Source organism: Cavia porcellus, unplaced genomic scaffold, assembly GCF_034190915.1.
Source record: "Cavia porcellus strain 051 isolate PalLab524CR breed Dunkin Hartley unplaced genomic scaffold, mCavPor4.1 scaffold_30, whole genome shotgun sequence".
In the NCBI taxonomy this organism is placed as follows: Eukaryota; Metazoa; Chordata; class Mammalia; order Rodentia; family Caviidae; genus Cavia; species Cavia porcellus.
Window position 1 is genome coordinate 42428463 of NW_026947513.1, and position 72089 is coordinate 42500551.

Sequence of the window (72089 nt, forward strand, 5' to 3'; positions counted from 1 at the left end):
CCTCAACCACCTTCAGATCATGAGTTTTACTACTGGCACATAAACAATAACAATTATTGGTCTGAATCAATTGGAAAAAAATTTTAACGTGGTCTACCATCCAGGTTTGTTTGAGAAATGCTGACATAGAATATCTGCTATTATATGTTCGTCAGCCTCTATCAGGTCAATGTCATTAACAAGAACCAATATGCTATGGAAGGGATGTTAAAATGCCTGTGAAGTAAATTATAACAGAGAACCAGAAAGGTAACTTAGCCATGAAATAAGTATACTCTTGTCCTTATCCCCAATTTCAAGGAAAGAGACAAAAAGTGTTTACTAGAATTAAAGCCACACGTGGGAAGCCAGGGGCTGTTTTTTGGCTCCAGCAAAGAGATCAGTTAGAATTATCATTGGGTTAAGTTTAAAATAATGTGCTGTCATTCTGTAAAATAAAACCATATATGGCCCATTTTTAGTAGTGGTACTACTGATAATTCTCCCCCCCCCCAGAGGTACAGAACCACTTTTGATTTACTACTTTGTAAGGCAGAATGGGTTCCAATAGTCCTTACTTAGCCCTTAATTCCAAAACCAACTTCAGTCCATTAAGAGTGTGGTCCTCAGTAAGGCCCTGTCATGACCCAAGTCAAGACAGTAGAGGTTCTGCAGATCTCTAGGAATTATCATTGTGTTAGATTCACTATAAATAATCAAAAGGGTTAATTTGAAAACTAAATTGTTCTTTCCAATATTCAAGTGGCATGATAAATTATAAATCACTTAGGAAAGACTAAGAAAAAAACTTGCTAAACACTTGGAAGCATATTGCAACTACTTTTTTAAAACAATGCAGTCACCTTTTGAAGAAAGAGCCTGTGAGTATGAGAATTCTCTGACATCTGGGGTTTGGATAAGGGGCCTTGATTCTATATTATGTTTCCTGAAGTCAGTTCTCATTTATTAAAACTAAAGAATGTATTTTATTATTTTAGTTATAAAGCTCAAATAGGGTCCTAACTATCCATTCATTTGATTCAACATGGGAGTCGTAATTCAAACCCATAAAAATCTTAGCAGTCAAAACATTTTAATTATTAACCTTGCTCACATTAGGTTAACGAAGCTCTTCTTCCTTCTGGCAATTATCACTTGATTTCTGATCCTGTGAGATCATATGATATCTACTTAAATCATAGATTTAAATAACTGCATCTTTATCCCTCTTTACAGAAGATATCCAGTGTTATAAGCTGATTGATGTCCCTCAAAATCCCTGCTGTAGCCCTAACCTTTAGTACCTCAACCTGTGTTTATATTTGGAGTAAGACCTTTATTGGAATGATTAACTATAAATGAATCCATCAGGAGGGGCCTTAATGCAATCTGACAGATGCCCCCAAATGAAGAATTTGAATATCCAGGAACAGAGAAAATGCTATCTGAGGAACACTAAAACACTACAGCCAAGAATAGTCCTCAGAAGAAACCAGATACATTGATACCTGAACCTGTCACCTCCAGAACTGCAAGAAAATAGGTATCTGTTGTTTCAGCCATCTAGTCTGTAGAATAATGTTACAAGAGCTTAACAAACTAATAGATCTACTAGCGTACTTTTTAAGAATGTCACTGCCTTTTCCAATGTATTTCTCAATTTTAATGGAATGGAACTTTCCTTAAACTCTTTGACAAGATATAATTAAAACAGAAAGCTAGCTAATAATACATTGCAATATTGTCATCACTCAAAGTCTTTTCTTCTTGTATAGGTTATCAGTAAGCCAACTTTAGCTTGGTGTTTACTAGCACTGAGCTCAAGTAATAATCAGCCAAGTAAATAATAGAAATTAATTTTCCCAAGGCTAATTCCCTGAAGTAGAATGACTTCCTATAAAGTTATACAGAAAATGGTTATGTTCAAGCACATCTGCAATTTCAGTGAAATGGTACATTAGCATTTAAGACCATTGACCCATCCCATTATGGTACAAGTTCTGACGCTTGTCCCTGTATTGGTGGACTCAGACTATCACAACAAAATAGCATTAAATGTGGTGCCTTAAACATGAGAAATTTATTTTTTCAAGTTCTAGAGGCTAAAACTTCAAATTCAGCTTGCCAATATGGTGAATTTCTGGAGAGAGCTCTCTTTGTACTTGTGGAGAGCTATATTTTCACTGTGTCATCACTAGAGCCCATCTAGTACAGATTGGTGAAAAACAAAGACAACTCTATTCTTATAAGGACATTAGGTATATCGGATAAAAGTCCCACCCTTAAGCCCTCATATAACTTTCATTAGCTTCTTAAAGGTCACATTCCAAATTAGAATTAGGGATTTGATATAGGAATATTTAAAGGGCACAAATATTCAGCCCTATATAAACTCCAAACTGTTGCAAACACCAAGGAAAGAATTATTAAACATTTGTGCCCAAATGCTTGAATAGCAGTTAATGGCCACTTGTAAATTCTTAGAAAAATTCCAGTATACCAAACTTTGCCAATCAATATTCAAATGAAAGAAAAACTTAGTAGGGCTTTGTATTCAACTTGCAATTTAGTGCCATGAGATTATATTTCATCCATATCAGCCCTGCAACTTCAAGGGGTAAAATATTTTCTTCATATTGCAGCCATATCATCTTCATATGCTCATTCCCACCATGACAGTCTCCAAATAAACCCCTGCCTGTCAAAGTCTTGCCTGGGGTTGTCATATGATCAATTTGAGAAACTATTTTGCTTGTATGCCACTGACTACTGAGATCCAGTTTTCCAGTAGTGACAAACTATTTCTAACTTCAAATTCAAACCAGCCAAAATAACTACTCCAAAACCCCATCAGCAAAAGTTTAGTCCAATAAACAGACACAGTATTCTTAACAAATTATAATTTAATATGGAGAATCAAATGTTTATAAAGCTCTAATAAAAGCTGGACTGTCAGATGCAGCATGACTCCATTGGAAATGCTGAATGTTAGGAACAGAGTGCAGTAGTTCTATCCAGAAAATAAGAAGCTGCTATCACCTTTTCTTCATATCTAAATCTTTCTCTTAAGAGTATATTACTATTAGGACAGTTTTTTCCACAATCTCAGCTGAAATGGATGCTTGGAAATATATGTTTAACTTTTCAGCCATTGTAACACAAGAAGACATATAAAAAGACTAAACAAGATTTGCAAGTCTATCAACCAAATTCACCACAAATTCAAATGCTCAGTTCTCCTAAAAGTTCCTCTTCCCTTATAAAATACCCTTGAAATAGATCAAAGATCTAAATCTTAAAACAGACACACTAAATCTGCTGAGGAGGGAATAGGCAGAACTCTTGAAAATATAGGTATAGGCAAAGACTTTATGAACAAAACCCTAATCACAGAGGAAATATCACAAAGAATCAGCAACTGAGATCTCATCTTATAAAAAAGCTTTTGCACAGCAAATGAAACCACAACAGAGTAAAGAGACAACCCACAGAGTAGGAGAAAAAATTGCCAGTTGTTCCTCAGACAAAGGACTAATATCTAGAATATATAAAGAACTCAAAACAATCAGACCACTCAAATTTAAAGACCCAACCCAAAAATGAGTATCTGAGATGAATATGCATTTCTCAGATGAATAAGCAGAAATGGCAAATAAACATATGAAAACATGTTCAACATCATTGGCTATTTGAAAAATGACAAAACAGCACTGAGATTCCATCTCATCCCAGAAAGAGGACTATCAACAAGAAATCAACCAACAACAAATGCTGGAGGGGCTGATGGGGAAAACAGAATCATTCTCCCCTGTTGGTGGGACTGTAGAGTGGTACAACCACTGTGGAAATCACTAGGGGGATTCCTCAGAAAACTAAAACAAGAGGTTCCATTTCACCCAGCTATGCCCCTTCTTGATATTTTCCTGAAATACAAATGCATCATACCACAGTGATATATGGCAGCGCAGTTTGTAGTAACTCAATCTTGGAAACAAATTGAGGTGAGATATAGCACAGATTCAAGTGTGAGTGCAGACTTCAGTAACTTATATAAATATAAAATATGGATGTAAAAAGCATCAACCTCATCCCAAAGAAAAAGAAAGAAATCCTCATTTCAATGCAATACACTATTTCATAGCACTAATTTCACCTATGATAGATTTAAAAATTATCCTGAAAAGAGAATGACTTCCTGAAAATAGAGGTCCAAAAACATAATAGTCTCTTTTATGACTCCTCATAATTTCCCAGATTCCAAATGCAATTTTGACATGACAGCAAAGGCTAGAGTTAGTCTGTAATTCATTTTTGCACTCAAAGAATCATTATTAAGTATTTGCTGCTAGATAAATGTTTGAGTCTCAAAAGAATAGAACTTAATCTCTGCTCCAAGACATCTGTTTCTGGCATGCAGGATAGGGAACCAGTCCAGAGTGCAGTGTGCCAAGCGCCACACAGGTGTAGTAGGTGTTGTTGGATCAAGACAACATCTCCATATCCCATGCTGTGGAGGGGAAACCGGAGAATCTTCCTGTCCACAAGAAGAAATTCTAAACTGAGTCATAAGGAGACTAAGAGTTTGGACAAGTATTTCAGGCAAAGAAGCCAAATATATAGATAAAAGAGTGTGACAAAAGACACAGCACCTTATGAGTACTGTAAGAAGATTAGTACAAAGTGCACCAAAATGCAAAGTGGTTTTGGGGAACAGGGAGTAGTTAGGACTGCAGCAAGGTCCAAATTATTAAAAATTCAACAGCAGTACAGAATATGATAAATTTATCCAGAGCTCACCAATATCTGTCCTTCTCTCCCTCTGTGACTACATTTTCACACCGTGGAGTCAGAAGGGGTACAGATAATTCTATAGCTATGCTGGCCAGCAAGTGATGAGAAGTGATGCATATCTTTCTTTCCTAGACTATAGTAAAGTGTTGCACTCTTTATGTTTGCTGCAGCAACACAGACTTATCCAGTGGTACTGCCTCTACCTGGACAGCCTGTGTGTTCAGAAGAGCCTTCTACAGAATGAGTAAGACTTGAGGCTTTGATTCACTAAACCATTGGGATTTTGAATTAATTTACTATCACGGGGCTGGGGATTTAGCTCAGCGGCATAAGCACCTGCCTTGCAAGCAGGTGGTCGTGAGTTCGATCACTGGTACCAAGGGGGGGAAAAAAAAAGAATGAACAGAATTTACTATCACAATGTAACCTACTATTACCCTGATACTATATGGAGCAACTGCTATAAATTTAATTAGGTTACAATATTTATATTTTAGAGATTACATTGTCAAAAAGGTAGGATGATCAATGCCAAGGGTGGATACAGAGAGACAAATGGAAGACTAACAAAAGTTCAGTCAATGGGTGTAGTCCTCAGACAAAATTTCAGTTAAACCTCAGATTATCAAGTATTGAGCAGTGCCAGGCCACCACATTGTTTGAGTCTAATGTTCTTCCAGGATCACTAAGTATAAAGATTCCACGCCAAATTCTTGCATTGTTACAAAGATCCTATGACCAATAAAAGGGTGTGGATCACTAGTTACAATAAGAAACTCTGTGTTATGGGGCTGGGGATTTAGCTCAGCAGCATAAACACTTGCCTTGCAAGCAGGCAGTCGTGAGTTCGATCCCTGGTACCAATAAAAATGAAAAAGACAAAAAAAAAGAAAAGAAAAGAAAAGAAACTCTGTGTTAGCAAGGGAAAAGCATACAATAACTTGCCCTAAAACTCTCAAAATCTCTTTTCTTTGTGCCAGTATTTATTTTGAGCATGTAGCATTCTTAAATTCAGAACGAAGAATCAGAGAAACAAAGTCCTAGATATTGCACTCTTTTGTACCTCTCCTTGAGTAAACAAAAATCCAGCCCAGAATTGCTTCAGCATTAAGGGAAACATAAAAAATATATATATATTGAGTCATCCTGTGCAAAATGAGCCAGCAAATCCACCTCCACTTGCCAGATGCCACCACTGGAAGGCTGCTTCCTGTGGGCAGCCAGCATGGGCAGAGAGCGGATCCACTCCTGCTGACCACTGCTACCAGGAGGCTGCTTGCTGCAGGCAGCCAGTGCAAGTTCAGAGAGCTAACAGATCTGCCTCCACCTGATGGGTGCCACCACCAGAAGGTTCCTTCCTGCAGGCAGCCAGCATGGGCAAAGAGAGTCAGCAGATCCACCTCCACCTGCCAGCCACCACCACCAGAAGGCTCTTTCCTGCAGGTGGCCAGTGGGTAGAGAGAGCCAGAAGATCTGCCTCCATCTGCTGACCACCACTACCAGAATGCTGCTTCTTGCAGGCAGCCAGCAGGAGCAGGGACACACAGCCAGGTAAGCCTATGCACCCCACCCGTGGAATGGCAGCCAATGTGGGAAGTGCCTGAGGCCCCACAAGCAGATTGTTGGGAGGAACCCAGAAGAATGTCAAGAGGAAGGACCAAAAGGCAATCTCAGATATCTAGCCCCACAGAACAAGTCTGGGAGAAATAGTTATGGAAAAAAATAGAAGTCACACACATGAAATCTCAGAAAGAATAGCAACTGAAGTAAAAAAAACAATTTCATGAGATTGTAAAAGCAATCAAATCAGAAATAATGTCTCATCATAGGGGTAGGTAGAGAATTCATGAACAGGAATCAAACCACACAAGAAATACTTCCCAGAATCAATAACTGGGATCATGTCTTACTAAAAAGTTTCTGCACATCAAAAGTAATCTCCAGCATAGTGAAAAGAAAACCCACAAACTGGAAAAAAAATCTTATTGAACTGTCCCTCAGACAAACGACAGAAGTCTAAAAATCTCAAACATACAAAAAATTTAAAAAATCAGACCCCAAAATTCAAAGATCCAATCCAAAAATGGGCATCTGAGATGAACACACTTCTCAGATGAAGAAATACAAATGCCAAATAAATACATGAAAAAATGTTTATCATCATTGCTCATTAGAGAAATGCAAATTAAAACAACACTGAGATTCCATCTCACTCCTGAAAGAATGGCCAGGATCAAGAAAAATACCAACAACAAATGCTGGAGAGACTGTGGAGAAAAAGGAACTCTCCTGCACTGTTAGTAGGAGTGTAGACTGGTACAACTATTGTGGAAGTCAGTCTGGAGATTTCTCAAAAAGCTGGGATTGGAAGTCCCATTTGTTCCAGCTATTCCACTTCTAGGCATAGTCCCAGAAGAACTGAAAACATCATACCACAGTGATATATGTGTACCCATGTTTATAGTAGCACAATTTGTAATAGCCAGATCTTGGGAACAACCCAAGTGTCCATCAACTGAGGAATGGATAAAAAACTTGTGGTATTTTTATACAATGGAGTACTACTCAGCTATAAAGAATGATCACATTGAGATATTTATAAATAAATGGATGCATCTTGAGACCATATTCATAAGCAAAATAAATCAAACTCACCTGTATAAATACCTAATAGTTTCCTTAGTGTAAGAAATGGTAAGAATACATAAAAGTATGTGGTAATCATGATTACCCACTATATTGCTTTGAAACTTTATAATGTTTTCATTCATTAGTTGGAATGGTTCTACTCTGGGTTGTTTGATTTTATTGTCTGTGATGATATGAACAGCTATTTTGAAGAAAACAAGACATTATTATAGCTAGTGCTGATTTAATTTCATCTTGTATTGAAGTCCTACCAAGCTTTTGTTCTTCTGTCTCCATTGATTTTATCATGTTGTATCTTATAGAATTTTATTATATGTGATAGCATAAACAAAATTTTTTATGGACAAGGAGATAATATAGTAACCATTTTCATTTTCTGTTAGTTGGTTCTGAATACCCTGTAATACTTTTATTTTCTTGAATGGTTTTATACTGTCTTTTTATGTTTGATGCTATAGTGAATGAAGGTATACTCAAATATTTCAAGGAAAGAGACACTATGGTATGGTAGCTACTGTTATATTGGATTGTCTTGTGGTGAAGCACTATGTTGCTTAAATTGTTCTGTTCAGACCTGTGTTATTATGTCCTCTTTTATCTTAATATTTTTAAATAAAAAAATTAAGAATTCATAAAAAATGAAATAATGTCTCAGGTAAAAGAAGAAATGAAAACATAAAGAATAATTGCACAGTATATCTAAAGAAGACATAGATTTTTAAAAAATAAAAGCATAGGAAAATGATAGGAACCTTGAATGAACACTACAGAAAGGAATTACAATACATAAAACATTCAAAGAGAGATTCAGGAAATTAAAAATTCAATCAAAATCTGGCAAAACCACTTGAAAGAGACTAAAGATAGACTTTCAAACTTTGAAGATTGAAGCTAGCAATCGTGAAAGGAAAGATCTCTTTAAAATACAAGGAATCAAGAAATAACAATTCAGTGGCTGCAAGATGATGCAAAGAAGCATAATGTAAGAGTGACAGGCGTTACTGAAGAAGCAGGGTTGACACAAATGAAATCAAAAGACTATTTACAGAAGTAAAAGCAGAAAACTTCCCAAACATGGGAAAGGACTGGCATGCAGAGAAGTGAGGCACATAGGGCTCCAACTAGCCACAAGCAGCGTAAATCTACACTCTGACATATAATAATCAAGATCCCAGAAATTCAGCACAGGAACAGAACGTTAAAAGCTGTTAGAGAAAAGAGACAGATCACCTATAAAGGAAAACCCATCAGAATCATGACAGGCTTGTCAACACAAACCATCAAGTCAAGAAGAGTGTGGAGTAAAGTGTTTCAAATCCTGAAAGAAAACAACTTCCGACCCAGACTGATGTACCCTGCACAACTCTTTCAAAATTGATGGAAAAATAAGATGTCTCCATGATAAAGAACAACTGAAGGAATTCACAACCACCAAACCAACCCTACAGAGAGTGCAAAAGCACATTATAGAAAGAGATAGAGATGACCACAGTTCCAGGAAGAGCAGCAGAGGAGGATCCCAAACAGGACAGGCAACTCAGGGGAAAGTGGAGGGCCAACAGCAGGAGGATAGCACAGCAGAGACAAACCATCGCACACTGGTTGTAACCATTAATGTAGATGGCCTCAATTCAGCAATAAAAAGACACACAGGGAGAAACAAGATCCATCAATATATTATATACAAGAAACACATATAACTTGAAGGGAAATTCAAAGACTGAAAATGAAAGGAGAGAAAACAATTGTTCCATGTGACAGGAGACCAGAAAAAAAAAAACCCAGGGTAACTCGCTCACCAACCAACAGAATGGATAAGAAAGATATGATATTTTCATACACTAGAAAGCTACGCAGATATAAAGTGGAATAATCTCGAAGCTCTTGTAGGTAAAAGGATATAACTGGAGATCACGTTCATAGGTGAAACAGTTTGAACTCATATGGGTAAACCCTAGCAGAGGAAACAGAAGGAATTAATGTGATACAAAAACAAAACAGTTATTTTAAAAGTGATAGGGGAAGAAACACCTGGGAGGGAAAGGTTGTAAGTACTGTTAATTTCTTACTGTCTTGTCTTGAACTCTTGTATTGTTTTCACAATTTTGTTAAATTTGGCTTTGTTCTTTCTTGTTTTGTTAGATTTTACTTTGTCTGATGGTCGGGGCAGCTATTTTGAACATAATGGGATATATTATGGTAATCATTATTAGTTTACTATTATCTTGTTTTGAAGTCTTACAATGCTTTCATGCATTTGTTTAATTGGTTTTTATCCTGCTTTGTTATATTTGATTTTATTATGTGTGATGGTATGAACAGTTGTTTTGAAGAAAACAAGACTTGGTAGTCATTACTGATTTCCTATCATCTTGTTTGAAAGTTCTATCATGCTTTTATTCTTCTGTTTTGGTTTGTTTTATTCTGTTGTGTTTTATTTGATTTTATTATGTGAGATAGTATAGACAACTTTTTTGAAGAAAATGAGATATTATAGTAGCCACTGTTCGTTTCCTGGTACCTGATTTTAAAGTTCTGTAAAGTTTTCATTCTTTGGATTGGTTTTATACTATTTGGTTATGTTTGATACTATGGTGTGTGAAGGTATGGTAAACTATTTTGAAGAAAACAAGAGATATTATAGTAACTACTGTTGACATCCTGTTGTCTTGTTTTGAAGTCCTGTGTTACTTGCATTGTTCTGTTCTGATTTGCTTTATTCTGTTTTATTTAATTTTGTTCTATTTAAAACAAAAAATATATAAAAAGAAATTAAAGCAGGAAAATAAATGGCACATATAATTTTTTAATGTTACTGAGAAAGGCATGAAGCATCTCAAATCCTGTCTTGAAACTATACTACAAAGCCACAGTGATAAAATCAGCATGGTGCTACAAAGAAATACTGCAGAGGATCAATGAAACAGATTAGAAGATGGAAACACAATTACAAAGACACTCAGCCACCTGATATTTGACAAAGGGACATGTCCACTGGAAGAAGGATAGACTCTTTAACAAATGGTGTTGGAAAAATTGGCTCTCCACATGCTGAAGACTGAAACTAGATCCATGCCTATCACCATGCACAAAACTGAAGTCTAAATGGGTCAAAGACCTGAATATTAAAACAGAAGCAGTAAATCTACTGGAAGACAAGGTAGGTAGAAGTCTTGGAGACAAGGACGCTGGGAAGCCAAGCAAGCACCTCCCCTCCCTGGTAATTGGTGGCAGTGTGGTAGACTGCAGCCCTTCCAGGGGGAGAACCAGCAGTGTCTCCTGAGATTTGTGCCATATTGGAACTTAGGATGCTGGGAAACCAAGCAACCAGCCTGCCTCCCTGCTAAGCAATAGTGAACCTACTGATGCACGGCCTAGAGTCAAACATCCCACTTCCCCTACTCCCCTTCTTTGCCCCCCCCCCATTAGCAAATGGGAACCAGAAATCTGAGCATCTCCTGGGAGGTTGACCATAGCAAATAAAGGGGATTTCCTTCTACCATCTCTTTGAAGGAAATATTTTTATTACTGTTTTGCTCTTTTCTGATTAATGGTACTGCTCTATTCAATATTCTGTTTTGATAAGTTCTATAGTGTTCTATATTTCATCTTAATTTGATATACATGATTGAAAGAACAACTATTATAAAGATAACAAAATATACTCTGATAACTATTACTGTTATCCCAGTAACCTGCTGTGAAGTTCTGTACCAGTTTCACTGTATGATCTTAGTTGGCTTTATTCTGTCTTTTTCTGTTGTATACTTTCAAAATAAAATTTTAAAAAGTCTTGGAGACATAGGGTAGGCAGAGAATTCATGAACAAAACACATACTGCATGGGAAACACTTCTAATAATCAACAGTTGAGATCTCATGTTATTGAAAAGTTTTTGCACTTTAAAAGAAATCACCAACAGAGTGAAAAGAAAACCCACAGAATGGGAAAGAATTTTAGCAGCAAACCTTCAGAAAAAGGACTTATATCCAGAACATAAAGAATTGAAAAACATCTAGCTCTCAAATTCAAAGACCCTATTCAAAAATGGGCATCTGAGATGAACACACTTTCTCAGATGAAGACATACAAATGGCAAATAAATGCATGAAGAAATGTTAACCACCACTGGTCATTCAAGAAATGCAAATTAAAACAGCACTGAGATTTCATCTCACTCCAGAAAGAGTAGCTGCCATCAAGAAATCAACTGATAACAAATGTTGGTGAGGCTGCAGGGAAAAAGGAACACTAAATCTACCTTGTCATCCAAACCTAATTATGTCATGAAAGCCTCACCTCTGAATACTATCGCTTTCTGGGTTAAGGCTTCGATGAGTGATTTTTTGTTTTATTTTGTTTTGTTTTGTTTGATTTTTTCTTGTTTTTTTTTTCATTTTAAGATCCATTTTATTTATAAATAGAAAAAAGAAGAAAAACTACAACAAAATTTTAAAGTACATCAATCAGGGAGTATCAATGGTACATTGTGCATTGTCATCCCCAAATCATTCCCCCAGAGCACAAGACCTCTTTCTATTGTCCAAACAATACCAGTATAAATCTTTCTCTTCAGCAAACTCAGAGAAACCAGGAATGTAACACATCAGCTTGTGTTTTCTTTTCAGCTTCAGTGTGTGAATTTTGGAGTACATCATTCAGCGAATAGCAACTCTCTTATAGTTAAAGAACATAACAACTTCAGAGACATGAATTTGAAAATCCCATTTATCACAATAACTTCCCTAAAAGTATGTGTTTCTTTTTATGGGCCACAATGGCAAAAACAGTCATGAATACTGGAACAAAAATCAATGCAGCTAAACCCTACAGTATTTATCCAGCCTCCTTGCATACCCACTGTATTTAAGCTTCCACTCACTGCAAATGTAGTTTTAGATTACGATGAGGGAGACTCAGGATTGCTGAGTGACTCTGGAGCAATTCAGCTGTCCCTTGTTCATCTCAATGATCACTTACCAAGTACGAATTCCACATTAAGAAACAGTTTAAAACGAGCAAAAAACCAGCTCTTACACTCAGAGGCTAATATATAGCACTAAACTATTTTTTATTTACTTGGAAGAATGGAAAAGAAAATAAAGCACAGTGGTAGAGCATTTTCCTGGCATATACAAAGGTCCAGTGTGAGAAAAAAATGGTAAATATATGTGCCAGCCATGAGAGTTAATAAACAAGAAGGCACCAGCAAATACCTGACAGAAAGGGGTCTTAGGAGTGTCAAGTGGGGAAAGGCTACAATGTATGTTTGCTATGGGCATGTGCTCCGATGTAGCATTAACCACTCATTGTAAGAGCTATCATTGCTTTAAAAGAGGAAGAAGCATTTAAAGAGTTATATTGCTTTCCTTAAAATTTTAGCACAACCAGAGTAGAGAAGCCAAGATTCCCAGTTGTTATTGGAGTCTTTCCTGCATTGGTCCAAAGGACAAAGCTCTTTCTAAAACTACAAATAACTTTGAAAGCAGTGCTGACAGGCTTCTTCCTTCTGATTTTAAATGATGAAATCTTTATGAATGTGATTTTAGTTAGCCATGCGGCACTGCTAGCAGAAGCAAAAATTATTTTTAAATTATTGTCTTTATTGCCATTTGATAATCTGTTCAGGGCACAAGTTTCTGGAAATGTTTTCTAGCTGGTCCTGATTCATTTCACCTCCTCTGATATTCCTTAGGTCTGAGTTCCAGAATTAGAAGAACAATTCACTTTTTCCACCTAAGTGAATGGTAAATGAGACAACGTTAATGACTATTTAATGATTTTTTACAAAAAATATATATAACCCAGCAATGTATTACTGTGAAAGAAATTGGTATGTTTCTGCCAGTATTGCACTTTATACACTGTTAACAGAAAAGCATTATCTAAGCGAATTCTGCAACAAAGTTTCTGTATTTCCTTTTTATTTTAAACTTTTATTAATATTAAGGTCTTAGAACATAGGAACAAAGACTCAAAGCAGAAAGTCATGCACATATTACCCACATGAAGATGGGACTTATTCTTTGCTAATTAAAGAAAATACGACGTGTTGGTTAAGTCTGGTTATATTTTTTCAATTTAAAAAATAGGTTAATGTATCCATAGCAATTACTTTTCATTTTCTGAATACTTCTTCAGTTCACGCCCATGCTCTTTTATCACTTCTCTTGATGGTTTGTGCCTTCACAGAAGTCCTGGAGGACCCATCATTCTTGGTCTATAGATGGGTTCCCAGAGTGAAGGCAAGTCAAACAAGCTGTTCAAGGTAACACAGCAATAAAATGGAATCGGGACCAGCATCAGTGCAACCGAGTTACCACATTTATCCACACTGCCTTCTTCCTTTGCTACCTTTTTCTTCTTTCCTTCCTTTTTTTCTTGTTGTTTAAATATTTTATTTACTTTAACATGTAGAAATCATAAGAATTTTAGAGCTAGTAAACTTATTTTCATTTTAATAGTTTATCTGAAAATTCAACGATGAATAAATAATAAGAAAAGAAAGAAGGAAAGAGAAAGATAAACCTGCTTGCTGTCAAGATGCACATCGCATTCCTGCCTCGGGGCCTTTGCCCTTGCTGATTATTTTTCAAAAGGGAAGAAAGAGGAAAGAGAAGGAAAGGGATGACAGGAGAGCAGGGGAAGGGAAAGGTGAGGTTGAGGGGAGGGGAGATTCTCTTGACCTAACTTTCGGCTGGTTACTTCATTTCCCTACACAGCAAAACTCCTGGGAAGAGTTTTGCGTGCCCGCTATCTTCAACCTCTTCCTTCCTTCCTCTCCAGCAAAGCATCTCTCCTATTGCACCAGGACGCAGCTCTAGTGGGGCCACTAAGGGCCTCCACACAAATATTTGGACTTCTTCAGAGCTGGTCCATCGGTAGCATTCGCTCCCTCTGCCGTAAGAAGTGCTTTCTTGACCGCGCCTGGGCCGTCGGCAGCCCTGCTTCTCCTTTTGCTCCTGGGATGTCTTCCCTCAGAGCTCGTGTGTGTTTCCTCATCACTTCTTCAGCTTGAAAGTTTGCTTGTTGTTTCGTCCAGCATCAGGGCTATAAATACCAGCTGTGTGCTGGTGACTACAGAATTTGTGCCTGCTGGGAGGACTCCTGGCCTGGACACCAGGTTGCCGTGTCTCACTGCCAGTTTGACAGCTCTGCTAGTTTTCTTAAGCTCTCAGAGTTCACACCGCTGAGACTGAACTTCTGCTGCTTTCACCAAAATCTCTTTATCGCACGATCTTCCCTATGTCAGCATGAGACCAAAACCTTGTGATCATTCTAAACTTACTGCATTCTTCCACACCACACACACAATTCATTAGCAAATGTTGCTACCCATACTTTGAAAACATATGGAGTAATTCTCACCAACTCCTCTACTCTCACTGTGACAATCGAGCTACACTTTCCACTTGGTTGGCCAGAGAGCTGCCCAGTGGCTGGTAACGCACACTTCTGGTGGTGTCTGTGTGGTCAGGGCTGTGGCCCTGGTTGCTCTATGTGGCGTCTGGCCCTGTTGTCTTTGACACTGCTCCCTGCTATGCTTTGCAGTCACTATGAACTAAGCAGCTGTGGCTGTGCTCTGCCCTATCCTTCTGCCATGAGCTTTCTCCCCTGGAGCCAGCTCACTCTGGTCTAAAACCAGGAGTTATATGCTTTAGATCTGGGGTACACCCCCAAAGCATCGTGCACCAAAAGCAGGACCAGCGATAGGGGACTATGAGGCAGTACAGCTGGCTGGCTGGCAAGAGGTGGAGTCTGCTCATAACAGGTGGGTCACTGGAGGCATTGCTTGGAAAGGTGTATCTCCCTCTCCAACTCATTCCTTCTCTGTTTCCTTCTTGGCCACCTTGTGACAAGTAGCCCTTTTTCCCTGCTATATATGTCTGGCATGCCAGCCTTCAGTCTAAGGACTAAAACTGTGAACCAAAGTAAACTTGTCCTACTTTAAATTGTGGGTGCTGGGTATTGTGTTTCACATTTAAATTGTATATATCAAGTATTTGGTCCTAGGGACAAAAAATTGATCAATAAAGAAAATTGATACGACTTCCGGGAGAACATGGAAGACAGATAGCAGCAGCTACGGAGGCTCTCTGAAACACCCAGCTTAGAATTCAGGAATGATGCTGAGTAAGGAATCATAAGCAAGAGGAGATATGCCCCGGTGATCCAAGAATGAACTGGGCTGAGAGAAACCAACTGGGAATGCAATCCTGGTGCTATAACAGGAACAGATAAAGCCTCCACCTCCGCGTGGAAGCTGGAGCCCGCGCCATTGGAAGCCGCAATTTGGGTTTCCCACCGCACGGCATCTGCGTCTGCATTGACTCGACAGGGAGAGAGATGAGCGGAAGCTCTGAGAATGGGAATTGGTGAATGGAGTTGAGAGTGGGACAGGCGGGGAGCCGTGGATCCACCTCTGGTGAGTGAGGGAAAACTGGGTCTCTTCCCCACGGTCTAGGAGATTCCAACAGAGGACATTCTGGGACCGGGCAGACTTGCGGGAACAGGGCGCTGCAGTGACTTCAGTCACCAATCCGCCTCTCAAGCAGGATTGGTGAGCAGTGCCTAGCCTACATGACACTGCTGGCTGAGACACAGTAGGCTAGCACAGCCCAGGTCCTAGCTCCTGAAGGCGACCTGGAGGGGCAGGCCGCATAGGCTGCCTGGTCTGTAACTCCCTGGTGCGCTGCGGTGGGCGGGAACACCTAGCCAGTGCAATTCAATCAGACTGTGGCTGACAGGAAAGGAAGCTGGGCCTCCTATATACGCTTGCATATATAAGGAACAAAGAATATAGGAAAAGGCAGCAAAAAGAAAGGGTCCTCGGCCCCTAATCCTGAGAAAGAGGCAACAGCAGACACAGCACCAATAGATATAAAGCACTATCTCGAGAGCCTCATAGACAAGTTCAGGAATGAAGTTATTAATGACCTGAAGCTAGACATAAGCAGAATAGTTAGAGAAATGCTAAGCACCACCCAAGAAAAAACAGATGGTGGAATGGAAGAACAGAAAAAGAGGGGAGAATTGTTTGATGGAGAAAATAGAAAAAGCATAGAATACGTGAAGCAGGTTCAAAGAGATTACCAGGAAACTAAAAACTCTATCGAAAACTGGCATAACAGCTTGAAAGAAACTAAGGACAGATTATCTGAACTGGAGGGCAGATTTGTAATATGGGAGCATGAAATGAAAAACTTCTTAAAAATAACAAAGAAACAAACAGCAAAAATACGAAGACTAGAAGATGATAAGAGGGTCTATAACTTAAGAATTAAGAACATAAAAGAAGAAGTAGGGACACAAACAAATGAACTACAAAAGCTACTCACAGAAATAATCCAGGAGAATTTTCCTAATTTAGCAAAAGGTAAAGATACTCAGTTGTATGAAGCATACAGGACCCCAGCCACCTACAACCCAAACAGAGCAACACCCAGGCATATAATAATTAAAAATTCCAGAAATCCAATACAAGAGCAGAATACTAAAAGCCATCAGAGACAAGAAACAGATCACTTACAAGGGAACACCCATCAGAATTACAGCAGACTTCTCAGCACAAACCATGAAATCACGAAGAGCGTGGGGGGAAATAATTCAAGCTTTGAAAGATAATAATCTCCAGCCAAGATTGATATATCCTGCACAACTATCCCTGGAAATTGATGGAAAAACAAGGTGCTTCCAGGATAAAGAGGAACTAGGGGAATATGCAACCACCAATTCAACTCTACAGGGAATACTGCAGGATATTCTAAAAAAGAAAAATACGAAGAATCCAGAAGTAGCGGCAGAGAGGCCACAATTAATGGAGCAGAAAACAAAATGAAGAAGACAAACTGACAACTAATGACAGAAAAGAGCTCAACAGAAATGAGGCAGAGAAGATTGGATGATAGGAACAGCTATTTTGGAGAAAATGATGTCTTAAGAGATAATACTGATTTAGTATCATCTTGTTTTGAAGTCTCATCAAGCTTTTGTTCTTCTGTCTCCATTGGTCTAAACAGGTGGTATCTTATTGGATTTTATTACATATGATACTATAAGCAAAACCTTTTATAGACAAGGAGATTATACATAAACCATTGTTTATTTTGTTAGTTGATTCTAAATACCCTGTAATACTGTCATTCTCTTGAATGGTTTTACATTGTTTTGATATATTTGATGCTACAATATAAGAAGTTATGCTCAAAGTTTTCAAGGAAAGAGACAATATGGTAACTACTTTTATGTCTTGTGGTGAAACACTATTTTGCTTAAATGGTTATGTTTTGATCTGTGCTGTTTTGCTGTTATGTCCTCTTTTATCTCAATCTCCATTTTATTATTTACTTTTTTATCCTTTTAATTAAGGGAAAAATAAATTTAAAAATAACAGGATATATTATAGTAACCCACTTTGACTTTCCATTATCTTGATTTAAAGCCCTGTATTACTCTCACCATCTTGTTTTGACTGATGTCCCCCTATTCTGTTTTGCTTGATAGTACCAGGTTCGAAAGTTTAGGCAACAGCTGTGAAGATAGTAGGATTTATTATGACGCCCATGCTGGATGACTATTATCTACTTTTGAAGACCTGTAATGTCTCCAATGTTTTGGGTTTGTTCTTTACTGTTTTGTTCAATTTTATTATAACTAATGATATAGGCAATTCTATTAGAGATAGCGGGAGGCATTATGGTAACCATTGTTGATCACCTAGTATTATGCTTTTACATTATCTATTACGTCCACCCTTTTGATTTGACTGACTGTTCTGTTATGTCACATTTGGTTCTACTCTCTTCCAAAAAAGTAATAAGAACTGTGGGAGCAACAAAACCCAAAATGTGTAATTGTCATTATACCAAAGAGAGGAAAAGAAAGTGCTCTAAACGATATAACTGCATGTATATTTAAGTGTATAAGATAATGATATTACTGAGTTTTGTTGGATCATTGAACAGAACTGTTTGCAGTCTCACTGTTGGAATGTCCACTTTATAAGCTTTAATTTTGTAACTTGAACAATTGTTTCTGAGATGACAAAATGTAATCCATTAACTAGTGATTTCCTACTGGTTTTTTTTCTGCAAATCTGTATAACTTGTACCCTTTCTCTGCTTTTTTTTTCTTTTTCTCCTTAAATAAAATTTAAAAAAAAAAGAAAATTGATACTAAAGAAGTATGATCGTTGCTAAAAATATACCTGATCATGTGGTTTAGCAGCCTTTGGAATGGGTTTGTGGAAGGAGTTTGGAAAAGTTTGATGATGTGGACCAGAGACTCTTTAGAATGCTATAAGCAAAGGTGGGTGGGTTGTTCTTCAAGAATTGCTTTTTGGTACTGAGGATCAAACTCAGGACCTTATGCATGGCAGGCAGGGATTTTGCCACCGAGCTATATCCTCAGCCACTACAATAAGTTACTCTGCTCAGAAATCAGATCACACTGCTGATAGAAATGAAGACAGTAAGGTCAGACTCAAGAAATTTCAGATGAGTATTATATTGAGAATTGGATTAGAGCCATGCACATTAAATTCTCACAAAGGACTTGTATTAGTCAGGGTTTTTCTAAAGAAAGCAGATATAACACAAGATACACAAATGTGTAAGAAATGAGACGATTGGCTTAGGATGGTCAGCCCCAGAGTCAGATGCAGAAGTGTGCAGAGGGTGTCCACATGCTGGAGGCCAAAGAATCCAAAGTCTGGGGTTCACCCTAGTGTCTTGTGAAATTCCACAGAAGTAGGCTGATAGGTCTGCGACAGAAGGCTGAGGGCTCTACGATGGAAGGCTGAAGAGTCTGCACTGGAAGCCAGGAGATGAGGACCAAACCAAAGGCAATGACTGGATCTTCTCCCAAAAATGGAATGCATTCGTCTTTGCTCCTTCCCTTTTATACCTCCAGCTGAGAAGCCACCCTACAGTGGATCTTTTATACCCTAGTTCATAGAGTTGCTAACCCCATTTAGTTAAGCTTCTAAATGTCTCAAGTTGACACCATCAATCAACCTCTACAGAACTTATCTACATTTTGTCTGGGTCCTAAGAATTTGCAAAGGCTGAGGTGCAGAGCTGTGGACTAATGAACCATTGGAGGAAATTTTAAAGCAACCTAGTGTTCCGGTTCTGGCCTGAGAACTGCTGGCTATTTTAGCTAGATTTATAATGAAACTTGGGCACAAAACACAAAGCAGGAAATATTTTTAAACATGAATTTTTACTTGAAAGGAACTACAAGTAAAATTTGGGCCAAAGGAATACAGTTAGTGAAGAGATAGGCACCATTAACTAACTAGGAACTTTAAATGAGAGCAAGAGAGATATTTTGAGTCTCAGGAATTGGCAAAACTACATTCATCAAGACAGAAGGCTGAAAAGGTATAAACATTTCATTTGGGAATAGAGCTGCTAAGCTCACTGCTCAAGAAAGGCCACTTAGAGACCTGGCTCCCTGGGTTTCATTCCACCAGGCTCGGCCATCAAGGCACCCAGAGCTCCCACAGGCATAGTCCAGGGAAGACTGGCTACTGCTCACACTGGTGGCAGACCTGGATATCACTCACATATCCTTGTTGCTCAGGCATGCGGAACGCAAGAGTTGTGGGGTCAGGCAGGCTTTCACACAGATTTTGAAAGACAGTTTGGGAGGTCCGACAGTATGTCCCTGAGAGGTGTATGCACAAAGCTGTGGAATTCATGAAGGTGTGGACTGAGGCCAAATGGACACTGGAGACCCCAAGAAATCAGAGTTGCCAGAAATGTGGGATGTAAACTGAAGAAAGCCACAGGGACAGAGTTAGCTCCAGAAAAAATTATGCAGGCTAAAGAGCAGGTCCAGAGAGGTGGGGCTGCTGAAGCCCTTTGAGCTCACATCTAACCACCATGTGCCCTGGATGGGACATGTAGTTATAAGAACTAATGTTTGCCTTGCTGGGTCTCAGGCTCGCTTTTCTATCCAATTTTTTTCTATCCTTTTATTCCTCCCTTACGGAATGGGAATATTTACCCTGTACCATTGTGTATTGGAAATGCATAACTTGCTTTTTGAATTTTCAGAGGTTCATAGCTAAGAATTTGCCTTGAGTTTCAGAGGAGACAAGGACCTGGATGGGGGTGTGGGTAGGGTGAATTATTAAACCAGGGATTAAGCCCAGGGCCTTTGCACTGAGCTACCACTACAGACTTTTTATTATTTTCTTCTGACCTATGGTCTCATCAAGTTACTAAATGGCCTCAACAACTGACTTATCTCAAGCTTGCATCCTCCTGCCTCAGCCTCCTAGGAGTTTTGAGATTATAGGCAGATAGTATTATGCCTAGTTGACTTGGAATTCTGAGAAATGCTGCAAATGTTGAGACTTTGGAGAAGGGATTACTATGGTTTTGTTTGTATATTATATCATTATATTAGGCAAAACCATGACCTTGTGTTTATTTGGAATTCAGGTTGACCAGAGTTGTGTTCAAGAGTGAAGATGAACGGTCAGTGTGATTCACTTCCAGCCGCACAGGGGAATCAGAGCAGCACACTTGTGAGGGGTCTGCATGGGTCACGGATGTGCGACCTTGCGTGCTGGGCCCCATCCCTGCCACTTCCTCTCCCGCCTTATACCCCGCCTCCACGGACTGAACTGCTGTCTTTGCTGCACCCTTTCACTGTGATGTTTCTGCATTGATGACAGCTGACCACGGACGAAGGCCCCAGAATCATGAAGAAAATTAAACTTTTTCTCCTTTGTTTATGACCATCAAGCAGTTAGTTCCAGCAACTGAATACTGCCCAGCATGGTCATCCTGGTGCAGTGCACCACCACAGCTAGTGTGGGTCACCGTGACAGCCTCCTAAACAGAGTTCCACTCCTGCCCTTGCCCACCTCCAACCTGTTGTCAAAACAGCATCAGGGTGTCCTCTTTATAATATGTCAACTCAAATCACTCCTGCTCAAGTCACCTCTAACCTCACTCAAAGTTAAACCCAAAGTTCTCACAGAGAACCCAGAGCCCTGTACAATCTGCCCCCATCCCTTCCCTGATGACCTCACCCCTCTTCTCCCCTATCCTTTACTGGGCTGCTTACTATTATTCCTCAGTGATTTAAAACACACTCTTACCTCAGGCCTTTGTCCCGGATGGTCACTCTTTCCAAATGTTCCTCTCACAGAAATCTGTGAGGCTTGTTTCCCACTTCAGCTCTTTACAGTGTACTCTGCAAAGCTGTGGTTCAGAGTTCATGGCCTCGTTCTTTCACGGATTTTTCCTTAGACCCTAACCAATAATTGTTCGAGGAAATCCCCACAGTTTCACAGAAACCACAATCTCTGCAATTTCATTTTTGACTGGAGGTTTGCAAGTAGCCAATCCAACAGCGTTACTCAGTTTTCCTTGCAGCTGATTGGCTGCAGCCATGTACCGTACGTCTGGCAGATGCGCCAGCATCCCTGCATCATAACGGGGTGCTGTACCGCACGTAGCTATCTCTGGTGTCCTCGGTTTTGTTATCTGTAAAGCCCTAAAGATGCCACCAAAATGCCCTGCACCAAGGCTTTTTCGTTTGTTTGTTTTGGTTTAGTTTTTGCTTTTTTATGGAGCATGATTTCACTATGCAATTCAGTCTGGCCTTGAACTCACAGCAATCCTCCTGCCTCAGCCTCCCAAGTGCTAGGATTAATGTCCCCAACCCAGCTTCTAAGTCTTTATTAATACAGTATTTTATAAATCACATAACTGTGGGAGACATAACATATTTACGATATAAACTATAAAAATAGGGACTTACAGGCATTTTTATGACCATAAATGAACTTCGTGGTTTTTCACAATTTGTGGATCCTCTAAGGATGCACATTTCAGGGGCCCAATGTACCCAGTTGTCATCTTCTTAGTAAGGGCTTCCTGGTGCTTTTTCCAAAATTTGTCACCATTCACACAGGTCTTGTCTCCCTCTCTTGGGTAGCTTTTGGTAGTTGACATTACATACAACGCTGGATTTTGAGAATTATTCATCGTTTATTAGACTCTGGCTCCCCGGTTAAGGCGTTGAGAGTAAGGATTTTTGTGTTTTGTTCACTATGCTCTCTCTGGTGCTGAGAATAACAGATACTCGGCAGTTCTAGGTACTCAGGACACCGGCTCCGGAGAATCAGCTGCAGCGCCCCAGTGCAGGTTTTTAAAACGCCCATCTGAACCGACTAAAATACGAAGAGGTCCCAATTCCTTACAAAAACTTTTTCTTCCACAAAAAGCCAGAAACAAAAGCCAGCACTAAAGCGGGCTCCTGACCCATGCTGAGGGGCCGCTACTCCCTGTTATGCCCAAAACCAGGTTTCATGTATCTTTTTATGGATTCTAAGCGTCTGAAATTCCCAAAGGAACTACAGTCCCACCCCTGTGAAACTCCGGCTCGTGACCTGTGCTAGCCCCCTCTCCTTCTCTGGTTCACCCGCCGGCCCGCTGCAGACCCGGCTCTGCAGGGAAGAGGCTGGGCGGCTGCACATGCAGGCCCCGGAGAAGACAGCGCTCTCCCAGGGTCGGGGAGGCCTGCAGCGGGCCCTGCACGCACCCCGGACAGGTGGAGCTCCTACCAAGGCGTTCTCCTCTCTCCACCTACGCCCAGCCCAGCACTGGGAAGTGGCTCTGGGGCAGGCCTGGAGCACAGCAGAACTCAGCCAAGTTTAGAACAGGTCAGGTCTTCACCAGCAATGGTCGCTTAAGCGACAACAGAAAGAGACACAGGAAAATGTAAGAAATACGCTACTGTGTCTTCCATATGAGACTGTCAAATAAAAGATAGGATGCCCACGCAAGTTTAAATTCCAAGTAAATAGCACAAATGATCAGTATAACCATGTTTCAAATATCACAGGGGGAGCAGTTTCTAAATTTTTTTTTTTCATTTTTAATCTGAAATTCACATTTAACTGAACATCCTGTCCTCGCACATGTGAAATCCAGCGGCTCTCCATCCTTTCCCTTTCAACCTCTTCTCCCATTTGTCCAGGTCCTTCTTGCTGAAAACCAGCGTGGCGAGTGGGGAGGATCAGCTAGCCCACCGAGGTGGGGCCAGAAGTCCAGCAAGGGGTGGTGGAGACAAAGGTAAACTAAGGCGGGGACAACACACACTATGCAAAAGAAAAATATCTATGAGAGGCAAAGGGCAGAAGAGAGAAAAGCTCCAAGCAGAGGGAATTATTCAAACAAACCACAGAGGTGTGAAAATTCCCAGAAACCATGAGCTGTGTACTCCTGGAGTGTGACAGTGGGGCAGAGAGCAGCACTGGTGGGATGGTGGGATGGTGGCCAAGGAGCCTGGCGCTGTGTACCCAGAGCCAGGCCGGCGCGGCAGAACTCTCGGAAGGGCTAAGCAGGAGGCTGACAAGAGGAGGGGCATGGACGGAGGTAAAAACTTAAGGTTGGGAAAAATAATTCTGAGATGCTCATCAGACATCAAGGAAATATGGATCAGAGACTCAAAGAAAAAGCTGTGGCAGCTGTCAGCATACGTTATGGTTATGTTTACCTGGAAATCACAAACTAGCAATGATTTTAACAGAATAAAATCAGTTCTTCTAAATCCAGAGATGAGGAGTCCAGTCTCAACAAAAGTGAGGCTCCCAGCACTGAAAACCCCATCTTCAGGTACGACTTCCATCCTCAGAGTAAGCTCCGGGGCCAGTTTGCTTTGTAAGCTACTTTCCGCATGTCCACAGTGCAGGAAGCTGGAAAGAGATAGGAAGAACAGTAAGACACACATTCCCAGGCCCTTCAGGAGCCTGCCTGGAAACACACACACGCACACACACACACACACACACACACGCACGCACGCACGCACGCACGCACACACGCTGCTGGGAACTTCTTGCCCTGATCTAAGCCATATGGCCCCTCCTTGGTATGATACAGACTAGAAAATGTGACTGTTTATCTGGACCCATCTTAACCTAAAATTAGGGTTCTGCTGGTTAAAGAGGTGAGTGGGGATAAAAAACAACCTCTTCCACCTCAGGAGAGTGGATAAGATAAAGGGAATTCTGTCATGCGAAAAACACTGCAGGTGAAGACTGGCAGGGGAGTGGTTTAAGGGGCAGCAGGCGAGGGGAAGAGGTTAAAGAGGAAAAACTGTAAAGGGAAAGGAAGCATCTTTCCCAGTTCTCAATTTAATGATTCACTGATGTAATGATTTGTCTTCTACTGCAGATGCGTATTATATTCTCAAGAACTAAACTGGCATTTCTGGGTTACTTTTATTTATTATTCACATTTGCAGCTATAGTTTTTGTGTTGCGTATTTGCTTCTGTCTAATGGCTGTGGTCATTCAGCTTATTCCAAATGACCACAGCACCTCTGGAAACCACATTAGCTCCTTCAAGCCCTCAGAATATGCTGGAGCAGCGACTTCCACGATAGCATCTTCACTTTCAGATACAGAAATAATTCAGCTCCACGACTCTCTCAAAGGTGCTGGGTTAATGAGAACGTTAAAAGTAACAAACAATGGGTGTCAAGTTGAAATGCTTAGCACAGAACAGAAACAAAGCTATACTGATATGTTTCAATAAAATAAACAGAGTCTATTACCAAAAGTTGTCTTTCAAGCAAAATTCTGATATTGAAACCATATTTTTCTCATTCATTTTACTTACTATGAGAAAGATCAGTCCCACAGCATATAAAATCAAACTGCAGTTCAGAGCCAGGCATCTCCTCCACTGAGGGGAATGAAGAAATGAAAACGGAAAAGAGAAGGTACGTCATTATCCACCACATACAGCTTGTGATCTCTAAATGGACAAAATGAGCAGGCCTCTAATGAGGGCCAACTAGGGCCAAACATGGCACTGGAAAGAAGAGATTCACTGTCAGCATCGCCTGCCGAAAGCCAACAGCAGTGAACCCTCAAAGTCCAGTAGTATTTCTTAAACAGTGACTTATCAATCATCAAGAAATGACAGTGCATCTTTTCCAAATAGGAAGAAGACTAAGGATGGGGAGAAGGCAGAGGATGGGGAAGAGGAGGGGACGGAGCAAGACTTAAGACTCGGGTCTCATGTTCTGCAAACATGTGCTAATAAAAATAAAAATTAAAAAAGAAATAGTGACATATACCTAGTTAAGTATCCTAGGTATTAATAGTCTTACATATTTGTAGCATACTACATTGGTAAAATATTTTAAATCCTGTAAGGCATTTTCAGTTTACCAAAGGCTCTCAGGCCTCTGAAAGTTATTAGACAGATTGTGCTACTTAATCCCACTGCGCAGATAGCATTGCTGACTCAGAGAAGGTGGCGAGGGGCGGGGAGAGAAAAAGAGCTCGCTGTGCTCCAAACCCTCACTGGGGAACTGCATCCCTGTGTGACAATGCTGGGAGACGGGGACTAATGGAAGATGTTAGATCCTGAGGGCTCCACCCTCATGAGGTGACCACTGCCTCTCAGAAAGGGAAAGGTTCTCTGTAGTAGGCTCTACCGCCATGTGTGGATGTGTCGACTTCAAGGTGTCACCCTCGGAGGCAGAGATGAGACCCGACCAGAGTCGCAAAGCTGACGTTACCAACTCCTGTCTCAGAACTGAGATAGATTGCTGTTCTTTATAAATTATCCAGCTTGTGGAATTACACTATAGTGCCACAGACTGAGACAAAGTGCCACTAAATCTTTCTCCCTAAAATCCCATGAAACCGTTAGACCTATATAAATATTGAGAGGGCTTGTGATTCCAAGATGTCACTTCCATAAGAATATCAGATTATTTCTTAATATATGTGACTTACGCACTTACAATATTCAAATCATCATTAAAATGTACTAAGAAACAATTTGCTTCAAAGCAATTATTAAAAAATATGCTAATATGTCAGAGTTCCTCAGAACGATCATTGTGAGGAGCAGTTACACTTTTATCTGCAGAGATACTAACAAAAGCCCTGTTTAAGATCATTTCACGTAACGTTATTTTTTAATCTCCACATTTAGGTATTTGTTTTATAAATAAGGATCTAAGAAAATATAACCAGAACATAAATCATCCAAAGTTGCTCTTAAATGATGTCTGCTATTGATTTTAATGTTAATTAGTTCTTCAACATAAAACTTTACAACATAGTGTCTTCCTCTCCCCCTTTCTTCCCCATTGGATTATCTTTCAGTTACTGATTATGACATAATTACCCAAACCTCTCAGCAAGTGGTTTACCAGCCCTGCACTTTCATGTCAATGGCAAATGCAGCGTATAGTGCTAACGAGTATGGCAGTCTACAACTCAACAATATTCCAAATTTCAGTTCCAACAAGATTGTTCATACACACTGGATTATTTTCAGGCCTATTACTCCCAGGCTGATTTCAAGTCACTTTCACAGTCATTGGTACAGCTTTCATAAGAATTAGTTACCTATTGCTGCTGTAATATATTACCACAAAGTTAATGACTTAAAACAACTGCTGTTTCTCAGCTCTAAAAATGAAAATTTGGAAATGAATCTTAATGGGCTAAAATTAAGATGTTGACAGGACTGCAGTGTTATAATGCTGAGAAAGAAAATTTGCTGCCTTGTACTTCTAGGTTCTAGAGGCTGCCTATCCTGTGGGGTTCTTAGGCCCTTTCGCTAGCTTCAAAATAAGTGATTAAATATCTTCGAATTTTTCTAATGTTAAGCCTAGCTTTATCCTTTCCCTCTTTCACTGAAGCCCTATGGTTAGATAGGCCTGTTATGGTTTGTGACTAGATGCCCCCCGCCAGCCTCATGCAGTCACGGAGGCAGCTGAATCCAGTGTTTGTGAATGGTTTGTTGTGTAATGCTGGGATTGGTGGTGTGAGTGTTGCACCCGTCCAGGGCCAGAGCTGGTGTGCAGCGTGAGAGAAGGAAGAAGGTGTGCTCTTTCCCACTTTCTGCTCTTCACTCTTGTTGCTTGTGGGTGCCATGACTAGCTGCCTCTCAGCCACACCACCCTGCCGTGGAGCCAGCTAAGTAAGGACTAAAACACCCAAAACTACAAGATAAATAAAACTCCCACTCCCTAATTTTGGGCATCAGGTATTTTGTCTCATCAATGAGAAAAAAGTAACTAAGACAGGGCCAATCTAAATAATCCAGCATAATGCCCTCATTTCAAACTTCTCAATTTAACGACATCAGCAAAATCTCTTTTGCCATGTGAGGTATCTTTTGTGTAACTGGATGCTAGGACGTGAACCTATTTGAAATGGCAATATTCTGCCTATCACCCAACAAAAAGAATCCTTTTGGATTATCTGCATGAGTTAAAGAAGAAATAGTTTTGGCAATTTTGCAACATCTTGTTTTCTAATAAGAACACTGCTTCCTATTTTCCAAGTTCCTGGAAATAGCTCAGATCCTCCATCACTTATTAACTTATTTCCAAAGAAGTAATATCAACCTAGAGAAAATAAGGCTTGGTATGGCTCTTAGAATCTGTAGCCTCAATGCAGCAAATAGAAATGTGTGCTCTCCAAAGTCAAAGGCATGACAAAAAATCTCACTCTGTCATATTGTCAAACATCTTATGACAGAAATGGTCTGAGTATGTCCACCAAAATCCATGTGTTGGAAGCTTAGTCCACAGTGCAATGTTGTTAACAAGTGGGACCTTTGAAGAAGGGTGATTAGATTATTAGCGCTCTGAGTTTGTGAATGGATGAATGTCATTTTGTACAAGGTTGTTATAAAACGTGCTCAGCCACCACTTGCAGTCTCACACACTTCTCAGTGTGGCATTTTCTCACATGTCAAGACATAGCAATAAGCCCACCACCCAGTGCAGCCCTTGACCTTGGTCTCCTCAGACTGCAGAACCATTAGCCAAATAAATCCCTATTATCTACAATGACTGGGTCTATAGTAATCTGTTATAGCTGCATAACTAAAGACAGACATCAAAGTCACTTGTTGTGATGTTTTACATAGCCCACAGTTATTCAGTGTGTTGTGAAGAAGAAAGCTTTCAGAGTAACAAAAGAACAAAGATGAGCTACTTTGTTTTCCATACTCAAGCAGGTGAGAGATTGAGTCTAGCCTTAAATTCCTCAGAGGTTTCTAACTTTTCCAAAATGAGCACTTGTTATGCACACACATGTGTTGTGTGTGTGTGTGTGTGTGTGTGTGTGTGTGTGTGTGTGTGTGTGTATGAGTGTGTGTAGTTTGTTTAGAAGATCTCCAGGGGAGAAGAAATAATTTATCCTAGTACCCTTTTCAAATAGGAAATAGTTTTGCTTTTTCTTACATAGACTAATCTCTGTATGGCTGTCAGGAAACTATTTAAGGAGATGACAAGAAAAAGAGGCCAGAAACTCATCTCTTTTTCAGAATAGCAACAGAAAAAGTGAAGAAAATACCAGGAGAGTTCTTACCAATATGGTCTTCCTGTTATAGAAGAAAATCTCAGTTTTACGCAGAATAGATCTGAGCCCTTTCACCTAGTTCATTCATATCCAAATGAATTTAATTAAAAATGATATGGCCAATGAGATAGGTCAATGAGACAGACATATCTGTACAATTCCTCTTATAAATAACACAGACATGACCCATTCTAAATGCCCAGTTGTCTGTGTCTTTGGAATCAGAGATGAGGCCCAGGGTATGACTGCGGTCAAGATTTGTGCTTTCCAAGCAGTAATCATTACCTACTACACATAAGACCAAGGCAAATGACTTGACTTTCTCAGCCTTGTTTCCCTACCTGTAAAATACATAGGAACAGTGCCTGGAGTTTTCTACTATAGGAGAAGGAGCAAATATGGCAGATAGATAACAGCAGGCTACAGAGGCTTCCTGAGATAGTCAACTTAGACTTCAACATAATACAGCATGGGGAGCCCCAAACAAAGGGAGATGAATTCTCTCATCCCAAGAAGAAACTAAGGTGAGAAGAACCAATCAAACATACAGTCCCAGTGCTACTATTGGAGCAGCTAAAGGTTCAGTGCTCCTGTCACAGTGCCCAAACCTAAGCAGCAGTGACTTACTGAGCAGTCCAAAATCCCACCACTTCAACTCACTGGAAATGCAGTCACACTGAGGTTGGGGATTGGTGAGTCGAACAGAGAGCTGAGCTAGTGGGGAACCTGCACTGACCTATGATAAGTGACAGGAATAAAACCATTCCACAGAGAAGAGGGCTCCAACAGATGACCTTCTGGGACTGGGCAGGACTGGCAGGAACAAGGGGCAGCAGTGACTTCAGTCAGTTGTTCCCTGTCTGAATGGGATTGGTGGAATGAGCTTGCCCTGGGTCACGCGGCTGGGCTGAGACCCCATAGGTCATCCAAAATCAATTCCCTATTGCAGCAGCACACACAAATGCTGTGAAGGCCTCAGCAGGTTGACTGACCTGGAGGGGAGGCAGAGCATAGTAATACAGTGCAGGCCACAGCAGCTTGACTGATCCAGAGGGGAAGGACCAACATACTCTGCCCTTCTTTACAACTCACTAGCACACTGCAGTGGGAAGGGTCACCTAGCCAGCATGCTTCAGAAGAATTGTAACCAACAAAGAAAGAAACTAGAGCCTCCTGGAAGAAGCAAAAAAGATGGGAAGAGGAAGCAACAACAAAAAGTTCCCAGGTCCCAATCCTGAGAACATTTACCCAGGACAGGAAAATACAAAGGAGAATGAGAACAGCAAACATGCAATATCAGACACAGCACCAGTGGACATAAAGAGATATATTTGGGGCCTCATAGATGAATTCAAAAGGGAAATATTTAGTCAAATAAAGCAAGATATAAGAAGATTAATAAGATATGCTAAGCACCCCTAGAGAAGACACAGACAGAAGAAGGGAGGCACTCAAACAAAGGAGAGAACCATTTGATGAAGAATATAAACAAAATATAGAATACATGAAGCAGATTCAAAGAGATTACCAGGAAATTAAAAACTCTATGGAAAGATGGCAAAACTGCTTGAAAGAAACTATGTTTAGATTATCCAAACTAGAGGACAGGTTTGCAATGCGGGATTATGAAAGGAAAAACTTTTTAAAAATAACAAGGAAACAAGCAGTAACAATACAAAGGCTAGAAGATGACAAGAGGAAGTGGAGGCAGGGTGGCAGACTGCAGCCCTTCCAGGGGGAGAACCAGCAGTGTCTCCTGAGATCCACGCCATGTTGGAACTTAGGACTCTGGGAAGCCAAGCAACCACCTCCCCTCCCTGGTAAGCAGAGGCAGGCTGGCAGACTGCAGCCCTTCCAGAGGGAGAACCAGCAGTGTCTCCTGAGATCCACGCCATGTTGGAACTGAGAATGCTGTGAAAACAAATGACCATCTTGCCTCCCTGCTTAGCAATAGTGAACCTACTGCTACACAGCCTAGTGTCAAATATCCCACTTCCCCTATCCTCCTTCTCCTCCCCCTCCCCACCCATTAGCAAATGGGAACCAGAAATCTGAGCATCTCCTGGCAGGTTGACCATAGCAAGTAAGGGGGACTTTCTTCTACCATTTCTTTGAAGGCAAATATTTTTATTACTGTTTTGCTATTTTCTGATTAATGATACTGCTCTATTCAGTATTCTGTTTTGATAAGTTCTATAGTGTTGTATATTTCATCTCATTTTGATATACGTGACTGAAAGAACAACTATTATAAAGATAACAAAATATACTGTGATACCTATTACTGTTATCCCGGTAACCTGCTGTGAAGTTCTGTACCAGTTTCACTGTATGATCTTATTTGGCTTTATTCTGACTTGTTCTGTTGTATACTTTCAAAATAAAATTTTAAAAGATGACAAGAGGATCTATAACTTGAGAATAAAGAATGTGAATGAAGAAGCAGGGGTACAAACAAAGGAACTACAAAGGCTATTCACAGAAATAAGGAAAACTTCCCAAAGATAGGAACAGGAAATGATATGCAGATGTTTTTGGCATACAGAACTCCATCCACCTACAACCAAAACACAGCCACATGCAGGCATATAATAATCAAGATTCCAGAAATTCATATAAGATCAGAATATTAAAAGCTGTTAGAGACAAGAAACAGACAACCTATAAAGGAAGGCCCATCAGAATCACGGCAGACTTCTTGACATAAACCATCAAGTCAAGAAGAGCCTGGAGTGAAATATTCTAAGCCCTGAAAGAAAATAACCTCCAGCCCAGATAGATATACCCTGAAAATCTGTTTCTAGAAATTAATGGAAAAACAAGATGCTTCCAAGACAAAGAAGAACTTGGGAAACTCGCGACCACCAATCCAGCTCTACAGAGAATACTGCAGGGCATTCTAAAAAGATGGCAGAAGATATTGCTAATAGTGTATCATGAATTAAAACTCATATTACTCGCACCACTCTGCTTAGATAGAACTTATTCCACCCCAGTTTGTATACAAGCACTAGATCTGAGGGCACAAACAGCTATCCCAAAATTATCAGGATATAGCATAGTAATCATCTTTAATTTCCTATTAACTTAATCTGGATCCCTGAATAATTTATACTGTTATATCATGAATGATCTTACTTAAATCTGATTTGTTTGATTCTGCTTGTTATTCACAGATTTTATTCAAAACTGTTAGGTTGATAGTATCAAGTCAGAGAATATAGACAACTATACTGAAAATGACAATGATTCACTATGATACCCATTCTGATTTGACTACTACCTGGTTTTGTATCTCTACACTATCTACAAAGTTGTATTTCTATTAATACTGTTATGAACTGATATATTCAATTATACTTTATCTAATGATATAGCCAATTCTATTGATGATAACAAGAAACAACACAGTAACCATGGTAGATTTCTTTGCACAGCAGTTTTATATGTCTTTTCAGGTTTAGGTGTCTATAGGAATATGTTTTGTTCTGTCCTGCTTTGTTCTGTTTCTCCCTCTAATATAGAAAGAATAGAAACACATGTTAAGACTCATGCTTACGTAAAACCTATAAACAGTTTACGAGAACTGACCTTATGACACATGATGAAATGAACAAATGCTTTGAAAGAAAAAAAGACACTACAGTACCCAGCGATGACTCCAGAGTGTCATGATGTGAAATCCAGCAATACTGTTAATCTTTGTTCAGAGCAATTTTAGCCTGCTTTTGTTTATTTAACCTCAACATAAATGAAGTTATGGATAAGTGCGTACATGTTTAAGTGTATAGGATTGATAGCCATATTACTCAGTTTTTATTAGACAGTTGAACAGAACTATTGGCAGTCTCCCTGTTTGAATTCCTTTATATGTTCCACTTTTGTATCTTGAACAATTATTTGCAAGAGGTCAATATGTAAACATCAACAAGTGATTTATTACTGTTTATTTTTTTCTTTGGAAATATGTACTATTTCTACCCATTTTCCATTTTGTATTGTTTTGTTTTTCTTTAAATAAAAAAATAAAAAATAAAAAGAATCTAACCAGCGAAAATTACCCCCAGACCCAGTGACTGCTAGGAGATGTGGACAGTCTGCATTGTGTCTTGAGCACTATGGCACTGAGAGAACTTCCCTTAGAATTGAGCATCCTTCCACAACCACAGGACTGATGCTGGAACTGACAAAATTAAAATATGTTCCCTATAATCTTCAAATTATTCACAGCAAGGCAAAAAACTAAGTGTGTGTTTTTATAGACAAGAAAAATAGTACCAATATTTTGGTTCACATTACTTCCCACTATGGAAAAACGTAACAGTAGGAAATAAAACATTCACTGTTTTAATATGTAACAGCTGTGACAGTTCTTAGAGGCTTATCTAACCCAAACTTTCTCATTAATATAAGAATACAGTGAGCCAAAGAAGTGAATTGGCATAATCCAGAGTGAAGCCAGAATGAAGCTCAGGTCTGTAGATTCTTGAACAATTAAGCTTCCCTGGCTTTCAAATGAAGAGAACGGTGGTTTTTGCCATCATGATAGGAGAATATAAAATGTATATTATGCTAAATGGTTCAATTTCTTAGCAACTTCAAGGTGATAACTACCATGGTAATAAATAATTATCAGGAAAATTCTACTGAAATTTTTTAAAATTTATAAAAATTGATACTGGAGATAGCAGGTGTGGTGGTGCCTGCCTGTAATTCCAGACTTGGGAGGCTGAGACAGGAAGATTGCTGCAAGTTTGAGACGAGCTTAGTCTATAAAGTGAGTTCAAGGCCAACCTGAACTGTATAGTGAAACCTTGCCTAAAACAAAAGTGATAAAAATAAAACAGAGCCATCATCACAGAGGCTCCTGGCCAGTAACCAACTCAGGTAAGAAGACAGTGGCCAGCCCTGCCCCCACCATGTGCATTCCAACAGCCATAAGGGGGCCAGTGCAGGCTGGGAAAAGCAGCAGCCAGCCCACACCAGCACACCTAATGGCCTTTATCAGATACCAATAGCCAGCACTGACCAAGAGAACCAAACAGTCTCACTCCAGAGAAATTGTAGCCTATGTGGGAAGTGCCAGGGACCCCACTGACCCACTTGTCCAGAAGAACCCAGGAATATGTCAAGATGAAGAATCAAACAGCAGCCTCTGGGCTCCAACCAGAGCAAGTCCAGGAGATGTAAACTGGAAGAGTTTGGGAATCACACACCTGAAGTTTCTGAAATAATGGCAATTGAAGTAAAGAAACAACTTCATGAGGCCATAAAAGAAATTAGAACAGAAATACTATCTCAGGTAAAAGAAGAAATGAAAATCACAGCAAGAGAATTGCTAAGCACCTCTAAAGAATACATAGATAAAAAAATAGAGGAGCATACAGAAATGAGGGAAACCTTGAATGAACAATATAAAAAAGATTTAGAATACATCAAACATATTTAAAGAGATAGCCAGGAAATTAACAACTACATTAAAAGCTGGCAATACCAATTGAAACTAAAACTGAAGACTTCAGGGAGAACATGGCGGATAGATAACAGCAACTACCGGAGGCTCTCTGAAAGGCTCGGCTCAGAAATTAGGAATGATGCGGACTAAGGAGACATGAGCCGGTAGAGATATGCTCTGCTGACTCAGGAACGAACTGGGCTGAGAGAAACCAACTTGGAATGCAGTCCTGGCGCTAAAATAGGAACAGAAAAGACTCAGTGTGGAGACTGGACCCCACGCCATTGGAAACCGCGGTTTGGATTTCCCGCCGCCTGGCGGCTGGCTGCCTCCACAGCGGCTCGGCAAGGAGAGACGTGCAGAAGCTCTGGGAACGGGAGTCTGTGAACGGAGTCGAAAACAGGACGGACAAGGAGGCGTACACTGACTGGTGGCGAGGAGAGTGAGAGAAACTGACACTCTACCACAGTTTGACTCCAGCGGAGGACTTTCTGGGCTCGGGCAGTCCTGTAAGAGCAGGGCGCGGTGGCGACTCCAGCCACACATTCCCCTCTCGGATGGGATTGGTGAAAAGTGCCTGGCCTGCGCGACGCTGCGGGCGGACTTGGTAGGCTGGCCTAACCCAGATCCCAGAGCCTGACGGTGGCCCGGAGGGGTGACTCCCGCGTAGGCTGCCTCGTCCGTAACTCCCTGGTGTGCAGCGGTGGGCGGGAACACCTAGCCAGTGCAATTTGATCAGGCTGTGGCTGACAGGCAGGGAAGCTGGGCCTCCTATGTAAGCTTGCATTTTATAAGGAACAGAGAATATGGGGAAGGAAAGCAACAAGAAAGGCTCCTCGGCCCCCAATCCTGAGAAACAGGCAATAGCGGACACCGCACCAATAGACATTAAGCGCCATATAGAGAGCCTCATAGACCAATTCAGGAATGAAGTTATCAATGACCTGAAGCTAGAAGTATGCAGAATAGTTAGAAAAATGCTAAGCACCACCCAGGAAAAAACAGATGGTGGAATGGAAGAACAGAAAAAGAGGGGAGAATTGTTTGATGGAGAAAACAGAGAAAGCATAGAGTACGTGAAGCAGGTTCAAAGGGACTATCAAGAAATTAAGAAGTCTATCCAAGACTGGCATAACAGCTTGAAAGAAACTAAGGACAGACTATCTGAGCTGGAGGGCAGATTTGTAATATGGGAGAATGAAATGAAAAACTTCTTAAAAATAACAAAGAAACAAACAGCAATAATACAAAGACAAGAAGATGACAAGAGGAGCCATAACTTAAGGATTAAGAACATAAAAGAAGAAGTAGGGACACAAACAAGTGAACTACAAAAGCTACTCACAGAAATAATCCAGGAGAATTTTCCTAATTTAGCAAAAGGTAAAGATACTCAGATGTATGAGGCATACAGGACCCCAGCTACCTACAACCCTAACAGAGAAACACCCAGGCATATAATAATAAAAATTCCAGAAATTCAATACAAGAACAGAATATTAAAAGCTGTAAGAGACAAGAAACAGACCACTTACAAGGGAACACCCATCAGAATTACAGCATATTTCTCTGCACAAACCATCAAATCACGAAGAGCATGGGGGGAAATAATTCAAGCTTTGAAAGATAATAATCTCCAACCAAGATTGAGATATCCCGCACAACTGTCCCTGGAAATTGATGGAAAAACAAGGTGCTTTCAGGATAAAGAGGAACTGGGGGAATTTGCAACCACCAATTCAACCCTACAGAAAATATTGCAGGATATTCTAAAAAAAGAAAAATACAAAGAATCCAGAAATAGTGGCGGGGAGGCCACAACGAATGGAGCAGAGAACAAAATGAAGAAGACAAACTGACAGCTACTGACAGAAAAAGAGCTCAACAGAAATGAGACAGAGAAGATAGGATGATAGGAACAGCTATTTTAGAGAAAATGACATCTTAATAGGTAATACTGATTTAGTATCATTTTGTTTTGAAGTCTCATCTAGCTTTTGTTCTTCTGTCTCCAATGGTCTAAACAGGTTGTATCTTATTGGATTTTATTATGTATGATAGTATAAGCAAAAACCTTTTAAAGACAAGGAGATTATACAGAAACCATTGTTCATTTTCTGTTAGTTGATTCTAAATACTCTGTAATGCTGTTATTCTCTTAAATGGTTTTATATTGTTTTGATATACTTAATGCTACAGTATACGAAGTTGTACTCAAGGACTTCAAGGAAAGAGTCAATATGGTAACTACTTTTAGGTCGGAATTATCTGGTGGTGAAACACTATTCTGCTTAAATGGTTATGTTTTGATCTGCGCTGTTTTGCTGTTATGCCCTCTTTTTTCTCAATCTCCACTCCATTATTTACTTTTTTATTTTTATCCGTTTAATTAAAGGGAAAAAATAGCAGGATATAATATAGTAACCCACTTTGACTTTCTATTATCTCGATTTGAAGCCCTGTATTACTCTCACCATCTTGTTTTTGACGGATGTTCCCCTATTCTGTTTTGATGGATAGTATCAGGTTCGAAAGTTTAGGCATCAGCTGAGAAGATAATGAGATTCATTATAACGCCCATTCTCGTTGACTTTTATCTACTTTTGAAGACCTACAATGTCTCCAATGTTTTGGTTTTGTCGGTTTTGTTCTTTACTATTTTGTTCAATTGTATTATAACTAATGATATAGGCAATTCTATTAGAGATAGCAGGAAGCATTATGGTAACCATTGTTGATCACCTTGTATTATGTTTTTATATTATCTATTATGTCCACCCTTTTGACTTGACCGATTCTGTTCTGTTATGTCTCATTTGGTTTTACTCTCTTCCAAAAAAGCAATAAGAACCGTGGGAGCAATGAAACCCAAAATGTGTAATAGTCATTGTACAAAAGAGAGGAAAAGAAAGTGCTCTAAACTATATAACTGCATGTATATTTAAGTGTATTAGATAGAAAATGATATCACAGAGTTTTATTGGATCATTGAACAGAACTGTTTGCAGTATCATTGTTGGAATGTCCACTCTACAAGCTTTAATTTTGTGACTTGAACAATTATTTCTAAGATGGCAATATGTAATCCATTAACTAGTGATTTCCTACTGTTCATTTTTTTCTTCTGTAAATCTGTATAACTTGTACCCTTTCACTTTTTTTTCTTTTCTCCTTAAATAAAAAAAAAGAAACTAAAACTGAAGATAGACTTTCAAACCTTGAAGACAGGTTTGCAGCTTGAGATCACAAAATGAAAGAGCTCTTAAAATTAACAAGGAGCCAGGAAATAATAGTTCAATGACTGCAAGACAATGCAAAGAAACATAACTTAAGAATAATTGGTGTCAGTGAAAAATCAGGGTTTAACACAAATGACATAAAAAGTATATTTACAGAAGTAATAGCAGAAAACTTCCCAAGCATGGGAAAAGGATGTGATATTCAGATAAGTGAAGCATATAGAACTCCAAACAGCTGTAACCAAAATAGATGTACAACTAGACATACAATAATCAAGATCCCAAAAATTCAGCACAAAAACAGAATATTAAAAGCTGTTAAAGAAAATAAACAGATCACCTACAAAGGAAAAACCTTCAGAATCACAACAAACTTCTCAACACAAGTCAAGAAGAGCTGGAGTGAAGTATTGCAAGTCCTGAAAGAAAATAACTTCCAAGTGCCAGTGCGCAGGCCCCTGCTGGAGTGGGGACAGACACACCCAAACTTCCCTCTGTGAGTCAGCATGATTCTTGGACTGAGGGAGGAAGAGAACCAGGCCTCACAAGGAGGTGGTCCCCACCTGGAAACCATATAATTTTCATTGTTTTCTTGGGTTGAGTTTTATTCTCTTTTGTTTTGTTCTATTATGTTAAATTTGATGGCATGACCTTGCAATTTGAAAGATAACAAGATATATTATGGTAGACATTTTGAATTTACTATTAGCTTATTTTGAAGTCCTTTATTATTTTATTTTTATCCTTTCTGCTCTATTCTGTTCTGCTTGATTTCTACTATATCCAAAGGTATCTGCAGCTATTTTGAAGACAACAAAAGTCATTATGGTAACTATTGCTGATTTCATAAGGTTTTAAAGTACTGTATCATGTATACTAGTTTATCTTAACTGGTTTCTTTGTTTTACTTTCCTATGTTTTATACTTTTTAAAAGAAAAGAAAAAGAATGCCTCTTCCAACCCAGACTGATGTGCCCTGAAAAACTTTCTTTCAAAATTAATGGAGAAACAAGATATTTCCATGACTAAGAACAATTGAAGGAATTCATGACCGCCAAACCAACTCTACAAAGAATACTAAAGGACATTCTAGAGAGAGATAAACATGACCATAGTTCCAGGAACAGCGGCAGAGGGGAATCATCAACAGGGGCAGACAGGTGAATGAAGGAAAAAAGTAGGGAGCCAACAGCAGGAAAATAGCATGGCAGAGATGAGCCAGTACATATTGATTATAACCATTAATGTAAATGGCCTCAGTTCACCAATAGAAAGAAACACAGGCAGAGTGGATCAGGAAATAGGATCCATCAATATGCTTTATACAAGAAACACATTTAACTCGAAAGAAAATTCATAGACTGAGTCAAAGGAGAGAGAACAATGCTCTATGGGACAGAGAACCAGAAAAAAATAGGAATAGTTTGCCTATCAACTGCAGAATGGATAAGAAAGACATGGCATTTTTATACAATGGAAAACTATTCAGCTAAAATAAAGATAACCTCAAGGCTCCAGTAGGTAAATGGATGCAACCTGAGATCATGCTCATGGGTGAAATAGTTCAGAGTCACATGGGTGAAAGCTGTGTTGTCTCCCTAAACGAGTTAGTGGGATCCAAAATCTACAACAGATATTGTGAAAGTGAAAGGGGAAGAAATGTCTAAAAATGGAAAGCAGTGGCCATTGTTAATCTATTATTGTGTTTTGAAACACTATTATTTCATTGTTCTATTTAGTTTGATTTTATTCCATTTTGTTTTGTTTGATTTTATTATATTTGATGGCATGGACAGCTATTTCAAAGATAACAAAATATATTATGGTAGCCATTATTGATTTCCTATTATCTTGCTTTGAAGCTCTGTATTGCTTTCATTGTTTTGTTTAAATTGATTTTATTTTATTTTATTTTGTTTGATTGCATTATATCTAATGGTAAAGGCAGTTACTTTGAAGATAATAAGAGGCATTATGGTAGCCACTGTGGTTTAACTATTGTCTTGTTTTGAAGTCCTGTATTGCTTTCATTATTCTGTTTTCACTGATTTTATTCTGTTCTATTTTTTAAATTTTATTAGGCGTGATGGCATGGGCAGTTATTTTGAAGATAATAAGAGGCATTATGGTAACCATTATTGATTTTCTTTTATCTTGTTTTGAAGTCCTGTACCACACTTATTGTTTTGTTTTGATTGACTCTATTCTGTTTTAGTTCACTTGATTTTATTCTCTTCAAAATAAAAAAATTAAAATTTAAAAAAATAAATTGATACTGGGAATACATTGTAACTTACCATGCAAATCAAGTATAATACAACTTATACGAAAGAGGTTTCTCAAGATCATTGATATTAAAAATTATTACAAAAAGAACTACTGTATGCTAAAATTTGTTTTTAAACAATCTCTATATTAATTATATATCATAAAAGAAAATGGCATATTTCAGTGACACATACCCATGTTTATAACAGTACAATTCATAATACCTAAATCTTAGAAGCAGTCTTCAGACCCTTGAATTTATCCCAGGACACTTGGCCCCTCCCTTTTCAGGCCTTTGGACACACATTGAGTGCTCACCAGGCTTCCTAGATGTCTGGCTTTCAGGTAACATATTGCTAGACTGATTGCCTCCATCATCACATGGCCAAGATCCATAGTAGCTTGTTTCTGTCTGACTGTATGTCTGTTTTTGTCTGTCTCTGTCTCCTTCTCTGTCTCTAGATAGATAGACAGACAAACAGATATATATATATATATCCTGTCATTTCTGCTTTTCTGAAGAACTCAGGATCTGGTGTATTGTATTAATATTGACTAATATACCTATCAGTAAATATTTTGAAGATCATACAGTGGTAGTTTGGTTTACAAACTAAATTTGTTTTGTGGCTTTGGGTAGGATGGCTACGTTTGTGTTTGTGTGGGGAAGATGACCATAGTTGTGTTTGTCATCCGATGTGGAGTTTGAGAACAAAGCAAAATTTTACTAAACGCTTTCATTTACAAACTGAGTTGGTTGCTAACAGAAGCATTTGTGAACTAAGGCATGAGTTAAAATACTAAGACAGTAAATATCAAAGAATAGAATCAAAAAATACTATGCCCTCCACCAAAATTGGGATCTTTTCTCCTGATTTCCATTCCCTATGAACTCCTTATTTATCTTCTTGTGAATACCAGGCATATCAGTTCCCTCACAAACACTGCCACAGACAAAAATTTAAGGTTATTTAGAAAAACTGTAAACAACTGGTGCCAGTAACTGGTGCATATTTTCCAAAGTGGCCTACTTTTTAATAAGGAGCAAAACCTACTCAGAGCAATTCTATAATGTCAGTTGTTGAATGAAGGTATCTACTAAGTGACGAGTAAATCTTTCTGTAAGAAAGTCGTCTCAGAAGCAGTGGGCCCTTTGAAATGTCTTTAAAATGTATCCACATAAAAGCTGCCTACTAGATACATATAAAGGCCAATTCCAGCCAAGATCTCTTTTTACGATGTGTGAAAGTAATGCTAAATTTAAAATTGTATTTATTCGGCTAATTTCCTTCACAAGCTCTCTAGATGTAAAACCGCACTTAGAAAACCTCAAGCCTGGAGGAGAGCTTCCACTCTTTAGTGCTGTGGCCACAGCACTCGCAGATGTGCTGCCTGTGTCTGCTGTTTTTCTAGCTTCTCAACCCAGTCACATATGGCCAACATCATTGGCCAGAAATGCTTTCAAAAGCAGTCTCCTCAGTGTAAATCACAAACTAGAGCAGAACCAGCACACTAACTTGTCATCAGGAATACGTGTGCAGCAGGGGCCCCACCAGGGTAGCTCACTGGAAGGGGGCTGTGCTGGGCTGGTGGCTTGGATACCAGCTTGCACAAGGTGACAGCATGCGACACAGTGACCACCGAGCATCCTACGTTCCTGTCTGCAAAGACAGACTGCTCTTCAGAGGTAAGGATGAGCCATTTTACAAATGTTGTGGACCTTCTGAAGTCTCCATCATGTGCCCAAGAAGGCACTCATTAACAAATGTCACCCCACCTGCCATCACTCTGTCTCCCTTGTCCTGCCTAATGTGTCTTGGTTGGCACCTTTGTCTCTTATTTGGTCACTACCTGTCTCTCCCATAAGAATATAAACTCCATAAGAAAATAAACTGTTTATCCTCTATACCCAGAGCTTGGACTATAATGGGCACATTGTAAGCATTTTTGAGTTGAAAGGAACAGAAAGCATATTAACAATGGCACTGAAGTAATATAATTTATCCTTGGGAGTTATCACTTTTAACACCAAACATAAAACAAACAGCTTCTTACAAAACTAAACATTCTCACCATAGATTCCAGCAATCACACCCCCTTGGCATTGCCCACAGGAACCTAGGACATAAAAACTTGTACACTGATGTTTACAGCAGCTTTACTCATAATCGCCAAAACTTGAAAGCAACCCAGATGTCCTTCAGCAGGTGAATACATAAACCACGGTGCCTCCAGACAATGAACTCTTACTTAATGCTAAAAAGAAATGGACTGTCAAGCCATAAAAGGACATGGAGGAAACTGAAATGCATATTCCTAAGACACAGAAGCCAATCTGAAAATACATACATACTGAGTTGTTCCAACCTCATGGCATTCAGAAGAGGCAGTAAAGAGATGGGACACTGATTCAGGGGCAGATACGGGAATTCTAGGGCAGCAAGAGTAATCAGTACAGTAACGGCAGACATATGCATGGCATATTCAGGAGCAACCACGGGGATGAACTGTAGTGCAGTGACGGTGATTGGTGATGGGGAGATCAGAGTCATCTCTAGCAGCAAACGCACCCCATCCTCAGGGACGCTGGTGATGGGTGAGGAATGCGTGAGCAGGGGCAGGACATGTGAAATCTACTTTCCTCTTCATCTTGCTATGAACATACAACTGGTCTTTAAGAACAATTTTCTTTAAAAATAATTTAGCCTGTCTTCTGCTGTCACCAATGAACTCTATCTTGGCTCAGTGAACTATTTCTTATTTATAGCTAGGAACTGGCTAGAAGCCTAGGTTTACTCAAAACATAACTTCTGCATTGAAATCAATCTACTCTTTCATACCATCCTGCTTCTTTGAAAACATCCACTCCTGTCAAGACCAGTAAGGAAAACAAAAGGCAGGGAAAGGAAAATCTTCAATCAGAAATACCCCTCATGCTGCCCACAGAAGGAAAGGCCGCTCCTCTGTCATCCTTGGCAGCGCCTCATGGTGATATTTTGTAGTTTTACCAGGCACTGTTCATGCCAGTCTCAAGTATCAGATGGAGACTGAGTTAATTATACACGCAGGGGAAAGGTCTAAAAGTTGTCCAGACCTGGGCTTAATGGCACATGCCTGCAAACCCAGCATTCTGGGAGACTGAGGCAGGAGGATCACAACCTTAAGCCTGACCTAGGAAACTTAGCAAGACAGTGTTTCAAAATTTAAAAAAAAAAATTTTTTTAAAGCGCAGGGAGCATAGTTCAGTGTGAAGGCCCTGGACTGAGTCCCAGTTCTGTCAAGAAGAAGGAAAAGGAGAGGAAGAGGGAGAAGAAGAGGAAGGAAAAGAAAGAGGAGAAGGAAAGGAAGAGGAGGAAGAAAAGGAACAGATATGCCAGCTCTGCAGTGTTCAAAACTCCTTCATGAGTCTCAGTTCCCTTACCTTCTCTAGAACACAGGCATTGTCCTACTAGACAGCCTCTGAGAAGCCACGTGGCCCTGATGTCTGCATGAGGACCATCCATGTCTGATGAGATATCTGGAGAGGACACCAGAAACTCAAACCCCTGCTGGAGCTGAACAAGGGCAGCCCGGCCAGCATGTCCTGGCCATCACAGGGACCACTGTAACCTGTAAGTTTCCACTTTCACTTCATACTCTCTCCCCAAATCAGATATCTTCCTAGAGCTAATTTGTGAAGCTTAATAAAGTTTGAGTGGTAAGATCTTCAAAATTATTATTTCAGGGCAATATTTTCTCCATTCACTTTGAAAATGTCAACCGCAGGCCCACCTGGAATATAGCTCAGGAGAGTCTCTAAGTCTTAGCTGTCAGGATGGGGGTAGACAGCCTACTGTGTTCCATGCTCTGTATAAACATTTCCAGACATATTTAGCAGATCATAGGACTCCCACTGGGGCCCCGTGTTTAAAAGCTCCATGCTGAGCCACCTACCATAAAAGAGGGAGATAAGCAAAGGTTCGAGGCCCCTAGTTTTCAAATCAGGTTCTTGGTTCTGTAAGAGTACCACACAAAGCCTGGGAAACCCCAGAAGCTCACCTTAAAGGAACAGTTTTTATACTTCCCAGAAGAAAATCATATAACGCTCAACGTCTGAGTAATATTCAATAGCTTTCCATCATGCAGCAGGTTTGTGAAGTAGTCTGACAACTTGAGAATTGAGGGCCAGAATTCACTGCTCGCCAGACTAACACCCATCAATTTCAAAAGCTCTGAAATCCTTCCTTACTTTCTGTAAGGAAACTGGTTACGGTTAAAGTGACAGTAACCCTTTTTTCCCTGATTTTACACCTGAAGACATTAGTTCTTGATTCAGAATTTGGGCTGAAATTAAAAACTGAACAAAGTAAGGCATAATCCTTGTGACTGATTTTATGAGGAAACACAGAATGAAAAGGACACACACACACACATTTGGTGATGTTTTGAAAATAATGAAAACATTTTATAGATTGATGCGTATATATGTTCCATAAATTTTTATGACTGCTTACAATGTTTTAGTTGAGCAATAGTCAAATGTTAAGGGTTTTTAAATGCCTGAGATCCAATTCTTATCTCAGAGAAGTTTCTAAACAACAGAAATATGTGTGCACGAAAAAGGAATAACCTATATGATAAAAGCCTTTGATCAGTAAAGTAAAATGTGATGCCGGAGTCGGGGCGCAGGGCAAGGGGTGCGTCCCAACTTTACAGGAAGATCCTGGGGTGCATAAGTTTTCATATACCAGGTCAGAGATCAAAACCCACCCAAAAGACCCCTGAAGGCAATGCCCCTCTCCCTTTTATTACAATAGCAGAAAGATTTCCTATTATGAAACCTCTTCAAACACTTTTTTTATGTTTCATTGAGTCAGAGTTGAAGTTCTTTATTTTGCTTCCCTTCTCCCATGAAACCTTGAATGTCACTTTTTCCTCTTTTTTGAAAGAAACTGCGGGACAGTTCAACGCTAGCAACTAGTCTGGAACTTTCTCTTTCGCTTGCCTTTTACTGACCTCTAGTGGGTGTACTTCGCTATGACATAGAAAACCAACAAGTGCAAAGCCTTTCCTCTTCCACCTGGACATGTTTCTTTTTTCATTCTTGTTTTATGTAACCGTCAGCACAAATGAGAATAAAAAACAAGCTCATAATGCACAAAGTATCCTTCCACACAGAGAAATGCAAATAAGAAAACTTTTCTTATGATGTGATCTTTTTTTAACCTGATTTGTGAATTATCTTTAACAAGACTTTGGACCTCGACAACGATTAATACAGCAGTGGTGTCCCCTGATATTCCAGCTAGAAATTGTACTAAAAATCTGTCTTTTTATACCTCTTCCTTCCCAAACAACTAATTTCCTTACTCATTCTTATCTCACTCCAAAGAAAATTACATTCAGCCCAAATTTCACTTTGAGAGTTTATTGCCAAATAAAAAATGCGCCCTGTAATTTGTGAGGCAATTGGCAGAGGCAGGTTCCTCATCCGTACTCACCAGACGCCAGCCTCTTTGTTCCCCTGTACCATTTCTTCTGCACTGCTTTCCATAAAGCAGAAATAAACCTGATGTATACAGGCATTAATAGATTTGATCACATTTGAATGGCGAGCGGCTGGGTCACGGTGTTGATGAGGTATTCTAAATGTTAATGCAGGACCGCTCAATAACCCGATTGGAAATGGAGACAAGATGATGATGAAGACTTCGGTGTCACAAGTTTGAATAATGCCACTTGGAATGTGAAAAATAGATAGGACTCTTAAATTAATGATAATTAATAAAACAATTTAAATACACTGTGGGGAGAATGTGTATAGAAATCTCAGGATGGGGGCTAGGGATTTAGTGGCTTAAGTGCCTGCCTTGCAAGCAGGTGGCCATGAGTTCGATCCCTGGTACCGATAAAAGAAAAAAAAAAAAAAAGAAATCTCAGGATGATCAAAGGATACAAAATAAATCTACAGTGGTGAGACTGGCACCACATCTTGTAGATCCAGGGGATTCCAAGTAACATCAAGCCCTTAGCGCATGTATCATTTGGAATAAAGCTCCTATTCAAAACAGCACAGCTTGAATTCTGTAGCTGTCTGACCCCTCCCTTCCTCTTCTCTTGTGTGGCTGTGTTTTATGACTACCCTTAGTCTAACAATTGTGTAATTCCTAAATGGTCCTCCATAAACCTGGCTTTCCTTCACACAGTCTAATTACAGCTCAATAGACCTGGACACAGGAAATGCTGTGCTGTAGCTGAATCAGAAATTAAAACAAAATTTAGGGAGATTTTTGCCCTAGGCAGTTTTGTTCTTCAACAACAAAAAGCAAGTAGCACATTTAAATATGAGGCAGAGATCTGCTCCAGTCCTCACAGATAAAGCAGCCAAATGCATAGCTATAAATTCAAGTATTCTCAAATATGAGTCTTCTGGATAACCTTTAAAAGTGTAGCCCAAACTAGTTTTTAAATAATTAAAAATTGATCCTAGTGGCAGTAGTTTTGATTTCCACAAAATGAATAACCGCATTTTAACTAAGGGTGTTAGCAAATCAAACCAGAGAAAGCCTATATGAAAGAGACCTTAGATCTCAGAAAGACTCACCCTTTGAAAGATCATGGAGTAACTGACTCGGCATGTGAAAAAGGAAGACGCTGCCTACGAGCCGGGAGGCGGCCCTCTAACAAACACCAGACCTGCCTCAACACCAGCCTCCAAAATGGGAGGTTCACCATCCTCCAAAGCTATTAGAAGTAATGCTTCGTGGTGTACAACCTAGCCGGTTTTGGCATTTTTGTAGCAGTCCAAGTGGACTAAGACAAAGTTCAGCAAAACAAGATTACCAAAAGAGAGGGAGGGAGAAACAAGAGGGAGACTGAATTACAGAATTTGATATGTAGTATTCACAATAAAAACCAATAGCACTGTCACACAGAAAACACAGACCTAGGGTGGCTATCTGTACCCTTGCTCCATTGCTATCATTTGATTGTCAGCAGCGGAGTAGAGAACACTTGAGAGCATCCATTCTGGAGGCAGCCTACCTGGGGCTGCATCTCAGCTCCATCATGAACTAGCCATAATTCCTCATCTATGAAAAGCTCATAAAAACTTTCCTGTATCGTAGGTTTGTTACGAAAAGTAAACGAATTAATTATACAGAGCCCCTAGCAGTGTCTAGCATGCACAAGTTTTCCATTACAATTTTTCCACAGTTTATTTTTGTTTCTTTTTACCTGTTGGGGCTCTAAAGCCATATTCCTGCCTTGACCTTGATAAAGGCAGATTTCTGATTGTACATAAAATCAATATTTTCTGGCTATCATTAATATTAAAGAGAAAATTATTAAAATCACAAGGATTTTGTACTTTAAAATATCTTGACTCAACAGAAAAGCCATATGCCTGAACGGGACAATGATTGATACTCATATCACAAAAACAGCAACTTTACAGGGAACCTCACTGATAGATAGCCACTGGAGTCTCCAAAGAATTCCAAGAATAGAATCCCTCTTCCCTGCCTGGTCCCACAAATTGAATAATTTGGCAAGGCGGGAGAAAGATCAAAATACCTTGAATACCAATTGAAAGTAAGTTGGAAGATGTGACTTGGATCAGAAATAAGACCAAGTTGTGGCAGTGAGTGGCAGAAGCCCCTGTGCATAAGGAGCAGAGAGAAGAACATGATCTCCCAACTTCTCCCAAGAGAGAGGAGGACAGGTCTGAGCCATGCACATTCATTCATCCTTCCCAGGTGGACACCTTTCTAACAGTAGCTAATGGGCTGCAAGTGCACTGATAGAAAATCCTCCATTTGGAGACCAAGAGCCACAGAAAAGCAGCTCCCAGTTATATTTCCCAGCTTCCTCTCATCCACTAGACGCAGTGTGAGTCCTATAATCAGACAGGGCTGTCTGTGGCCATCGTCCCGAGGGAGGGAAGCAGTCTTGACCTTCCTCTCCAGGGACACTCACTAGCACCAGCAATGGCTCCTCCAAGAGACCTGCTGAGAAATACGGTTTGGCTCCACAAAGACTCTGATTCGGATCAACACTGTGCATTGATTAAATCAGCTCTAAGGTGAGTCTGCAGGCACTGATGGAAACCAACCCTTCCATTTGCTATTTCAGTACCTCTTCAGGGCCAGGTGTGGCAGCACGTGCCTGTAACCTCAGCACCCAGGAAGCTGAGGCATGAAGGTCACCATGAGTTCCAGCCCAGCCTGGGACAGAGAGTGAGTTAAAGGCCAGTCTGGACTATGTAGTAAAACCTTATCTTAAAAAAACATAACAACAACAAAAAGCAAACAAAAACCAAGTACTTACTTTAGAAAGCCAAGTACTACAGCATCTCATATATTCTGCAGTGAGACCAAATAATGGTATTATAATCAAATTAAATGCCCTCTCATAATAAAATATCAACAACAGAATTTCCCAAAGTTTTAATATAGAGCCCTTTCCATTATCAGCATTCCACTGAGAATTGAAATCTCAAGATTAGTAGTCGCGCAGGTTGAAGCCAAGGAAATTGAAGTCAATATCAAAAATTTCCCCTTGTGAACTGAAGTTCAAAGTTTGGAATTCTTAATTAAAAGGCTTAAAACTATCATCTCTTGCTTACTACTTTGCTCATCAAGCTTCTTAGTGGCACTGGATCAAATCTGGCTATTGTTCTGGGGTTTGTTCAGTTTTGCATCGTTCCTGGCAGCACAGTCTCTCATCCCTCTCACAACAGGCCATCACCTCCTCCGAGCCTGCGTGAGCCACCACAGTACTGACTTGTGATGAGTAAACACCGGAAGTCAAGGACTTGGACATGATCAGTTGTGTCTGAGGATGTGTCCTGCAGAGTCCCTGGCTGGTAGCAGAATGAGAAAGTGGCGTTCTGCTCTGCACCGTCGTTCATGGGCTACAGTCAATGAAAGTTCTGCCAGTCTTAACCTGTGGCTGCCAAGATCACACCAGGGAATCAGGAAGGAAGGTGAGCAGCATGTCTGTGTCTCAGCCACCACCTCCCCTGCCCAGGAGTCACATGTGGGGCTGGGAGGTGAACATCTCGGGGACAGTCAGCTGCTTCTGCCACACGCTCGTTTTTGGGAGTTAGGTTTGTCCTATGGCAAGCCATTGATGTGCTTCACTTTTCAGAGTTCAGAATTAATAAGAGGCAGAAAAACAATAAGAAGTAGGGCCTGTCAGCTAGTGCTAGGAAATTTAGAATAAAAGCAATACCTAGCTTTAAACCAGCTACTCATGCTTTGTGATAAAACAAACATTGTCCTACAAATGAAGACCTCCCCAAAGCCTCCCTGTGTGTCACGATGTAACTCTGTTGCAGGCTGAATCTGTCCTTCTAAGAATTCAGTCCTGGTTCTTCCCTACAGACTCCTCCACAACAAATCACCTCCCACACTTTCCTCCTCCAGTGAAAGAGCTCTTTAAGAGATACCCTAGTCCATCTGTCCATTTCTGACTTGGGATGTTGCAGAGTTTTTAGTCATCTTTGCCTCATTCTCTTTGAAATGAGTTTTAATTTGTGTTTGCCCAAAAGTATGAGCATAAGATCTGAAGGGGATACTCTGAGTAAGGGAGAAGTAAGGAAGATCCTTTATTCTCACATGGATTTCTAAAAATCCTGAAATGCTTGCATTAGCCTTTAAGAGCCATTTACTTATAACAGTTACTGTTCAATATAAAATGTATAAAGTTTCTTTTACAAATTCTGATGCATATGTCTTTAATTCTGACGCTTTTAGTAACTATGAATATTTTTGAAATCCAGTGTCTGAAAACTCCTCACTAGTTTTCTGGGCATGTTTTGTTTCATTTCATTTTGGTTTTTCATTTTGTTTGTTTGTTTGTTTATGATACTGGAGGTGAACTCAGGGCCTATGCACTCAGCTCCATCTCCCAGGCCTTTTCTAAATTTTTTGAGTCTTGCAAAATTGGTCTGAAACACAGAAACATCCTGCCTCCCTCTCCCAGAGTGCCAGAATTACAGGTATCAACCAGTATATCTGGCTACTCATTAGTTTATGAACCTGGATTACTTATGTAACTCCCTGAATTTACACTATTATCTTGGGTACTTTTTTCTAGTTGCAGAAACAAAACAGTTGATGTCCAAAAGTAGGGAAGGAAAGGTTTATTTAGCTTAAAGTTTTTGGAGGTTTCAGTTTATAATCAGTTGGCTTCAAGGCAAGGTGGCATGGCACTGGTGTAATACTTCAAGGCCACAGCCAAGGAAAAGCGAGCAGAGCAAACCTCTTTTCCTCCATTATATTGTACATAGGCCTTTCCTCTCTAGGGAAGGGGTAGCACTCACAAAATCCCTGTGCCCTCTTCTTGTACAGGATGAGGATATTTACAAATTAAGGATCCTGGCTCCCTACTTAGTCTCTCAGTTAAACTTCTAAACATTTCAAGTTGACACAATGTATCAATCATAACAATCCAACCCTTGTCAACTTGGCATCAAGACACATTTCTTTAAATTAGTGTCCAGATACAAGACATATTTATTCTTAAAATATCACAACTTGAACATTATAACACAGGTTTAACAATCTTTAAGAACCAGCACCAACTTATCGGCATTATTTTGTATTAGAAACATAACATTTTGTCCTTGGACCCCTAAAGACTCATAAACATTCCATATGCAAAAGGTCTTTAATCCATTTGCAAGAGTTGCCAAAGTCCTAACAGTTCCAGCATTGCTGAAAAGTTCAAGTCCCAAGTCTCTAATATGTAAGGCAAACAGCTGAAAGTCCCCTTATAAATGAAAACAGTGCTAAACACTTCCAACACGCAATGGCACAAGAAAAACATTTCCCTTTCAAAAGTTACAAATGGGAGAAAACAAAGGATTTAGACCAAAGCAAGTGCAAAATACAGCAGGGCAAACATTAAGTCCTATAGCTGCACATCCAGCACCTGAAGCAATCTGTGGTAAATCGTGAGCTCCAAAGGACTTGGGTGACTCCACCCCCACAGCACTTCCAGTGCTATAGCTCCCACAGCTTCTCTCTTAGGCTCACTCTGCTCAATCTGTGCAACTTTCCTTAGAAGAACCACACTCCTGGCTTTTCCAAACTTCTGTTTCTCCATTGCACCTTTGGTTTCACTCACAGCTTCATATACCAACCTCTCAGGGACACACTCCCTGGCCTCCCAGGCCCTCTGAAATTGGAATGTAAGCCTCTTTTAACCTCAGAACTTGTGTGTTCTACATGCACTTAAAACCAGCCCTGTGTTGATGCTACCAAGGTCTGCTGCCAGCTGGAGCAGTAGCCAGACTTTCTTCTCTCTTGGCTGTAGAGAATGAGTGCCTGGATTGTTGAGCACTCTGAACCTGATTGTAAGGAACAAATTCTCTATGCTAGCTCCATTCTGGAACCTGGTGTGGCCACTGCCATTTTGGAACCTTCGGTGGCTGCCAATACTATTCTAGAGCATCGCACTCTGTAGCTTTCTCCTCCAAGTAAAGTCTTTCGCTTTTGCAGTTTTGAGGCTGCTTTCCACGATGCCCCCAGGTGATCTTTTTTATTTCTCTGTTCTTTCTCAGCAATCATGATCTCAGCTCTGCCTTTATAGTTCACCATTTTCTGGGCAAACTCATGTTTTGAATCATACTGCTGGGCTCTTTGCTCTTGATTTGAAACATAAAGCTGGCAAAAAGCCACAACAATAGCCATGCCACTGCTTTAACATTTGACTGCCTTGAAATTTCTTCTGCCAGATTAATCAGTCCACCACCTTTAATCTTAGTCTCAGGCAAAGTCTCTGGACATGAACAAAATACAGACAAACTTTCTGCCAGGCTATAACACGCATTATCTAGACTCCAGCAGCCAATGCAGTCCTTATTCCCAGCAGAAAGCTCCCTAGCCTGGTCTTTACCAGCAGGATTTCTATCAGACTTCTGGTCTCCTGAGCTCTAACCAGAATCTCCCATACAGAACAGCTAAAATGTTCCAGCATGACTCCTTCAGGCAACATCTCCAAACCTTTCCAAATTCTTCTCACAAGCCATTCCCAAAGTCTCTCGAACAAAATAGTCAGGTATAGTAACAGCAATGACCCACTCCTGGTACCAAATTCCATCTTGGTTATTTTTCTCTCATTGCTGAGACAAAATACCTAATGCCCAAAATTAGGGAAGCAAAGGTTTATTCAGCTTACAGTTTTTGAAGATTTCAGTCTATAGTCAGCTGGCTGCAAGTCGGGGTGGCATGGCACAGGGGCAACACTTCAAGGCAGCAGCCAGAGAAAAGTGGACAGAGCTTTTCCTCTTTTCCTCCCTTATATTGTACACAGGCAACCTCCCTCCCCAGGACAAGTGTAGTGTTGGAGACCACTATGATGCAGCTCTGAGCAGGACTGAAAATTAACTAGTTTTCTGTGTTTATCAGTGAGTCTGTCCTAAGCCTAGGCCTCTTGCTTGGTGATAGGAGCTGATTCATCATAAGTGAACCTCTATGAATCACTGGCCCTGGCTGAGGCCTGTAGTGGCCTGTGATACCTCAAAGGGCAAGATGAGGCCACAGCTGTGGACACCTGGCTCAAACATCAATTAAGTAGGTAGAAACCACAGCTATAGGCATTTCACTCCTGCAGCCTTACCCCTACCATAAATTTCTTCATAGTGATACTACAGTTCTCCTTAATTGGCATAATTTACTATTTGTAGAAGTCACTGAAGTCATTCCCAAGGTCCTGCTCTTTGCCTGTACTTTTCTCAGTTTTCCCACTGTTTGTGTGGACCTACTAAATATGGGAGGCCCTGAGAAGTTTCTGTCTTGGCCCTCAGAATCTCAAACTCAGCTAAAGAATTTGATCCTCCTGGAGCCCTAAAATCATACCACTTGCATCATTTACTTAAGCCTTTGATGTACACTCATTTGGGAGATTGAGGATCTAGATCAGGACCCAGTGGTGTAGCACTCACAAAACCTGTGGGACCTCCTCTTGTACAGGATGAGGGTATTTACAAAGTAAGGATTGTGGCTCCCCGCTGAGTCTCTCAGTTAAACTTCTAAACTTCTCAAGTTGACACAATGAATAAACCATAACAATTATCTTAAAGTGGGGTCAAAGTCTTCCTTTTTCAGGTTGTTCAAGAGTGCTGAGACCCCAGTAATAAGGTACAACAGACTGCATGGCTTCAACCACAGAAACCCTACATTCCCACAGCTACAGTGTGCAGAAGTCTGACATTAGGCTTATTTCTTCAGAAGCCTCTCTGCTTGGCTTGCATTCCCTATAGTCTCCCTGCATCTTCACTTGGTCTTCCATCTTTGTGTGTCTGTATCTTAATTTCACCTCTTCTCATGAGAACATACATGGCTCTGGGTTAGGGACCACCCTAAAGAGATCACTAACCACAGTCACCCTTGTAAAGACCCTGTCTCCAAGTAAGTCACATTCTGATTGGTAGGAGTAAAGTTTTCAACATACAAATTTGGAAGGTACACAGTTCAGTCCACAACAATGATGATTATGTAGGGGAAGGAACCAGTAAAGCATTACTAGAATATATAGACTTTCTGTTCTATTCCCAGCATATAGTGTAGTTCTGGAATCATAATAGGTACTTAATTAATGTCTGCTAAGTTAAGAAAATAAAATAAAATAAACTGCTCCATGAACATTAGACCCCCGCTTACTTATCTCTCTGAAATTTCATCTGGGTGACTGATTTCAAATCATATTCTAGGGCAGTGGTGGTGAACCTATGGCACATGCACCACAGCAGGCTGTTTGTATCACTGAAAGCTCTAAAAGGTTCACCATCACTGTTCTGGGTGAATGTGTGGTGCTGGGCACTTTTCCTAAAAAGCTTGGCATGGTAAGGACAGTAGCTTTCTTCTTTCACATTCCTTCAACTTCTCAGCCAAATGCACACACATGGATGGGCTCCTCAGAGATGCTTATCAGACATCCTCACAGATGACGGGCCTCCTCCCCCAGCCTTGAGTACATTTTTCCATAAGGATACTTTTTCTATCTTAGGGCAAGGGGTAAATACTAATTTATTTTTTCACCTCCACAAAAACTACCCTACAAGTATACAAATAGCTGACCGTGACCTTGAAATAAATATAATCAAATGAGCAGAACGTCTTCCTAGCCAAGGGGAGCTAAGAGGCCTTTTGAAGGTTTCCATTCCTTTCCATTTTTAATTCTTTCTTACTCTACGCTTTCCCGTTATTTCCTCTTTCCCCATCCACTCAGGTTAGTCCTTGTCATGCCACATAGCAGAGAGAACTCACCGAGTGTCTTCCAACCCTTTGACCTCTTCTTAGCTCTTGCTTTTCTCCTTTCCCTGCACACTTGCCAGGGTGTTCAGTTGCCTCTGTGTTGCTGATCAGTCACTTACTTCCTTTTTATCTGGAATAAAGAAGCTCTTAATTGCCTCTTGCAGTATCATCAGCAGTATCCTGACACCATCACACCACAATAACAGGGGGCCTATTAATAAACAGGCGGCACTGTTAAAAACTTCCCCAAGCCCTTTCCAGATCATTAAATCTATACATATTTGATGGGCAATGTAAGGGAAGTGTGGGATGATCATGGCAGCTGGAGGAGACTACTGCTCTCCTGCTCTGCTTTAACCACAAGAAGAGACAGCAAATGATGTATTTTTAAAATATGTATATATTCGACTCATTATTACTAATTTCAAATGCCTGGGCATATTTCACTAGGCAACCAATTCATAAATAAAACTTGCACTGAGACTGCAGTGTTAAATTCCTGCAAGCTCTAGCAGACACATGATATCTGGTTTGATTAAACAAGTAGACACAGGACTATGCTCCAGCCAAGAAAGGTTTTGCACAGGTGACTTGGAGAGTAGGTGCTGGTCAAAATGCTTTTCTGTGTATTGTCCCTTAAGATGTTTGTACGGGATTCTAATTCCAGAACCAAATTATCAAATCAGCAAAGATAAAATAGTTTATTCAATAGTTAATTCAATAGTTAAAATTCAATAGTTAAAATCAAATGGTAATTCCTATCAGAAGGAAAGTCAAAATTATTTTGGATATTTTATTTCTATTTCTTACCTCAAGATGAAGTCAAATGTAATTTATGTATCATAAGAAAGGATGCTTATAAAACTTAATGTTTAAAAAACAGGAAAGGGGATCATAAGCCTATAGTGGCAACCAACATTGAACCACCATAGACAAAAATCCTGTGGCAACTGAACATTAAATGCTTTTGATTTTGAAGGAGGAAAAAAACTCATTTTTTGCCCATTTTAGATAACACAGGAGGCTTCATAAGGAAATGAACATCTTGCAAAACATTTTGCTTTTATGCTGAGCTTGAATGAAGAGTGCAATGCCACACAGTCCAAAGGCATAAACTGTACACATTCCAGTGGTAGCAAACAGGACAAGTGTCACAGGCCTGTTTCTCTAGACTCTTTTGCATCTTGACACTTCAGGGATAATAGCATCCTTTCCTCCAGGCAGAAAGAGTTGTCTCTGGGTTGAGGGTTTTATGAGTTCCTTCAGGGAAGATCTTCTGGACTCTGTGACCTGCTTCTGGGCCAAGGGAGCACCACTAGGTGAGACTGACACTACTTCTGCTGTGACTCAAATGCCAAGGTGCTCTCTGAGGGTAGTGTGTTCTAAACTTAAGCAATTCTGGGCCAGGGATTTAGCTCAGTGGCACAAGCATTTGCCTAGCAAGTGTGCGGTCATAAATTGGATCCCCAGTACTGAATAAATTGATTAATTAATTAATTAATTAATAACAATTTAAAACTAAACTTCAGCAATTCCAAAATTCCATGATTAACAGTAATTTTTAATTCTCCCAAAACTGAACTTGAATCACACACACACACACACACACCCGCCTATCACAGCCTAACAGGACAAAGTCAACCCCATGGCTACTAAGTTTCCCTGACCAGCCAGCTTCTTCATATGCTCAGCCTCACTATCCTTGCCTTCTCTTTAGATTGTAGTTACTTCTGCATGAATGACTTTTTAAAAGTCAAAATACAGAAATAATTTTTTAAAAAACATGTTGGAGAGGGGCTGGAGATTTAGCTCGGCGGCATAAGCACCTGCCTTGCAAGCAGGCAGTTGTGAGTTCGATCACTGGTACCGATAAAAAGGAAAAAGACAAAAAACAAAACAAACAAACAAACAAAAAAACATGTTGGAGGATAGGAAAAGGAAGTGTGGCTTATACTCTGTCTAATCCTGAGGGAGGAATAAGCAAGTATGGTGATGGAGCATGGAGAACCATGAGTGACCTGGGCCAGGGGATTGCACAATCTGAATGAGGCTGCTTCTGGAGACCTGTGGCACAAATGGACCCACCCTGGACTGTGTTTAAAACTGCAAAAGTGAAGTCTGAAGCAGTCCCAGAGGCAGGACAAAGGAGACTCCATTCTCTGCATTCCCCCCAGCTCGCTGATTATGTCCAGAGTCACTGCACCATTGTGAGCAAAAGAAGCATCTTAGGCCTGGAGAAGTGAGCTGGGCCGAGCCTTGGGACCCCACTCCAGCCTTGCTGATCACCCTCTCTCACCTGGAGGGCACACCACAGCTGCCCGCCTGGAAGACAGAGCTGGGCCAAGCTGCAAGAACCTGCTCTGGTCTTCCCTGTGACCTTCTTTCAGCCTGGAGAACACCAGCACTACTGCCATCACCTGGAGGAGGGAGCAGCCCTGCTGAGGAGGTTTGAGGCCTACCTAGGCCATAGGGGTACCTTTTATCAGCCTGGGAGCTTTGCCATCCAAGCAGCTGGATGGTTACACAACATCCAATTCCCAGGAGAGTATGAGATCCTTGCTTTAGGGGGTTGGGGCCTGCTGGGCTTGCAGCCACACTAGATTGGGTTTAGCGGGATTTGGGACCACACCAGGTGGCCTTCTTTTCCTCAGGGGAGATTTGCTGCCAGAGGGGGGAGCAGTGTAGCTTGAGAAAGCTTTAGGTCTACCTGAGAGAAGCCTGGCAACCTTATTTTAATCCAGGGGCCTCGCTGCCAAGGAGGGAGCTACACTACCAGAGGAGTCCCAGGAGCCCAGGACATAGGAGACAATTTCCAACAAACCCAGGGGAAGCTTTGGAACAACACTTGAAACACAGAAATATAGGAAAATGACAAAACAAAACACCAAAATGCAATCTCAAACATCCAGCCCATCCCAAGAAAGCCCAGGAGCCATGTACATAGAAGAAAATACATGCCATATACTGAAAAACCAGAAACAATAGTAACCGAAATAAAGAAGCAACTCTGGGAAGCTTTAAAGGAATTCAAACTAGAAATAATTTCTCGGGTAAAAGAAGAAATGATAAAAGAAACGAAGGAGATGCCAAACATATCTAAAGAAGACACAGTTAAAAAATTGGAGGAACTAAACAAAAAGAATCCCTGGATGAACAATATAAGAAGCAAACAGAATATATAAAGCAGATGCAAAGAGATATACAGGAAATCAAAAATTCCATTGAAAGTTGTAAAAACCGCCTCAATGAATGTGAAGATAGAATTTCAGACCTCAAACACAAGATTGCAGCCAGTGAAAAGCAAAGGAAAGATCTTTTAAAAATAACAAGAAATCAGGAAATAACAATTCAACACCTACAAGATGATGCAAAGAAAAACAACATAAGGTTGAAAGGGATAAATGAAAAAGAAGGAGACAACATAAAGGATGTCAAGAGGACATTTAGAGAAGTAATAGCTGAAAATTTCCCAAACATGAGATTGGAAACTGATATCAGGATCAATGAAGCATACATAACGCCAAATAGCCATAACCAAAATAAAACTACACTCAGACATATGATAATCACTATCCCAGAAATCAAACAAAAGAATAGAGTATTAAAATCGGTCAGAGAGAAAAGACAGATCACCTATAAAGGAAAACCTCTCAGAATCACAGCAGACTTCTCAGCACAAACAATAAAGTCAGGAAGAGCATGGAGTAAAGTATTTCAGATCCTAAAGGAAAATGATTTCCAACCTAGACTGATGTACCCTGGAAAACTGTCCTTCAAAATCGATGGAGAAATAAGGTATTTCCATGACACAGAACAGCTGAAGAATTTTATGATCACCAAGCCAACCCTGCAAAGAATACTGAAAGACATTTTAGATACACTTAGGAAAAAAACACTACACAAAGCAGACAATTAAACAGAACAGAAAGATAAAGATGCAACAGCAGAAAGATAATGTCAAAAATACACCAACATATAACAGTTATAACCATTAATGTAAAAGGTCTCTATGTACCAATTAAAAGAAACAGATGGGCAAAATGGATCAAGAAACAAAATCCAACCATATGTTGTTTACAAGAAACCCATCTAACCCAAAAGGATACTCACAGACTGAAAGTCAAAGGATGGAAAACAATACTTCATGCAAAAGGAACCCAAAAAAAAAAAGTGGGCATAGCTATTCTGTTTGCAGACAATGTGAACTTCAAACCAATAATGACCAGAAGAGATAAAGAAGATCACTACATACTGGTTAGGGGAAAACTTCAAGAGGAAGAGATAACTATCTTAAATATATACACACCTAATTCCAGAGCACCCAGTTACATAAAACAAGTATTAACAGGTATGAAAAACCAAATTAGCAGTAATACAATTATAACAGGAGATCTTAACACATAATTGACACCAACAGATAGATCAACCAGACAGAAAATCAGCAAAGAATAAAAGAATTGAATCACAGCTGTGAACAAATGGACTTGATAGACATATACAGAGTATTCCACCCAACAACAACAGAATACACATTCTTCTCAGCAGTACATGGGTCATTCTCTAAAAGAGACCATATATTAACTCACAAAACATATTTAAATAAATGCAAAAGAGTTGAAATTATCCCTTGCATGTTATCAAATCATAGCGCTATGAAATTAGAAATTAATGATTAATTAATTATTAATTATTAAAATTAATAATAATGCAAAAATCCCACAAACACATGGAAACGGAATAACACACTCAATGCACTCTTGAGTAATCAGTGGGTCACAGAGGAAATTAAAGAAGAAATTAAACAATACCTACAAACAAATGAAAACACAAATACAATTTACCAGAATCTGTGGGATGCAATGAAAGCTGTCCTTAGAGGAAAATTTATTGCACTGAGTTCCCACATGAAGAAAACAGAACAAATACAAATAATTAACCTGATGTTACACCTCAAACAGGAGAACTTAACACACCGCCGACACCAAAGGACAGATCAACCAGACAAAAAATTAGCAAAGAAATAACAGAACAGAATCACACCTGTGAACAAATGGACTTGATAGACATATACAGAGTGTTCCATCCAACATCACAATATATGTTCTTCTCAGCAGTACGTGGGACATTCTCTAAAATAGACCATTTACTAGCCTAGAAAATGTATTTAAGTATTTAAGTAAAATTTATTGCACTGAGTTCCCACATCAGGAAAACTGAACCAATACAAATAAACAACATGATGTTACACCTAAAACATTTAGAAAAAGAAGAGCAAGTCAAATTCAAAGCAAAAAGAGGGGAGGAAATTATAAAAATCAGAGCAGAAATCAATGCAATAGAGACTAAAAAAAACAATCCAAAGAATCAATGAATCAAAGAGTTGGTTCTTTGGGAGAATAAATAAAATTGATAAGCCCCTAGCCAACCTTATTTTAAAAATGGAAGAAAAAGCTCAGATTCATGCAATAAGGAATGAAAGAGGCAAAATTACTACAGACCCTATAGAAATAGAGAAGATCATCAACACCTATTTTGAAAACCTCTCAAAGGTTTGATAACACAGAGGAAATGGACAGATTCCTAGAAGTATACGAAGTACCAAAGCTAGGTCATGAAGATGTAAAACTACTGAATAACCCAATTTCTATTAATGAAATTGAAAATGTAATTAAGTCCTTACCTACAAAGAAGAGCCCAGGCCCAGATGGATTCAATACATAATTCTACAAGAAATACAAAGAAGACCTAATGCCAACACTCCTCAAACTCTTCAATGAAATGAAAGGGAAGCAATCCTTCCTAAGTCATTCCTGGAAACAAATATTTCTCTAATACCAAAACCTGAGAAAGACCCAACTGAAAAAGAGAACTACAGGCCAATCTCCCTAATAAACACAGATGCAAAAATATTCAATAAAATATTGGCAAATAGGATGCAGGAAATCATGATGAAGATTATACACAATGAGCAAGTGGGATTCATCCCAGGCATGCAGGAATGGTTCAACATATGTAAATCAATAAATGTAATCCACCACATCAATAAAGCCAAAAGTAAGAATAACATGATCATTTCTATAGATTCAGAAAAAACTTTTGATAAGGTCCAATGTTCATTTATGACAAGAACCTTACAGAAAATTGGAATAGATGGTCTTTACCTCAATATAATAAAGGCCATCTATGACAAACCAACAGCCAGTATCATACTAAATGGCCAAAAATTGAATGTCTTTACTTTAAAATCAGGCACAAGACAAGGATGTCCTTTATCACCACTCCTATTTAATATAGTACTGGAAATACTAGCCAGAGAAATTAGACAAGAGAGAGAATAAAAGAGGTAAAGATAGGAAAAGAAGAAATTCAATTATCATTATTTGCAGATGACATGATATGCTACATAGAAGACCCCCAAAACTCCATTGAAAGACTCCTAGATATAATAAATAAATTCAGCAATTTTGTAGCTGGATACAAAATCAATACTCAAAAATCAATAGCATTCCTCTACACTAACAAGAAAATCACAGAGAGAGAAATAAGAGACGCCACACCCTTCACACTAGCAACCAAATAAATGAAATATATAGGAATTACTCTCACAAAAGAAGTGAAAGACCTATACAGGGAAAATTATAATGCACTGAAAAATGAAACTGAAGATGATTTCAGAAAATGGAAAGACATTCCTTGCTCATGGATAGGAAGAATAACTATTGTGAAAATGGCCATTCTGCCAAAACTGTTATACAGATTCAATGCAATCCTGATAAAAAAAATACCATCAACATACCTCATAGATCTTGAGAAATCACTCCTAAAATTCATCTGGAGAGAAGAGACCTAGAATAGCAAAGACAGTTCTAAACAACAAAGGCAAGGCAGGAGGCATCACAATCCCTGACTTGAAGTTATACTACAAAGCAACTGTAGTAACATCATCATGGTACTGGAACCAAAACAGAGCCGAAGATCACTTGAATAGATTAGAAGATACAACCACAACTACAAACACACTCAGCCACCTTATCTTTGATAAAGGGGCCAAATAGGTTCACTGGAAGAACAAGTCTCTTTAATAAATGGTGCTGGAAAAACTGGCTCTCCATTTGCAGAAAACTAAAACTAGACCCATGCCTATCACCATGTACTAAATTAAAATCTAAGTGGATCAAAGATCTGAATATTAAAACAGAAACACTAAATCTACTGGAAGACAAATTGGGTAAAAACCTTGAAGATATAGGAGTAGGTAGAGAATTCATTTACAGGAGTTAATACTTCCCAGAAATACTTCCCAGAATCAATAACTGGGATCATATCTTATTAAAAAGTTTCTGCATGTCAAAAGAAATGTCCAGCATAGTGAAAAGAAAACCCACAAACTGGGGAAAAAAATCTTAGTGAACTTCCTCTCAGACACAGGACTTCTGTCTAAAACATATAAAGAATTTTAAAAAATCAGACCCCCAAAATTCAAAGACCCAATCCAAAAATGGGCATCTGAGATGAATACACAATTCTTAGATAAAGAAATACAAATGGCAAATAAATACATGGAAAAAATGTTCATCATCATTGGTCATTAGAGAAATGCAAATTAAAACCACACTGAGATACCATCTCACTCCTGAAAGAATGGCCAGGATCAAGAAAACCAACAACAACAAATGCTGGAGACGCTGTAGGGAAAAAGGAACTCTCCAGCACTGTTGGTGGGAGTGTAGACTGGTGCAATTGTGAAGGTCAGTCTGGAGATTTCTCAGAAAACTGGGATTGGAAGTCCCATTTAACCCAGCTATTCCACTTCTAGGCATATTCCCAAAAGAACTGAAAGCATCATACCACAGTGATATATGTGCACCCATGTTTATAGTAGCACAATTTGTAATCGCCAGATCTTGGAAACAACCTAAGTGTCCATCAACTGAGTATGGATTAAAAAGTTGTGGTATTTTGTACAATGGAGTACTACTCAGCAATAAAGAAGGATCACCTTGAGATATTTACAAATAAATGGACGCAGCTTGAGACCATATGCATAAGTGAAATAAATCATACTCACATGTATAAATACCGAATGGTGTCCCTAGTGTAAGAAATGATAAGAATACATAAAACTATGTGGTAATCATGATTCCCAATTATATTTGTTTGAAGCCATACAATGTTTTCACTCATTAATTGGAATGGCTTTAATCTGGGTTGTTTGATTTTATTGTCTGTGATAGTACGAACAGCTATTTTGAAGAAAACGACATCATAATAGCTAGTGCTGATTTAATATCATCTCACTTTGAAGTCTCATCAAGCTGTTGTTCATCTGTTTCTATTGGTTTTAACATGTTGTATCTTACTGTATTTTAATATATGTGATAGTATAAACAAAATTTTTATAGACAAAGAGATAATATAGAAACAACTGTTCATTTTCTGTTAACTGGTTCTAAATACCCTGTAATACTTTCATTCTCTTGAATGGCTTCACACTGTCTTGATATGTTTGATGCTATAGTATATGAAGTTAAACTCAAATATTTCAAGGAAAGAGACACTATGGTAACTACTGTTATGTCAGTTTATCTGATGGTGAAACATTATGATGCTTAAATTGTTCTGTTCTTACCTGTGTTGTTTTCTTTTGTTGTGTCCTCTTTTATCTCAATCTCCCCTTTTATTCCTTTTTTTAAAACAATTAATTTATTTTTATTATTATTTTTTAATTAAAAGTAAAATAAAAATTAGCAGGATATATTATAGTAACTTTTTGATTTCCTATTAACTCAATTTGAACCCCTGTATTGCTCTCCCCCATCTTGTTTTGACTGATTTTACTCTATTCTCTTTTGTTTGATAGTATCAAGTTTAAGGGTATAGGTAACCACTTTGAAGGCAGTAAGATTCATTATGATGCTCATTATGGTTTGACTATAATCTTCTTCTGAAGTCCTGTAAGGCCTCCAATGTTTAGGTTTTGTTGGTTTTGTTCTGTACTGTTTTGTTCAATTCTATTATACCTGATGATATAGGAAACTCTTTTTAAGATAGCAAGAGGCATTATGGTAGCCATTGTTGATCACTGGTAATCTGTTTTTACATCATGTACTATGTCCATCCTTCTGTTCTAACTGACTCTGTTTTGCTTTGTCACATTTGGTTTTATTCTCTTCAAAAAAAAAGTGATAAGAATTGTGGAAGTAATAAAACCCAAAATGTGAGTTGTAAAAAAGAGAGGAAAAGAAAGTGAGGTAAAGGATATAACTGCATGTATATTTAAGTGTGTAGGATAGAAACCCATATTACTAAGTTTTTGTTGAATCATTGAACAGAACAGTTTGCAATCTCACTGTTTGAATGTCCACTTTGTATGATTTAATTTTGTAATTTGAATAACTATTTCTAAGTTGACAATATGTAATCTATTAACTAGTGATTTCTTACTGTATATTTTTTTCTTGAAATTCTGTATTACTTGTACCCTTTTGCTGTTTTGTTTTTGGGGGTTTTTTCCCCCTCTTTAAATAAAAAAACAGAGGAGCATCTTAAAAGAAACTGACTGTCACTCACTGAGCTTCTAGTTTCAAGAAGGCTGAAGTGGAATTGGTGAGTGCCTGGTGTGGTTCAGAAAAATATTTCCAGAGCCCAAATGTTAAAAACTTAGACCTCAGCTTGTGGCTCTGTGAGAAGGTCATGGGACCTTTGAAGTCTGGGCCTTGAGGAAGGTCCTGAGGCCACTGGACAGGGGACTGTGAAGGGGACAGGTGAGGTGTAAGGCCCTTTCTCCAACCTCTCTTTGCTCCCTGCTTCACCATGTCTGAGCACTTTTGCTCCACAGTGCATGCAACCACAGGTCCAAAGCAACTACATCAACTGATCACAAACTTTACATCAACTTTTTCACTTTATTTGTGAGGTAGTCACCAAGCCTCAGTGACAGCACCTTCATACCTCAAGCTCTCGTGCCTCCACCTCAGACTTCTGGTGGCCACCAGAGCATCTTCAGACAGGACACACTGGCGAGGGAACATTCTCAGAAGGACAGACTGTTATGATTATATACGAGCCCCTCGCCCTTTGTAAGACAATTCTGAGGTATGTTCTAAACGGTACTTTAAAAGTTTCCCAGAAAAACTGAAACCCAGTTGTCTCAGAGAGTAGCCAGCTCATTAATCCATCCTCGGTTTCTGCCTTCCTCATCTCATTTCACTACGTCAGAACCAGACTTTCTAAGACTTTTCTCCAGTGAAGTATTTGAACCTAGAACCTTCTCCTGGAGTCAGCTCTTGGAGGAAATCAAACTAAGATAGAACTGAAGTTTCTAAGTCTCCTTTAGAAAATCCCTTCTCTCTTTTTTCCATACAGCATGAACTTGCGTGAGAAATTAATTTTCAGTACAAACACTCTATAATTCTCAAAAAGATGAGGATCACAGACCCTTCAATCTGTGTGGCTAGGCCACAAGCGCCATCTATAAAAGGCATCCTCATAGGAGGTCTAAGGCCACCCCAAAGGCTGCCACACAGCGTGTTTTTACTGCCTCCTCCTCTGAAATTGGGCACCTAAAGCGGTTATTGAGAAATCTCATCCTTTGCCCTTCTAGGTCTTAGTAGGATAATGGTAGATATGAATAAGAGGAATGAGTGCCTGGCTATTGAAAAGAATTATTTTGAGCTGATTATTTTAAAAAATAGAGGCCACAGATAAAACTTTGAAAACAGTAAATGTTACACTTTTGTAAGAATTTTCAGTGTGTATCTATAGAGGAAATTTCCATTTGTAAGACTATCTCCTTTTTTAACCAGAATTAGAAAGATGACTTAATTACTGCATAATGACTAAAATGTGCACAGTGAACCTTATTCTTATTTGCTGGGTTTTGCTGTTCCCTCCCCCATTACTGCCCTCTTCAGAGTCTTTTCTTTGCCCAAAGATGGTGTCTAAAGCTGATTTCCCCTCTTTGAGATTTATTCATGTATCTCAGTATCTCCCATATAGCTGAGATATATTTTATTGAATTTCTGTTCCTCACTCTCTTGTTAACTGGTCTATTATTACAGTGGTCTCTCTCACCTAAGAACTAGGAAAGAGAAAATTATTTTTGTATGTATGGTACTAGAGATCGAATCCAGTGTCTCACACATGTTAAGTCAGCACTCTGGTGCTGAACCATACTTGTAGAGCTTTTTAAAATTTTATTTTGAGACAGGATCATACTAAACAGCCCAGACTTGCCTGAAACTTGTGATGCACCTGCTTCATCATCCTGAGTAGGTGGCCCTATAGGTATGTGTCATCACACGTGGCCCACAACATGTATTTTAAAGTTAAATTTAAAGTTAAGCATTTTTCTTAATATTTTTTCTTCCCTAACCTAAAAACAAAGTCTTCCTCTCTAAAACAGAGTTAATAATGATGCTCATCTGAAAAAAATGATGTCAAGATTAAATATAACTGCTCAAGGTAGATGCTAGCAATGTCTAGAAAACAAAAATTGGTGTGATCAATAGTATTAACATTGTACGTTAGTATGAAGGAGAAAACCAGTTTGAAGGATTGTTTGGCCATTTCACATATTATTGTTACATTTGTTGGTTACAATTAACATGTGGATTTCTCATACTACAATGTCTCAGAAATCTGGATACAGCCTGTTTTGGTCAGCTTTTTGGTTCTGGGACAACAGATAGCTTAAAAGAGAAGGACTTATGTTAGCTCACAGTTTCAGAAGCTGCAGTCCATGGTACGCTGGTTTCAAGGCAGAAACAGCATGGTGGAAGGTTACGGCCGAGGAAACACAGAGAAGCCAGGAGTCAGAGAGCAGAGAACAGCCCAAGATAGAGAAAAAGAATCAGAGGCAAGGATACACGCTTCCAGGCCATGACCTCAGAGGCCTACCTCCCCCTGCTCCTGGCTCCACCTTCTCACAGCCCATTCAGCACCCTCAGGATGCAGTTGGCTTAAAGACCTGGTCCTGACTATATGAGACTGCTGAGGGACACTTTAGATCAAAACCCCAGCAATAGTGAAGATGCAGGTCGGGCTGTGGGCTACAAGAGGCCCCAGCCCGCATGGTAGCAGCAGTTCTAACGGGAGACACCATGGGCCCTGAGCGTATCTTCCCAAACCAAAGCGAGGACCTGGGGCCACACCAGGGCCTCACAGAAGGCACTGGGGATCGGAGCAGTGAGGAACCTGAGGAGGAGCAGGAGGCTCCTATCAACCGCTGAACCAGGACCCTGAACCCGAAGAGGTAGAGCTGGCACCTGTAGGGGACGGAGATGCAGTTGCTGACATCCCGGATTGGATCCAGGCCCTGGGACTTCATTTGCCTGGCCCAACATTAGAGAGTGAGGATGAAGATGAGGAGAGAGCCGCAGCACTGAGCAACCACAGTTCCATCCCCATGGACCCAGAGTACGTAGAACTGGTGAAAAGGACAATGGCTGGAGTAAGTCTACCTGCACCAGGGGTTCCCGCCTGGGCTCAGGAGATATCAGATGCCCAGTGGGAAGATGTGGTACAGAAAGCTCTCCAAGCCCGGCAGGCATCTCCAGCCTGGAAGCGACCACACTGAGAACTGCCTCATCTCCCGACATTCCAGACCAGAACCAGCACAGGACTGAACACATCTTTGATTGTAATGTCCATCTCCATCCTCAGACATCTGCTCAGAGACCCATTTTATTCAATTCTGTACATATGGGGACATTGGCCCAAGCCCAACCCACTTAATATATATCACTGTGGAGAATAAAGCACCCTATGTACACAGCCAAAAAGAAAAAAACCTCAGCAATAACCCTATTGAGTGTATCTGATCTGATGTACTGAAATATGTTTTTGCTTTCCTGAAAAGATCTTTTGAAACTGATGTTACATCAGCATCTTTGCTAGTGTTTATTCCCCCAAATTCACGTGTTAGAATCTTAAGGTTCATATGTTGGGGCCTTAGTAAGAGATGCTTAGGGTTTGAGGGCCTGATCGTATGAGTAAATTAATGGTGTGATCAGAGGAGTGAAGTAGTTATCAGGAGTGAATGTGTTATAAAGGCAAGCCAGGGCCTCTCTTGCCTTCACTCTCCTTCTAGGAGGACCATAGCAAGAAGCCATTCAGTGATAATACCATGTTCTTGGTCTTCCCAGCCTCTAGAACTGAATCAAGAGAAAATCTGATCATTATCAATTGCCTGGTCTCAGGTTGTCTAGTAGCAGCACAAAACTACTGCAGTGCCGAGGCCAAGAATGACAGCAAATGCTCTGTGCCGCTGAAGTGGTTGTGAATCCAAGAGAGTCTTATGAGATAGGGCAGAGGAGCTTGGCTTCTGGGGTTCTTGAGGCACAGTTGTCTCTCAGTACTACAGCTCCGCATGTGGTGAAGGATGTCTTAAACCAAAAAATTCACGGTTTGAATAATAGACTTTGTGACATTTTGCCTGTAATTACAAATAAATTTCAATAAATGCATTATGTTACAACCTATTTGTAGGAAAATGTTTGTCACAGAAGCAGAGGCTCATTTTTAAAAGAAATCTGGTGCCCACAGTTCCCCTGACAACATCAAGAATAAGGTTAGACTCTGTCTTTTAGCAAATTTTGAAAACTCTTTTAGAAGCCATCACTGTTTTATATCTGATTCATTGTAAACCACATTTTGGTTGAGCTCTTTTTCTGTCATTAGTTGTCAGTTTGTCTTCTTCATTTTGTTTTCTGCTCCATTCATTGTGGCCTCTCTGCCACTATTTCTGGATTCTTTGTATTTTTCTTTTTTAGAATATCCTGCAGTATTCTCTGTAGAGTTGAATTGGTGGTTGCAAATTCCCCTAGTTCCTCTTTATCCTGGAAGCACCTTGTTTTTCCATCAGGAAAGTGGTAAACCTGTTACTTGAAAAAGAAATTAAATAAACAACTATGTTTTCATAAAACTCAGGATCTATGTGGATTTTGGAAAATCTTTTTTTATTATTTTTTTAAATTTTATTTAAGGAGGAAAAAAAGCAGAGAAAGGGTACAAGTTATACAGATTTACAGAAAAAAATAAACAGTAGGAAATCACTAGTTAATGGATTACATATTGTCATCTTAGAAATAATTGTTCAAGTCACAAAATTAAAGCTTGTAAAGTGGACATTCCAACAGTGAGACTGCAAACAGTTCTGTTCAATGATCCAATAAAACTCAGTGATATCATTTTCTATCTTATACACTTAAATATACATGCAGTTATATCGTTTAGAGCACTTTCTTTTCCTCTCTTTTGTACAATGACAATTAGACATTTTGGGTTTTGTTGCTCCCACAGTTCTTATTACTTTTTTGGAAGGGAGTAGAACCAAATGTGACATAACAGAACAGAGTCTATCAAATCAAAAGGGTGGACATAATAGATAATGTAAAAGCATAATACAAGGTGATCAATAATGGTTACCATAATGCCTCCCGCTATCTTAATAGAATTGCCTATATCATCAGTTATAATAAAATTGAACAAAACAGTAAAGAACAAAACCGACAAAACCAAAACATTGGAGACATTATAGGTCTTCAAAAGTAGATAAAAGTCAACGAGAATGGGCGTCATAATGAATCTCACTATCTTCACAGCTGTTGCCTAAACTTTCAAACCTGGTACTATCAAGCAAAACAGAATAGGGGGACATCAGTCAAAAACAAGATGGTGAGAGTAATACAGGGCTTTAAATCAAGGTAATGGAAAGTCAAAGTGGGTTACTATAATATATCCTGTTATTTTTTATTTATTTTTCCCTTAATTAAAAGGATAAAAATAAAAAAGTAAATAATGAAGTGGAGATTGAGATAAAAGAGGGCATAACAGCAAAACAGCGCAGATCAAAACATAACCATTTAAGCAGAATAGTGTTTCACCACAAGATAATCCTGACATAAAAGTAGTTACGATATTGTCTCTTTCCTTAAAATCTTTGAGTATAACTTCGTATACTGTAGCATCAAGTATATCAAAACAATGTAAAACCATTTAAGAGAATGACAGCATTACAGGGTATTTAGAATCAACTAACAGAAAATGAACAATGGTTTCTGTATAATCTCCTTGTCTTTAAAAGTTTTTGCTTATACTATCATACATAATACAATCCAATAAGATACAACCTGTTTAGACCAATGGAGACAGAAGAACAAAAGCTTGATGAGACTTCAAAACAAGATCATACTAAATCAGTATTACCTATTAAGATGTCATTTTCTCCAAAATAGCTATTCTTATCATCCAATCTTCTCTGCCTCATTTCTGTTGAGCTCTTTTTCTGTCATTAGTTGTCAGTTTGTCTTCTTCATTTTGTTTTCTGCTCCATTCATTGTGGCCTCTCTGCCACTATTTCTGGATTCTTTGTATTTTTCTTTTTTAGAATATCCTGAAGTATTCTCTGTAGAGTTCAATTGGTGCTTGCAAATTCTCCTAGTTCCTCTTTATCCTGGAAGCACCTTGTTTTTCCATCAATTTCCAGGGATAGTTGTGCAGGATATATCAATCTTGGCTGGAGATTATTATCTTTCAAAGCTTGAATTATTTCCCCCCACGCTCTTCGTGATTTGATGGTTTATGCAGAGAAATCTGCTGTAATTCTGATGGGTGTTCCCTTGTAAGTGGTCTGTTTCTTCTCTCTGACAGCTTTTAATATTCTGTTCTTGTATTGAATTTCTGGAATTTTTATTATTATATGCCTGGGTGTAGCTCTGTTTGGGTTGTAGGTAGCTGAGGTCCTGTATGCCTCATACATCTGAGTATCTTTACCTTTTGCTAAATTAGGAAAATTCTCCTGGATTATTTCTGTGAGTAGCTTTTGTAGTTCATTTGTTTGTGTCCCTACTTCTTCTTTTATGTTCTTAATTCTTAAATTATGGATCCTCTTATCATCTTCTAGTCTTTGTATTATTGCTTTTTGTTTCTTTGTTACTTTTAAGAAGTTTTTCATTTCATTCTCCCATATTACAAATCTGCCCTCCAGTTCAGATAGTCTGTCCTTAGTTTCTTTCAAGCTGTTATGCCAGTTTTCGATAGAGTTTTTAGTTTCCTGGTAGTCTCTTTGAACCTGCTTCACGTATTCTATGCTTTCTCTATTTTCTCCATCAAACAATTCTCCCCTCTTTTTCTGATCTTCCATTCCACCATCTGTTTTTTCTTGGGTGGTGCTTAGCATTTCTCTAACTATTCTGCTTATTTCTAGCTTCAGGTCATTAATAACTTCATTCCTGAACTGATCTATGAGGCTCTCTAGATTGCACTTTATGTTTATTGGTGCGGTGTCCGCTATTGCCTGTTTCTCAGGATTGGGGGCCGAGGAGCCTTTCTTGTTGCTGCCTCTTCCCATATTCTTTGTTCCTTATATATGCAAGCATATATAGGAGGCCCAGCTTCCCTCCCTGTCAGCCACAGCCTGATCGAATTGTGCCGGCTAGGTGTTCCCGCCCACTGCAGCACACCAGGAAATTGTAGACCAGGCAGCCTATGCGGGGCCTGCCCCTCCAGGTCACCCTCAGGCTCTGGGATCTGGGTTGTGCTAGCCTACTGGGTCTCCGCCAGCAGTGTCACGTAGGCCAGGCACTTCTCACCAATCCTGCTTGAGAGGGGGATACATGGCAGAAGGCGCTGCAGCGTCCCGCTCCCGCAAGTGTGCCCAGTCCCAGAATGTCTTCCACTGGAGTCTCATTAAACTCTGGGAGAGTGTCAGTTTCTCTCACTCACCTTACCGCAAGTCAATGCACGGCTCCCTGCCTGTCTTGTTTTCAACTCCATTCGCCGATTCCCGTTCTCAGGTCTCCTTCCCTGCCGAGCTGATGTAGACGCAGCCGCTGCGCGGCGGGAAACTCAAATCGTGGCTTCCAATTGCACGGGCTCCAGCCTCCACACTGAGGCCCCTCTGTTCCTGTTCTAGCACCAGGACTGCATTCCAAGTTGGTTTCTCTCAGCCCAGTTCGTTCCTGGGTCAGCAGAGCATATCTCCACCTGCTTATGACTCCTTAGTCTGCACCATTCTTGAATTCTAAGCCGAGTCTCTCAGAGAGCCTCCATAGCTGCTGCTATCTGTCTGCCATGTTCTCCCGGAAGTTCTCTTTATTATTATTTTAAAGAGAAAAAATAAGACAGAATTTCAACACAAGATAAAAGTAGAGTAACAATAATTAATACAGTGTGAACTATTATCGCAAAGCAGTTACACAGAATACAAGATATAAGTGTGAAATGTCTAAATAATATTAGCACAAATCTTTTTAATGAACTAGAGAAACTAGTAACAAACTACCTTAACTATCTCATATATAAATAATTCTTTTCCTTTTACATTCCTTCCTTAGTCACTTCCCCCACCATGTTTTCTCTTTCCTTTTGAACAGAGATAACTGTACACAGTTGGAACAGTTTTTTCCCAATTCACAATATCTATTGTATATTTTGGATCTTATTTACTCTTTTAGCTTCTTACACTAGGAAGACCATATGATTTTTACACATGTGGGTTAGATTTTTTTTCACTTATGAATATGGTGTTGAGTTGCATCCATTCACCAGTAAAATTCTCAAATTTATCCTCCTTTATGACTCAGTAGTACCCCAATGTATAAAAAGATCACATATTTTTTTACCCATTCTGTGGCTGATGGGCATTTGGGCTGTTTCCAAGATTTAGCTGTTACAAATTGTGCTGCTCTAAACATGGTTGTACATATTTTGCTGTGGTACAATGTTTTTACTTCTTCTGGGGAGATACCAGCAGGGGAATAGCTGGGTCACATGGGACCTCTACTCTTTTACATTTTTTAGGAATCTGCACACTTATTTCCTCAGTGGTTGCACCAATTAACACTCCCACCAAAAGTGGAGCAAGCGGTGGCATAAGCACCTGCCTGGCAAATGTGAGGTTGTGAGTTCAATCCCTGGTACCACAAAAAAGAGTAAAGCAGCATTCCTTTATCTCCATGCTCCCACCAACATTTGTTTGCTTGATTTCTTGATGGCAGCCATTCTTTCTGGAGTGAGATGGAATCTCAGTCTTGTTTTAATTCATATCTCTCAAATGATCAATGATGTTGAACATTTTTCATATATTTATTTTCAGT

General features: G+C 39.6%; 1 long non-coding RNA gene and 1 pseudogene across 1 annotated transcript; one reads left to right on the forward strand and one right to left on the reverse strand.

The window, feature by feature from the left end:
• Positions 1–22929: 22929 nt before the first annotated feature.
• On the reverse strand, positions 22930–54118 carry LOC134474079 (uncharacterized). Its single transcript, XR_010044682.1, has 3 exons — positions 54004–54118; positions 25068–25133; positions 22930–24139 (listed from the first exon to the last, which is right to left on the reverse strand). It is a non-coding gene; the product is annotated as an uncharacterized LOC134474079 (long non-coding RNA).
• Positions 54119–66044: 11926 nt separating this feature from the next.
• Positions 66045–66647, forward strand: LOC100719475 (male-enhanced antigen 1-like; annotated as a pseudogene).
• Positions 66648–72089: the final 5442 nt, after the last annotated feature.